The sequence below is a fragment of the Aplidium turbinatum genome, chromosome 9 (assembly GCF_918807975.1).
Source record: "Aplidium turbinatum chromosome 9, kaAplTurb1.1, whole genome shotgun sequence".
NCBI classification, from domain to species: Eukaryota; Metazoa; Chordata; class Ascidiacea; order Aplousobranchia; family Polyclinidae; genus Aplidium; species Aplidium turbinatum.
Window position 1 is genome coordinate 8,198,908 of NC_137480.1, and position 72,089 is coordinate 8,270,996.

At 38.4% G+C, this 72,089-nt stretch overlaps 3 protein-coding genes across 3 annotated transcripts; 1 reads left to right on the forward strand and 2 right to left on the reverse strand.

Moving 5' to 3' along the window:
- The first annotated feature begins 16,361 nt into the window (after positions 1-16,361).
- LOC145777584 (4-galactosyl-N-acetylglucosaminide 3-alpha-L-fucosyltransferase FUT6-like) lies at positions 16,362-29,580 on the forward strand. The gene is made up of 6 exons (XM_082589000.1): positions 16,362-17,391; positions 22,543-22,650; positions 23,410-23,514; positions 26,008-26,081; positions 26,733-26,849; positions 28,745-29,580. The coding sequence occupies exons 1-6, from the start codon at positions 17,155-17,157 to the stop codon at positions 29,529-29,531; spliced, it is 1,428 nt and encodes a 475-aa protein (XP_082445126.1). The 5' UTR covers positions 16,362-17,154; the 3' UTR covers positions 29,532-29,580.
- An 8,293-nt stretch (positions 29,581-37,873) lies between these two features.
- Positions 37,874-43,967, reverse strand: LOC145776620 (26S proteasome regulatory subunit 7-like). Its single transcript, XM_082587850.1, has 4 exons — positions 42,964-43,967; positions 41,773-42,450; positions 40,610-40,926; positions 37,874-38,473 (listed from the first exon to the last, which is right to left on the reverse strand). The coding sequence occupies exons 2-4, from the start codon at positions 42,401-42,403 to the stop codon at positions 38,120-38,122; spliced, it is 1,302 nt and encodes a 433-aa protein (XP_082443976.1). The 5' UTR covers positions 42,404-42,450; positions 42,964-43,967; the 3' UTR covers positions 37,874-38,119.
- Positions 42,451-47,123, reverse strand: LOC145776619 (GPI-anchor transamidase component PIGT-like). Its single transcript, XM_082587849.1, has one exon. It carries the CDS (start codon positions 47,099-47,101, stop codon positions 45,455-45,457), a length of 1,647 nt encoding a protein of 548 aa, XP_082443975.1. The 5' UTR covers positions 47,102-47,123; the 3' UTR covers positions 42,451-45,454.
- Between the last annotated feature and the right edge of the window lie 24,966 nt (positions 47,124-72,089).

The window sequence follows — 72,089 nt, forward strand, 5'->3', positions numbered from 1 at the left end:
AAAATAATAAAATCGATAAAATAAACTAGTACTTCGGAATGTTTTTGGCTTAAGACTTTAGTAGCATCGTATGTGACTTAGCCTACCTGGCTGTAGTCTTAACTGAAACTTGGAACTGCATAAGGTTGTAATTTCGTATAAAGGATAACAATATTCATGGAGTTTCACTGGCTTTGACGACTGGGTACCAAATCGTTTGGAATGGTAAGAATTAGCCAAACGATCAATTTGAAGTTGCAACTTTGCAAAGTCGGCCAATGCTACTGCTTTTGAATATTGATCCAGCACTGGAAATTATCAGCTGATTAAATTCGGGTTATAACATATTAGATGTGAGACATTTCGCTAACGATGTCAAACCTTTATTTAATAAGCTTAATACCGAACGATTTAAATATGTTTTTCATCTTAAGAAGCGACAAGCAAATGATCTGTTGACTTTATGATGTCTGCGAAATCTAAATGGAAACCCCACTTTAGAAATTTTCTAAGTTATTTCTATCAACACGAAATGTATTGGAGTCATCAAAACATTGCCTATTAAGATGTATGTGTCACAATTGTTTCTACTGTATCTCTTGCACGTAAACTTTGGAAAAATTGATGATGTAGTTTATTGTGATATCAAACGTTAACACTCAATTAAATGGTCGAATAGTTCGACTTGTGAGATGATAGATAAAATCCTTGAAGAACTAAACAATGGTTCAGCACTTCACACAGATATAGAAACCATATTTTGAACAGCAAATGTCTTTGTCGATTTTAAAATAGATATACACTAGTACACTACTACTTGCAACAGCTACTTTACAATTGGCAATAACTTCCACTATCACAATCTAGGCTTTTCAATATCGGCTAGAACTCTGTAATTGCTACAACTTCTAATCCCCATAATACACACCTCTAATAATCATATATCACGCGGCTATTTATAATAGATCGCTTTGACCAGAAGCTTCCAGAGACTAGAGTAATATTAGCCTACATCACAAGAATTCATTTTTCTAGTCAACAAGTAAAGACGCTTTGAGTATCACACGTAATGCAGAAACTTCCACTGTAGTAGTAAGTTTCGCAATAGAAGACTGTGTAATTAAAGGTTTCTTTAGGACAAAATTCGACAATGTGCCTCAGTCAAACAAATATTGGCATGCCAAAATATTTAAAAGTAGCTAATTCGATGATTGTCCCTGCTTTCAGCTGTCTGTTGTGTTGCATCTGTAATTTATAGTGCAGTGTTGTCACAATAAGAAAAAACGATTATATTGTTATATTATAATATTTATTTCGTTATTAGACTTGTGCAGTAACGAACCTTCTGTAATACCAGGTCTTAAACTCGGTTCCTTGTTTCGGCATTTTTCCATTACTTCTTTCATTGTATTAAAAAATTTGCGATCGTCAAAATCAAGTATGCTTCTTTCAACTTCATCCAGATATTTTCCATTGGGTTGTAGTCCATGCTCACTTTTAAGAAGATCAACTACAATGCTTGGGTGCACCCCAAAGAAGGCCAAGCGTCGTGTGAGTATTTCGTAGCTTACAATCGACATGCTAAAAATGAAGTAAATAAAAATTGTTTACTAGTGTAGGCTACTCAGTGCCTCCGTGAAAAACCAGAACTGGTCGGAAAATAATACGAAAAAATAGGTCCGCAAAAACAATTTTCAGTAAAAATACAAGTGATGAATTTGTATCATGTGTGTTAAGCTGAATTTGGCCTACTATCCTTAAACTAAAATTGAATTTCTTTAACCCTATCTGTAGCGACACGGGGTTTTATGAGGACGCCCCACTCTAGTAGTGAAATATTTCACAGAAGAAACTTTGCTAGAAATGTGAAATTTCTTGACTATTAGTTTTTATTCTTTGCAAATTTTCTAAACCTAAACTGGTCATTTTTCTACCTTCCTGCCCTTCACAACAAGCATTTCGTCTCAGGTGGCTAGACATTTTCGTGCAATGCCAGATATATATATGTACATGTTTGTGCAATAACTTATTTAATGTTAGTGCAATTACTTTGAAATGTAAAAACGCTTAAAAATGCTTTATATTAATGAGCACAAGTAATTTTTCGTTTCGTTTAGTTATAATTCAAAAATTTCAATTTTGCAGCTATTTTCTGGAAATTGAAATAAAAACCGACTTTCTGAGGTTTTTTCATGTTGAACAATTTATTTCAATAAATTTTTTGGGTAAAAATTTAATTTCTATATGCACAATACACATGGGCATGGGCGCATGGCTATTGTAAAATATTTTGGCTCTGTGATTTTCATAGCTCTCGTTATAAGCGATTAATTAGCACGGGGCTAAGATAGCCAGTGACGTGCTTTTTGCGTACGAAAACAGCTCGTATTAAGATAGGGTAGTTTCCATTTTTACAACGTAAAAAAGGTAAAAGTGGTCCCATACTTGAGAAAATAAGGGGCTCATTGTACTAAGCCTTCGGCACTAAAGTTAGTAGGGTGGCCAGTTCCTTTCTCTCGGCCGCCTTTTTTACAGTAATTATGCCTGCCCAATTTATTACACCTTGGGTAGAGGTGAGCGGTGTTTTCAACAACCAGCTGAAGCCGGGAGTCGAACCAGGTTTGCATAATTGGAAAGCCACCGCCTTATCCGTTGCGCCAACCTACCGCCAACGTATTAACAACGTATTGACATAAAAAAAACTTTTTCCAATGTCAACAAAAATCATTGGACTACATTAGCAGCAAAACTGCCATTGTAGCTCACAATTTAATCTAGAAAAAATAATATTGTAGTAGATTGGTATGGTGCGCACATTTTATGTGCTGTGTCTTTGGCGCTTCAACCTGTGTTTAAAAAAGTGGCCATAAGCGTGTACTGCTGCATATCGGTCACTGACTTCGGTGGTTGGGCATGGCGATCCTTGACTAGATGATTGACCTTCTGAATGCTGGATTTGCAGTGTAGGAAACCAGAATTGCTGAGAGTAGGCCTACCCTACCTAGATTATGAAGTATTTGAGCAGTGCAAGTGTGTTTGTTAGCTGTTACTCATTCTGGTATGTTTGCTGTGTGGAATCCTGGAAGAGCCGTTGTTGGGTCGGCGATAACGTCTTCTCTCCTTGTCGGTGATAACGTCTTCTCTCCTTGTCCGTGATAACGTCTTCTCTTCTTGTTGGGTCGGTGATAACGTCTTCGTCTTCTCTCCTGCTTGCCAGGAGGCTATTGTTTCCATTTATGATGCGAATCGAGTTTCTTGTAGCTAGTAAGTTTAGTATAAAGAACCCAGACAACCACTTTATCTGCTACAATATCCTATGTCCACAAAATCTACTTCAAGCTTCTGTCAAATATATGAGAACATAAAAAAGGAACAAGTCGTCTTTGTGTGTTATTATTAAGGCTATTGCCTCACCTGTACACATCCAAAGCCATTGTTCGCTTCATGAATGGGTTTCGCAAAAATTCTGGAGCGGAGTAAGACGCGGTATGTTGTGTACTGCATCGAGCATCTCCGCTAGAAGATCGAAGAAGATCTGTTGCTTTCGACAAACATGCTGAACCAAAGTCGGCTATTTTGATTGACAGCAAAGCAGTTAAAAGAATGTTTTGTGGCTTTAAGTCTCCGTGGATGATCTTTTTATTGGGAACGTGTTGGTGCAGGTAGGCCAAACCTTTCGCAATTTCTAAATGAAATCTCAACCGAAGACCCCATGGTATGGTTTCAGTCGTTGGAGATAGAAGCAGATCTTCTAAATTTCCTTTTTCGGCATATTCCAGAATAATACCGAAATAAGTCGACCATGCTGTGATACCAAATGCTTTAATTATATTTTCGTGGTTGATTCGATGCAACAAACGGACTTCTTGTACGATTCTGTAACAATGAAATGGAATAAAATAAAATTCTTTACTAACGGTGATGTAACTGTAGTAATTCCGTAACTATTTTAGTTATACACGATCAATAGCATGATTTGTTTTCTGTTGCTTTTGAAAGTCAGGTATTATTGATGAAATTATAGTAAGCTTTGGGGGATGGTTTTGAATAGTTACCTACATGATACGAAACACAATGAAATTTTGTCTTTTATTTCTCAAAGCTAACTTTGTTTCTTACTCTTTTGCATCAATGGAGTTTCTTTTGATTGAACCATTTGTAACGAAGCATTTAACAACAACTACTCCGATGCTTTTGTGGAAACATCTTCGTACTGCAGCGTAACTCCCGCTACCCAGGTAGTCATCACAATTAGAGCTTGTCGCAAATTCGTCTGCTTCATAGCTCGGTGGTGTAGTTTCCAAATTCTTAAACAAACAAACAAATTTAATATACGAAGGTCTAAGTTTAAAAACTGCTGGTCACATGATAGTCAGTGCCTGTCCCCGAGCAAGATTTGTTTTAAAAGACGACTTAATTTCGCTACAGCACACGCTGATGCTTGGGTAGAAATAAAAGATTAAATAATTTTGAAAAAACTTTAACCAACTTTTTCTCAAAACGTCGTAGTTTAGGCTCCACCAGTTCTTTAACCAAAGTCTTTCAAATTGGCTTTCACTAACTCGATGATAGACTAGCAACCTTTGCCATAAAAAACCTTTACAGCCTGTTTCACCATAGTTGACATCATCAGAAGGTTTTTATTCAAATAGAAATAGATAAATAAGTTCTACTTTGATAAATAAATATAATTATGCTTTAAATAATAATAACAACAAATAATAATACTGTTAATAGTAAATAATATGAATGAAAATGCATCTTTGACAAAGTTAAGTTCAAGGCTGTTATCAGGTGGTGGGTAGAAACTGATATGTCAATTGTGTGATCGTTTGGCAGTAGCGTTGACATGAGGAGGTCCTAAAATACCTACATTTGGACAAGCGCGGCATAATATTAAGGACCCGCAGTTAAAAGAAACCACAGCATATTCTTTGAATACAGTAAAATGTTTTTTTTTGGAAAAGTCTTGATTTGGTACCGGAACCAAACTATATCCTCTCAACGGCCCTGTTCTCTGTCGTTGGTTGTTTCTTATGAGAGACGCTGAGATTAATGTGTAACAGAAATGCTGATACACTTAGTTATTGCGTCACACTGATAGCCTACGTGTTGCTCTATCTTCGTATAAATACAGGAAAATGAATGAAGGTAACTCACTTGAAACATAATAGAGCTTCATGTGTTATCAAGAAGTTGTTTTGCCAAAATGATTCCAGCATTCTTTTAAAATTTTACTGTTATACATTTGCTTACTCAAATCAACACTAGGTGAATCAATTTATTTTATCTTGAAAATAAAAAGCCACAGTAATTGCTAAGTTACAATTAGTAGGTTGCCGGTTTCATTTTGGCATATATTTTATAGAAACTTACTAGTGACTTTTAAACTATATTTTAATCCAACCAGTTTTCATGCTAGCATATTGATAGCTTGATTGTCCGATTTTGTGTAAAGGTAAAGGTGAGTCTCATACTTGATCCAAGCATCGGGGAAAGAGAATAAATAAGGTTCTCATTAGGCTTAGTTAGTAGACAGTAAAATTTGCAATTTGCCCCAAGTTTATCCGTTTCGTTGTCAGTAGTTTGATAAAAATATTGCTAAATTTTAATAGCAACTATCCATTCATGCATCAACAGCGAAGATTGTAAAGTAAATATTACTAAATTTTAATAGCAACTATCCATTCATGCATCAACAGCAAAAATTCTAAAGTATTTTTAGTAAGAGATAGGCCTCAAGTGACACGTTTCTAGTTTAGTCATGGCTTATTGGCTAACCCGCAGCGTTAGGCTAAAACAAATCGTTTTATCTACGCTTGTAAATTATATTGTAGTCTACAAAGTGACAAACAAATGTTTCCCAAAAATCTTTTTAAATTCGACTCTTGTTGCTAGCTGATAGGTTTACTGGCAATCTTAAGACTTAAGCCTCCTTGTCATGATAAACCGCTGGCCTACTTGAATATTGTTTAATTCAGACCAAACAGCAGGCAGTCACACTGTTTGCATAAACAGCTTCGTTTGAGCTTCTCCGTAGAAACGGAAGCTTTTGTATTACTTTTTGCCACGCACACGTATATTTATAAGATTGTACTTTGCATACAAATTTGAATAAATATTAGGTTGTTTACCATCACATCCATAAGCTATTATTTCCCTGGCAACCAATGCAAGCACAATAAGGCCATTTTTTGGCAAGCAGCAAAGGCCTTCCAGGTATCTGAAGATCTTGTGACCGTGCCAAATTGTTTAACTTAACATAATTAACTTTTGTTCCAAGAATATCTAACCATGTGCGCGAACGGGTTACTTGTTCACTTTTCTTTCTTAATTCTCAGTTTTTAACGCCATGCAAATGAAGAGAAACAATTGTGCACTTTTGTTTTATTAATTCATTTTCTTCTCTCTAGTGATAAGCAAAAATAAAATGACCGTCCTGTAACTCAACCAACTAAAAACTTATGAATTTTTGCTCAACGTAGTCAAAAAATGAAACGTGTAACCAGGACCGGGTTTAGACCATGAGAGGCCCTAGGCTATTCCATTTGTGAAGCCCCTCCCTATTTTTGAGCTCAGAATTTCTCTCTAAACAACATCACACGTCATTGCTTAATGTTAAAATATGAGTGCATTAAACTCTTCGTTCTTTTCATTTTTCACATTCATGGGCGCAAATTTTTAATTAAAAGAATATAAATTTTGTTAAGGCAGTTTTGTTTTTAATTTTAATTTCTTTGATCAAACAACCGTTACAATAATTGTAAATTTTATTTACGAGGATATAAGAAATAGTTACAGCCATCAAATAGAGTAAGACTAGGCTACTAATTTTTTTTTCTAGCTTTTGTCAAAGCAAAATCATGCAATAGTTTATCAAAATTTATCTGTTTAAGTTTCTCACTCTCAATGCACAGAATGCTCAGTGCGGACAACCTATCTTGAGACATTGTCGATCACAGTTTATTTTTGATGCTTTTGAGCCTTGAGAAAGATCTCTCTCCTGAGCAGTTAGTGACCATTAAGCTTAGAAACAGTTTTAATATTGCGTCTACATTAGGAAAGGCAGTGTTAATTTTTTCCTTGCACACAATTTCATAAAGGTCTCCATGAGACAAGGAAATAGATTGTTGTTCTGTACCGGTGAGCCCTTGGTTTTGTGTTTGTCTCACGTACAAATGAAAATGTAGAAGTTCATCAATAAGTTTCGAGTCAACATCTTCTGGATACGCTTTCTTTAAAAGTTCTACGCCTCGTACAATTTCTACCTTAGTTGCTTTCAGATTGGCAAGAAAGAGGAACATTTCTGCAACGTCGCTGTACACATTAGCTCGTCTTCTTAAATTGGCTTCAAGTGCGTCGAGCATAGGGATAAAGGAATTCATTTTAAATCTTTCCTTTGAAGAGAGTTCACGTAAAGCGTCAGGTGCATTTCTTTGTCTCCTAGTGACAGCTCTGTAGTTAATATTCGGCAAGGTTGCTTTTGCTTGCTGATCAAACTCGTCAAACTCATCTCTAATTTCGCTTAGAAAGTCTACAAGTGAACTGTACAATTCGGCACAAGTACTTAACAATTCAGATTTCTGAAGGGCTTTGCTAACACTGTGAAAACGACCTAGCACTCTGGACCAAAAATGCAACATAAACACAAATTCCAATTTTTCCATTTTTTGGCAAAAGGTTCTTAGCATGAAGTCTGGAATCACCTTTCGCACTTACATTGGCGTGTAAATAACTGATAGCATTGGTGATGGCACTGTAACTTTCCAAAATAGCTTCCGTGGCTTTTGCATGTGCATTCCACCTAGTATCTGACAAATGTTTTGGCACTTTTGATTGAGGTTGCAAAAATGATTTTAGAACTGCCCACCTCTTTGTAGTAGCTGAAAAAAGGTGTAAATTTCATTGATAATGCCAAAACAGTTCACTGCATCAAGACAGCAATCAACAGCTGAACGGCCTACCAAATTTAAGGAGTGACCTGCACATGGAGTAGATTTTGCAATTTTTTTTCTTTCTAGGATTTTTTTGCTGCATACCGTTGTACCCAGTGTTGGGCGCGATAACTCATTTTTCGGTTAAGCGATAACGATAATCGATAAACGAAAAATGCCTAAAGCGATAACGATAAACGATAAATCAAAAAAAAGTTAAGCGATAACGATAAACGATAAATTATCGCCGATAATGTCCGATAACGATAATTTTTTTTTTCTTTATTAGCGCTGCCCCATCCCATGCAGCACGAACTGTTTTCATTAACATGACGAAAAATCGAACATAATATACTGTAAAGGGACAAAAATTTTTGTAAGTTATGCATAAATAGAATCGCAATAGCTGCAGTGGGTATCGAATCTTCAACCTCTTGATCCAGAATCAAACCACTGAGGTAACCGCCGTGCTTATAATTATACCTTCAAATACCAGTTGGATGCTTTTATCAATTGAGTTACACTGCCGCTTACGTGCAGTAGGCAAAATAATTAAATCAAATAAAAATACCATAAAAAATTCCAAACTTTGTATTTTGCTTTCTGCTTAAAGGGCTGTTTACAACAAAGTCAGCAATAATAGAAAAAATTCCCAAAAACGCAAAATGCTTGAAAATTTATCAGTAATCTTAAGCGTTATTGGTAGTAAAAATGTGCATACGGTACTGTGAAATCCATCAAGCTTGTCAAATTAGTCGTGTTTGTTTAAGAACAATAACATAATTATCGTAATTTACTGATAATTTCAGATAATTTTCTTTGTTTTCTTTGTGAACACCAGCATTAAAGGATTGGCAGAACGCTGAGTTGTTGAGATAAGAATTACAATGTAGGCACTGTATTAGTGGGAATAAAAAGATTTGATGGAGGTAGGCTATGTCCCATAGGTACAGTAAATGAGAAAGGTTATAGCCTACTGTATTTAGCATAATTTTACCACGCAACTCGATGCGCCTAATGTCATGCAAAAACTACTACAAGATGCAAAACATGTGATGTCGGTCTGCATGTCAAATGCTTCAAGCAATATCATATTCCGCAATGACTTGTTTCAGTGATGTTGTGTTACTTTGCTAATTTTCATCTTCATATTTTTTGAACTTTCATTTCAATAAAATGCTCGATGACAATAATGACATAACAAGACATGAACAAGACATTTCCCATTTATCACTTTGAGCGATAAGTAAAATGTAATAACGCTTAAGCATTACGCACAAGAAACTTGTGAAATTTGATAACGGATTTGCCTAGCGTCTTATATATAGGACGGCTTTTTTCTCAAAAAGTACAAACACAATTAGGAAAAAAATAATTGTGATATGTTTTTTAGGTCATAATTATGCAATATTTAAATTTTCCGAAAACTTTTTTAAGTACTTTCACTTTCGGCACAAATGGGTTAACTATTTAAGTTAAATGGCACTTATGCATTTGGTTATTATTTTTGGATTAAAGTTATATCGCCAAGCTAGAAAAAAATCGATCTTACAGTCTACAACCGATCTTGTGTTGTTATTGTGTGTGAATTTTGTCTTTTAATCTGAGTTTGTGACGTAACCACACGTCTCAAGGCAAGTTCTTGCAATTTTAGTTGCGCGTTGGGCTCGCAGTCGAGAGCCTGCATGTTCGACTCCAGCCACCCGCACTTGCTGTTGTTTTTCTGGGCAAGAAACTTTACGATAACTGCCTCTACCCAGTGATCGATTTCGAGTAATGGGTAGTACCAAATTTAAGTCATAAGTAGAGTAGACAACCGGAAACAGACATTGCCGTCGGCTGCAGCGTGGGTCAGGTGTACGTCGGAAGGCGTACACCGATGCATAGCGCTCAAGTCCGCTTTCCCGTAATGCAGAATAAAGATAATAAAAAAAAAACAAAAAAAACCCAGTAAGTTTCATGTTTTGACGAGAGAGATTTTATTTTTTTACGACAATTACTAAAAACTAACACCTCCAACGAAAAAGAAAACACAAGAATAAAATAGTTGATCGTGAGGTGGCGTGAAAGACCATGTTTCCGATGTAAAAGCGGCCTCGTATTGCGACACTTTCACAAACCACTTGCCAATTTTTTTCGCTTCGCTTCAAAGGAATCCCCTGTGCGCTTACATTTTAATTGTAAAATTCACTCGCGATTGCCCATTGCAGCAAAACAACAAATGACTTGTTGCATGCATTTCATTGCATTGCAATTTGCAACTCTAAAAATTATTGTGTTGTCAGGGCCGTCGCTGCAGGGGGGCGTTCCCCCTCCCCTGATAACGACCTGTGCACACACACTTCAGGCACTGAGGAAAAACTGGTTTTAATTTTAGTTTTATTAACTAGGTGGCTAGTAAAAATATTACTTTTCATGGTCTTTCCACTTGTGTTGATCCGAAATAAAATTTATCGGCGATTAATTATCGGCGATAATCAAATATTGCCTTTGGCGATAACGATAAACGATAACTGAAAAAATAATTGAGCGATAACGATAAGCGATAAAAATTTATCGCCGATAATCATCGCCGATGAATTATCGCCGATAATGCCCATCACTGGTTGTACCTACCAGCCATGTTTGCAGCATTGTCATAAGACTGCCCTCGGTATTTATTAAAATCAAGCTGAACCTCAGTAGTGAGATATTTATGCACGAAATCTGCCATGCCTACCCCAGAGTAGTCTTTCAGCTCAAGGAAAGTTATAAATCTCTCACTTGGTAAACCGTTTACAGGAGACACGTATCTGATAATCAAAGTTAACTGATCGGTATGGGAAATATCGGGAGTAGAATCCACAGAAAAACTGAAATATCACGATTTTTTCACGGCACCTACCATTGACTCTTTAACTTTTTTGGCCATGAGCTGAATCATCTCTTCGCAAATAGTTTTTGACAAATAAGAGGGATTTCCTGATCCTGAACTTCCATAGCGATTGATATGAGCAAGTAAAAATAGTTCAAATTTTGCCACTAGTTCTAAAAGATCAAGATAATTGCCGTTTTTGAAAGATCCAAATCGTTCATTGTCCCCTCTAAAAGGCAAATCTCGTGCTGCAAGACTACAAATTACAGCGGTGATTCTTTCCATTGCATGCCACCAATACTGCTGTTCTGCTTTTATTTGCTCCTCCAGCTTTGAAGTAAGCGTATATCCTCGCTGCCTTGTTAGGTAGGTTAACATGGCATTTGTGTGTTTTTCTGAGTTTTTATGAACTTGGATAAGATAAGAGTTGTGCCAGTCATCAAAACCATCAGAAGCTAATAAAGCCGAAGAAGATGCATCATTTGGAAAATTTTTACAAACAAAGCAATATAGGCTACGCGTCCTTTTGCAGAGGAATATACAAGCCACTCTCTGCTATATGTTTCACCATTGACTTTCGTTGCAAAAAACAGAGTTTTTGTGCAAAACCTGGATTGCTTTTTGTACACTCTATTGGAACTAGAAAATGTACCACAACTGTGCTGAACTTCAGAAGGGCCTCTCTCTATCCAGTAGGCTAGGCTATTTCTTCATTTGATAATTCTTTCCACAAACCAACATCAACAGTGTATGTGTAGATCTATAGTTTAGGTAGGGTTTAAACTTTTTGTTTCTGTTTTTCATATCTTTATCCTGCACTGCGGGAAAACGGACTTGAGCGCTATGCATCGGTGTACGCCTTCTGATGTACACCTGACCCACGCTGTAGCTAACGGCAATGTCTGTTTTCGGTTGCCTATTCTACTTATGACTTAAATTTGGTACTACCCATTACTCGAAATCGAGACTTATCGAAATTTTAAAAGAGTTACAAACTTCGAAACCGAATTTCGAGGCCCCTGTACGTTGAGGCCCTAGGCTTCAGCCTGTCTAGCCTATTGGTAAATCCGGCCCTGCGTGTAACTTACAAAAAATGTGAGATCATCTGAAGGCAAGCGCGAGACTAATTTAGTTTCTCGCGCGGCTTGCGGTGATCGAAGCCAAACGTCACAACCACTTGCGTTTTTCCGTTTCTACTCATTTTTGGACCTCTGCTATGTAAGCGATTATTATTTTACCTGTTATGGTCAAAACTGAAAACCACTAACCATAAATACAATTAAGAAAACATACAATTGGATAGCCTACGTTAGTTTCAAGACTGCAATGACAGGCTATGATTAAAAATATGAAGTTTCAATGAGAACGCACTGTAGGTCAAATGTAAGTTTCAAAGTAATTGTTTTATGGTTTAAAAATTGCGACACAAAACCAATTTCGCCCTCAACATCTCTCATATCTTTTCATATCTATTATAACTTAGTTTCGTAACCCTATACTACCCAGACAAATTTATACTTGGATAAAAACATTTATTTGAGAACATGTTTACTCTTAGATGCAATCAACAAATTTCCGCCTGTTCATTATTTGTTGTTGGAGATCAAGCACTCCCTCCTCGATTCCAATTTGTGGCAATTTTGTTTTCAATAACATAAGGTTATTGCCTGCTCCATTAGCTCAATGGTTATCAATCTTAGTAACCGGCCTTGCGTCAAAAGCTTCTACCAGTAGGCTATGCAAAACTATCAGGAATAATCCGGCAAGGCTTTGTCAATCCGAGAATAAAGATTCAAAACCAAACCAGGTTGCCCATCCCTGCGCTAAGATGTTAGAAAGATGGTTGTGCAAATGCCAGCATTTGATGAATGCAAAATAGCAGTGCCGCTAGTAATGCATTTTTCTTGTCTTTCTTTTAGCTTTTTTACCGATAATGTATTTGCTGTTTAATGTTTCTACTTTTCTTGTTAGATCTTCTTTTTTAACAAGTTAATTTAACATTTTTTCTATATTTTTATTGAATTTTATCTATTTTTATTACGCTCTTGCAAAGTTCTTTCAAATTTTAAACAATACCATTGACTTATGACGTCATTATATAAATGCATTTTCATCTAAAATTGCTTTTGTCACTACGCTAATAGAGTTGGATATGAATGTGCTCAGAGCAAGACGGACTATATAAGAGGCCATGACAACGTACAATGGGATTGTTAAAACTGGGGGCAGATAGTGACGTCATAGTGCCATTGTCTTCAATGAAATTTCTCTGCAGATGCTTCCATTTTGCAGTGCATTTAGTTCAGGGTAGTCAGGAGTTATTTTACTTTAATGAATACCGGTACAGTAGCCTACTTAAGTTAGAACTCTAAACTTGGTAGGAAAGTAATTTATAGGTGTCCTATACCAGCATATGGATGAGATAGATCGATATTTGAAACAGAAATAGCCTACTTTGATTTGTTTTGGTATTTCAAAATATGTTTTTTTAATCGTTTCCAAATCTAAGCAATTTCATTTGGTTGTGCGTTTGAAACGACAGTGAAAAACTGGAGAATCTGAGAACGTAGGCCTAATAAGCTGCCAGACTAAATTTGACCCAACACGTCTGATACCTATATGAATGAGAGAGTCTCCTACAAGTCAGCAGTTCTTGAGATCACCAGCTGAGTGTATGAAACTGCCATACAGAACTACTAGACTAGGCTACTAGTTTGAGAATCTCAAATAGGCCTATTAGTTTCTGTGAGGTAGAAAACGAATAATTTACTTTTGCCTTTCCGGCGTATTTTTTTTATCATTTCATTTTGATTTGAAGCAAATTATACTTTTCTTGGCTTCCCCCTAGGCCCTAATCCATATTTCGGAAATTTTTGCAATAAACAAATTGATATCATCAGTCAAAAAGTTTTCCAACCCCCAGTGCTATTGCATGGTAAGCTGCTTTTCCGGTTGTAATGCAATGATAGTTTTTACGTTCATGGATGATTTGATTCGAAACAGCATAGCCTAATTGAATTGCTGGTCGTCATTTGAGCTATTAGGGCGGAGGGTCTACTCTTGAGCAGCCTTGATGGATAGGCTATTTAGCGTCTTAATACGTCTATATTTGATTCAATCTTATATTTGATTTGTTTTACGTTGTGAAGCGTTGTTTGTGATATATTAGTACTCTTGTAAATATGGTTAAGAAGTGCTGTGTCTTTAATTGCAATGGAAATTATAGTGAAGAAAATAAAGTTGCAGTGTTTAGACTGCCTAAATGCCAACCGGAACGTGATAGATGGCTTGCCACTATCCCAAGGGATAATATTCCCGACTCAAAGGACACCGTCGTTTGTGAACGCCATTGGCCAGAAAACTATCCTACCACCATCAAGTATGGGAAAGTAAGACCTTTGTATCCACCATCTGTGTTTACCTGTGTCCCTTTGAGTTTAGTTCCTTCAACACCGTTTCTTCCTAGAAGTACTCAAAGGGCGTTAAGTGGAACTCGCAATCAGCCTGTTGATGAATTACCTAGTTTTGACAAAAGTGACATTATTGTGAGCTTTGAAAATCTCCTGGCTAATGCTTTTAGTGTCCAATTTCCTTTTTTAGCAGGTGATGACATTGTTGTATTTCGGGCTCATCAGACGCTTGTTTTTCAATGCAAGGAATTTATGCAAGATTCCGGCATACCCAAGTTTGTGTTAAGAATTGATGACAATCTGAGCTTTGAAGCATTTCATTCTGGAGTAAAATGCTCTATAACGTCTCTATCAGCAAGTAAATGTTCCAGATGGTCACAAACTCAAGAAGCTGTGAGATTCTTGCATTATATGGAATTATCTCATCAACAAAGCATTCTTTTGCAACAGATGAAATCTATGAATTTTATGCCGGCTATAGAAAAGAAATACACCGTGGAAACAATCGTTAGGTCCTTCGAATATTTTTCTTTGTCCAGAAGCTCATACAACCGACTGAGACGGGATTTTAAGTTGCCCAGTACTAGAACACTTACAAGACTCACATCAATTGTCAAAAACACTGATGATTTTTCTTTTCTTCGGAACGTTTTTGCTTCATTAGATCAGAGGCAAAAGACATGTCTGCTTTTAATCGATGAAGTTTATGTAAAGGCAATGCTGCAATACCACGGTGGTGCCCTATTTGGCAAAGCTGTAAATAAGCCAGATTTGCTTGCAAATACAATGCTGAGTTTTATGGTAGTATCTCTTTTTGGAGGCTCCAAGTTTGTTTGCAAAATGTTGCCTGTTAGAAAACTCGATGCAAAGTTTCTTTTTCAACAAACTCAGCAGCTTATTTCAGTAATTAAAAATTTTGTTTTTTTCTTGAGTGTTCTCATTAATACTACTATAAGTCGGGTTAGCATAATAGTCAAATTATATTGACCTACTAAAGATGATGCGTATCAGCCTTGTCTCGATATTGACTTGTTTATAAGGCTTGGTGAATGATGCATTACTTTTTACACGTTAACAATTAATCTTTTAACTAACCGAGTCTAGGCTACGAGTAGCTGGTGCATTGTTTTTTTTACATACTTTTGGCTAGTGATGTTACCACTTTTTTAAATATCTCAGTGTTATCATGGCTCATCCACCGCAATTTTCAAGGTTGGTGTGGTACAATATCAGTATCACGAACGATTTAATTGTATTTTTCCTTTTACAAGTTTGTGATGGGCCCGTTTGATACAAGATTAAAAAATACTTAAATTGTTTACAAGACGAGTAGCGTAGCCTACTTGGCGATTTATTTCAACTTTCAGTAGGCGACCGTTCTGTAACAACATACAGTATTAATTTTTTAAAGCTGCCACAGCTTTCGTTTCAGTGTTATAAATATTAACGTTCAATGTCGGTTCAATTGAAGACAATGGCACTATGACGTCACTATCAGCCCCCAGTTTTAACAATCCCATTGTACGTTGTCATGGCCTCTAATATAGTCCGTCTTGGCTCAGAGCAATGAGCTCATAGCTTGAAGACAGATTTAGACAGATTCTAAATCTTTTTGCTTTTTTTCTATACTAATCGCTCTGTAAAATTATCTATTTACAACCGGCAGTCCTGATGTTACCGGCAGCCGTACGTTTTTATTAATGATTTCTTCAGAAGCAGAATTAGGCCTAATGGTTTTACTATCAAAAGCTGAAGTTGTTTACTTTTCTACATAAATTTACATACTATAATTTCGTTTTTATGAATAACTTAACTGTAATTCTATTTTAAATCTCCAATAAAAATTTATCAATTTAGTAGGCTACTATATATGGTACTCTCTATTTTTGTATTTTTGTTTAAGTTTTAACCGCTTTTTCAGAATATTTAGAGAATTATATGTAGGTTAAACAGGCTGTTATATTTACTTTTGTTTGAGCTATTCATTTACTAAATCTTAAAATGCATTGACTTCAGAGCAGGGGCGGATTTATAGAGGGAGGCAGGCCCCCCCCCCCCCGAAATTTTGTGAGGAATTGATGAAATTGTATTTTTCTGCGTCAAATGGTTTGATATGCTTCTAAACAGCTGATATTAGTTCCACGGCGGACTTAACTTATCCCAGGGGGAGGAAATAATTTTTTGTTATTATGGTTGAAATTATCCATCGATCAAACTCCGTTATTTTCTTTCATGTAACTTCAAATACATTTTAAAATACAACGTTTGTTGAAGCTGACTCAGCTGAAACCAACGCTGAACCAAATGACCTCAGTTGAAACAATCTGATGCCTTGAATGGCTGTGACATCACAGTGGATAACCTGTCAATGATGATTGTGGCTTGCAGTTTGTACTCTGTGCTGTTTTCAAGCTGAATGCAGAACAAATTAACGAAAAACTGTACAGCAGATTCACGCTAATTGCTAAGTTACGCTGCTCTAGTGAACGCAGCGAGAGTTAAGTTTGGTGAGCTAATTAAGCTGGTAATAGAATAAGGCAGCACAGGAAAGGTTCTATTAAGCTAGCCTACCAGTACCACTTGACAAAAGGTAAAACTAATGACAGTTTAAGAATACTTGAATGAGGTCAACGAAGCTCTGTGCCGTCGGCTTAATTTGTTTTTTGAGTAGGCTATGTTTTCACAGCAATGCAATCGAAGATGATGGTAACTATCTGCGAAGTTCCAAAGACGAACAGTTTAATTCAAAACACAACAGAAAAACCTCGGTGTTATGAAATCGAAATGAAAAAAGCTTGTCAGAAGGCTATGCCAACACTCGGATTTGTAAATTTTGTTTCAGCCCTTTCTCAAGTAGCTTGTTACATCATTATTGAAGTAGCTTAGTTTGATAAGAAAGTCTCACTCCCATATCTATCTATCTACAAAAAAAGGCGTTTAATTTCACTCTGAATCTTTGAATGAAATCTTGTTGGTCATGACTGTTTTGAATGCAAAGCCGATAAAAAGTTTTGGGTTCGTATTCTTCCTCAGTTGCGCAATAGCCACGTACTTCTTCATGTTTACCAAGTATTCTTCTCAATGGGATGAAGTTCTTGGGATCTTAGGATACAACCACTCCGTCAATCAAACTCATGCATTGGCGACTCCAAACAAATCTGATCCAAAATTAAAAGACCACCTGACTAAAGTTTTGAACAGAACTAAAAGAAAGGTAATGTTGTTTATTTGTGTTCTTATTTTTTTAACCTCGTGCAGTCAGTGGCGGACTTAGTACGTAATTTATGGGTGGGCCTAGGAAATATCTTGGTAGGCCTTCACCAATAATGCCACGGCGGGCCAGCATACAAAATTAAAAGTAGTATAGTGGTACAAAGGTTAAAGTGGGAGCCCATCATGCTGTGAAATCTTCTTCGTTTGAACCTTCTTCGCCACTTCAAGGGTCGAGGGGGCTCTGCCTTTTACCAACCTTGGGCAGTGGCGGTGACGTGGTCTAGATGTTTGGGCAGGTGTCGAGCAGCCGTTTAATTGATTCGTCATCCAGGTCACGCAGACCACGCACGCCATTTGGCGCATGGTAGATGGCACAGTTACAGATGGTGTGGTTTGTTCCTCCTTGCCGCACTCACAGATCGCGCATGGAGCCATCCCCCATTTATGCATGTTGGAGCGGAATAGTCCGACGCCAGTAACCAGGCGGTTGAGCCGCACCCAGGCCTTCCTTGGCAAATGCATTTCGGTTGGGTGAGGGCTGGTGTCGGAAATGAAACTTTGAAGTCTTAAGGAGTTCTTCCACTCGGAACTCCATTGGTGGTCAGCCCAGGTAGCCGCACTGATGGATTGGTCTTCAGCGGTTTTCATCAGGAGTTGTGCGGCACGTACAAATGGGTGTCTCGATTTCAGTCGCCGAGGTTGCACGCTCGCTGACTCGTAGAGACTTGAGTGGAGCAAGTGGTTGGGGTTCGTAGCGCGGAAAGTAAGAGACAGGATGGCTTCTTCGCGACGAAGCTCAGCTGGTTGGATGCCTGCAAGGACAGGAAAATTGTCCGATGGTGTAGGTCGCAGGCATCCTGTCACGATACGCAAGGCGTCGTTTATGGCAGTGTCGATTTGATGGCAGTGGGCACTGCGGCTCCAGACAGGTGCACAGTATTCTGCTGGAGCATGAGCTAGCGCAATGGTGGCAATGCGCAGTGTGTCAACTCCGGCTCCCCAGCCTGAGCCGGCCAGACGCCTTAGCAAAGCTGTGCGTGTTGAGATCTTTGTGCGTAGTGACTCCAAATGTTGACGGTAAGTGAGCGACCTGTCCAGGACTAGCCTACCCCTAGATATTTAGGGTTTGGGCAAAAGGGCAGGGTTTTTCCATTGGCGTTGATCTTGAGCTCACGCTTCGCTTCCCGGTTGTTTAAGTGGAAGGCTGTCGTCACTGTTTTGGTTTCGCTGAGCTTCAGTCTCATGCTGTGAAATAGCGATGCCACAGACAATTTAGTGCCACTTGGTTGTTCTAGTGTTAAACATTAATATGTTTTTTTTTTCATGAATTTGATTTTGGGTGGGCCCACTGTCAATCTGGGTGGGCCTGTACCAATCAGGCCCACCCGGTAGATCCGCCCCTGCGTGCAGTAAATGAAGGTGCAAAGGTTGATTTTCGTATTACCGAGATAAAAATCAATTTGATCTTAATAAAATGCTATAATGAGACCTGCGTCAAAATACTTTACAAGTATGCGAAACTACCAGGAATAACCTATCAAAGGCTTTGTTAGCTCGAAGATAAAGATTCAAAACCAACCAACCAAAACTAATGTTTTGTGGTTCTCAACCTTTTCATAATTGCGTACCATTTGAAAGTTCCTTACAGTCACGGGTACCACCTCATTCCAGAAACAAAAAATTGAAGGAATAAACTTAATTTGAATATATATTATTATTTTTACAAAACAATGCAGTATATCTCTACAATGAAGCAACATCAATGAATAAACTGGATTGAAATTATTATTATTACTATTTATTTGCGTCAGACAAAGCTGTCCATATCCAAAACAAAACAACGCAATAATACACAAACTGCAAATGTACAAAGGTCACAGAGAGCCACTTTGGATGTCGTCGGTTTAAGAGTTTACTAAATATCTACTGTTACAAAGCGGTGGGATGGCGCAACGGATAAGGCGTTGGCTTTCCAATCATGCAAACCTGGTTCGACTCCCGGCTTCAGCTGGTTGTTGAAAAACACCGCTCACCTCTACCCAGGGTGTAATAAATTGGGTGGGCGTAGTTGCTGAAGTAAAGGCGGCCGAGAGAAAGGAACTGGCCACCCTACTCTCCTTAGTGCCGAAGGCTTAGTCTAATGAGAACCTTATCTTCTCGTTCCCCGAGGCTTGAATCAAGTATGGGACTCACCTTTACCTTTTTACTGTTACAAATTTACATACAATGAGCGTTGGAAGAGTTGAAAGTATTCAGAACGATAAAAACAAGCAGATGACATCAGGTCTGATATAAAGCGATTTGAGAAGTGTGGCTACATTGAGGTGAGGTGGCTACATTTACTTTTAACCCTTTGAAGGTTGGGGGGGGGGGGGCTGTCAATTCAACTTTTTTGTATCAACAGTTGTATCTCTAAAACCACTGAGGCTGCGACTACGAGATTTCTTGACTTTTCCTAACTTTTATTTATCTTTATTGAGCTGAAATTTTGAGCGAATAAAGGTTATAAATTGAAAGATATAAGGCATTTCTCAGCACATCCTCTGAAATATTTCATATTCTATTGTGAAACATTTTCCCACCAGCTGGATGAAAGTAATTAATTTGGTAGGCACTTTAACATTACCCACTCGTCGAAGAGTGCCTGCTTTTCAATGTGAAATTGCTTTGTGTTTTAGTCACAATATTCCTTATAAACTCCATTGATTGCAGTCATTAAGATCCTTCTTGCACTCAGTTCAGTTGCAGAAGAAAAAATAGTATTAGCAGAGGGTGGGAATCGAACCCACGAAATCAAAATTACTACTCCTCTGCCCTAACCATTAGGCAACGCTGGTTGTAGCGAAGCATTCAGTTAAATCTCTTTGTATCAAAAATTTTCGATCAGAATATCACGTGTCGAGTCACATGACTGAAATCAGCTGAATCGCGAGTACGCTTTTCGACGAGTGGGTAATGTTAAAGTGCCTACCAATTAATTTGGCCCATGTCTCGTTAATTCTAACTGTTTCACAGCGTGAAGGGCATTGGCTGTATGTAAAATAATGTAAAAAAAAATTCATCACAACATTACTGTGCACGTTCTTCATTACTCTACAAAAAAATAATGTGTAATCTCACGCTACAAATTACACTCATAAGTGACCTCAACATTTCAACGTATATCTCTAAAATTCACATAGTTTTAATTTTCGGATATGCTCAGCGTGAATAATTTTACAAAGTGAATCCCAAATTTTGAAACCGTGCCAAAATAACAAAGATATCACTCCTAAAGCATAAGAAGAATTGACAGCCCCCCCCTCCAAACTGAGCAAGACTCCAGGAGCCCAACCTTCTAAGGGTTAACGTCGATCGCTGGGTAATGCCTAAAAAAATGATGACATGAGTATGACATCGAAAGTCATGCCAGGGTAGACCAAATTGGCTCAAATTCTTTGACACGATGATCATTAAGACTGAGAATTTCTGCTTGCATTCGTAAAAGTGATATCAGTAGCTGGGAGATGGAATGTTAAATCAGCGGCGAGTAGAAGAAAGCAATTAATTAACTCGAAAGTTGATTGAACAACTCTTTTAAGCGTTTCAACTTTCGCAGCGCTAACTCTTTAAACAGCGATTCAACATCCAAAGATACATTCACCGATTCAAACTCTAATAGCCTACAGCAGAGTTGTCCTTGAAATGACTAAGAGGTTGGGGTTACGAAAAGCCAATCTGGCAACAAAATCTTCTCCCCTCGGATGGTTTTAAAAACTGTAGTTCTTCTCTCTATAAATTTAAGAAGCTTATCTTTCAATGTCCAGACAGAATGAACGTATGAACAGAATGAACGTATCGAGTGATGGAATTTTAAATCCTTACAATAGAGCTTAAAACAACTGAGGCAGGTCTATTTCAACTAACCTGTTGATAAAATTTACAATGTTCTTATCTTACATCTAGCGCTGTTCATAAACCAAAGCTATTGTGATAAAGTCAAGATAATCCTAGCCTACCATCTTGGAAGTAGTAGCCTACGCGTACCACAGGTTGAGAACCACTCTAGCCTATTATATCAGTTAGGGCTGAGAGTTTTTTTTGTCACTCCAAAATACTCTTTGGTCGTTTCAAACCTTTTGATCATCCGAAAATCAAGGTAGATCTCTGAATTTGAAAAGTCCGTTTTCATTTAACATATGCGTTACATGTGGTTCGGAACTGAGTTTTAAAACAGCAATTCATTTCGTTCGTCGTTAAATTGACCTCCCAACTTTGCGATGATGTCTGAAGCTTTTTTTTACTAGCATTAAAAAACCAAATGAGAATGTTGGTATGACCACTGCATCATCAGTAGTTTATTTTTAAACTTTAATTTTTACACGGAGTGAAAATTTCGGTTTTATGAATGGAAATGAAAAAGTGGTCTGTATATGGATAGAGACTGATCATGGACTGGTTTTTGAAATTTAATCAGCTCATTCTAAAGGAACTTATAAAATAAATATAGCATCCTTGTAACAAGTGCTGCATAGTGCATACTTATCTACAACAAATCTGCTTTGTTTTATGCTGTATCTGCGAATAAAACCTTTTTATTGCTAAGCAAATACATAAGATTTCAGACTCTGACTGAACACAACCCAGAAGTAGGCTAGCCTGCTTCTGGGTTGCGTTCTAACTGAATTGGCTGACAATCGCCGATTTATAGACATTTTTAAGGTATATAAAAAAGTGAATAAAAAAAATAACAGTTAACCTCTCAAGTACATGTAGCTCCACACTTAAAAAAAAATTGTAAAAAATTAAAAAAAAAAATTTAAAACAAAATTGTCATATAAGGATACAAAATGTCTTTTTAGACATTACTTTTAAAGAAATAAAAAAAGAGTCAAAAGGCATGTAAATTTCACTCTGTGTGGAGCTACATGTACTTGAGAGGTTAACTGTTATTTTTTTATTCACTTGTTAATTTATTCATATCAGTTTGTATCCTCTGTGGATCCTTCTCTAGTATCATGGGCCAATCCTATAGATGTTTGCTGGTACACCCCTTCATTTTCTTTGAATTTTTAAGGTAGCCTATGTATTGTAAATTATTAAATTGCGAAATAGCGATGTGCTTTGTCATATAAGGATACAAAGAATTCTCAAACTAAATTTTTTTTTAAAGTTTATGAAATACGACACTTCCATCGATCCAAATCAGAAATCGACTCCAGTGTTCGATGCAGAGTTAAAAGACCAATTGAAAGAAGCTTTGGAAAAAGCTCAAGAAAAGGTACCGTAACATTGCAATTTGTCACAACAACAAGCAACATACTACAGTAGCAATGTTTTCCCCATCAATTCAGCAGTGAAATTTTTTTGGAATGAAACTTTACAATTGCCTATTATTAATTTCAGTCCATGCTTTTTCTTCTTTTGGGGCCACTACAGGTCACGTTATTTGATTTTAGCACAACAGCAGCAGGCAGTGGATTGGGTGTTCATCGAACGTTGTATAGTCCACATATATACCCTGAGGTCGGTATATTGAAGATTGATAGATAATGCAGAGTGCAGTGTGAAAGTCTGAGCCACACGAATAAGATGGTGAGTCGTCAAAGCCCAATGGGAACATATTGCTATTGAGACGGTCCACCAAAGTTTATAAGCGATTGAGCTTCAGTTCGGTCCCATGCTTATGACGCGTAGTGGTGAAGTTCAATTAAAAAAATCAAACTAGCGAATGAAGTGAAGATAACGGACAACGTTGAGGAAATCATTACCTGATAGTAAGTTATCATCTGCAGAACAGAAAACGACAGAATGGCATGAAAACACTGATGGAGAACATTTTTCAACGGTGGCATGGCAAATTAATGATGATAAATTCAGCATTATTTAGCTATAACTATCCTCTCCAATGAAACATTTTTTACCTACACTACTACAAACGCCACTCTGAAGAGGTTGCCAAACTACAGCAGTTAAAAAATAATTCTCGTACTCCATATTTAGTCGATTATTGAAACAGTTTAATTTTTTTTATTTTCAGGAGTATACCATCTTGGTATGGGCCGCAATGTTTGGGGTGAAGTACCCTTACTATGTTGATCCAGACAACTGTGGAAAATGTGCGATTACTCACGATAAGTCCTTGGTGAGTTACCAACAGGGATATGGAAGAATGAAGTTATAAAATAAATAAAAAGTCAAATAAGCATAAAGTCATAAAAAGATCTAATAAAACGTTTAGTAACAAAGTTTGTTTTAGAATGTGGAAGCATGTCTGCTAATTCTGTTTCCAACTCAATAGACTGATACAATGCACGTGTATAGATAGATATAACCTATGTGTAGTGGTGTAGCCTATAACTGTAGTCAGGGTTGCCATACCGTCTTTATTTCTAAGATTTGTCCTTATGTTGAAGGGCAATGTCTTAGAAAACATTATGTGCTTATTTCTAAGAAATGTCCTTGTTTTTCACTTGTCCTTATATGGTGGTGGATGGTGACTTGAGTTCTGCTTTGCGGTTACTGCCCAAGCATGGTGGGATGGCGCGGCGATAAGGCGTTTGCTTTCCAATCATGCAATCTTGGTTCGACTCCCGGCTTCAGCTGGTTTGTTGAAAAACATCGTTCACCTCTACCTAGGGTGTAATAAATTAGGTAGGGTAGTTGATGAAGGAAAGGCGACCGAGAGGAAGGAAATGGCCACCCTACTCTCGTTAGTGACGATGGCTAAGTGAGTGCAATGAAAACATTATCTTCTCATTCCGATGTTTTGATCAAGTATGGGACCCACCTTTACCTTTTTACTTTATTTTGTCTTATTTTTAACAATTACAAAACTTAAATATTTTTTTGGAATTTACCAATAAGTGGTAGGCTATCGATTTGAGAAGCATCCAAGGCATATCAACTGGATCTTCCCAAGAGATCAAACAATTGTGCAGGAGAAAGTTAAGCTGTTGGCGAAGCAAACTGATTTACCAATGGCAATGAAGGATGAGTTGTTCGATGAGGTCTCGCTTGTAATGCTCTGCTCAAGAAGATTCCAAATGATGTGTTTCGCAAGGATGAACCTGAGAAAAAGTAGATGAAGATCTTAACTGGTGATGACTCTTTTCCATTGCTCTACAAGCTGGTTAGCATAATCTTCTCTCCTCTAGTCAGTAATACGTTTATGGAGCGAGTGTTTGTGATATGGCATGGCCCCGATAAATGCAAAGATGTGTTTAAAAACGTTTGTTTCGTATGAAAATTTAATTTTTTGATTGTCTTGATTTTGGGGTCCATGTCTATGGCAACCCTGACTATAGCTTGCCCTACAGGCTGTATGATATTTAGTTTAGTTATTATTGATATTTAGATATGTTATTTAGGTATTAACATTCAACATACCTATAGCTTGTGTTCACAATGGTGTTACCGTATGATTTCCTTACACAACTTTTGTTCTGATGCAAAAAAAAAGAAACAATTTGTTTTCCGCATACATTCTACAACGGTCAAATGGCCTCATTTGTTAGTTTGGAGAAGCTTTTTCGGCTGCATAGCTGAGTGGTGAGAGTCCTGGTATGATGCTTGAAAGGGCGCCTGTTCGATACCGCTCAAAAGCATACGGCTGGCTATTTGGCAGGGAAAACTTAAAGGCATGCTTGAAAGTGGACAAAAAGATGATTGGCTTTCTTGTCACACTCTAACTCGCATGGTTTGCAAACCAGTGGAAGATAAATAATCGAAAAAAATCTCCCTAGCCGAGAGAGTCTGTCTAGATCAGTGCTCTTCAACAGAGGTTGAGCGGAACATGTAGTGGAGTTCCGTGAGTTTAAAGAGTTCCGTAACGGTCTCTCAAGAGCTTCTCGATTTTTAGGAGAATTGATTTTCTTCTTCAGTTTATTGATGCGTGATTCTAAATTTTTAGATTACCGTTCTGCATTCACACTCCAAGTAGTCCAGTTAGTTAAAAGTTATTTATGACTTTGCAACTTTTGCAATAACTGTTTATTTGTGAAGTGTACAAATACTTTTTGGAGTGTAATAAAAAAAATATTTTTGTTTTCTTACAAGCAATTCGTGATTTCTAAATTTTTATTAATAGTGATTTCCGTAACAAACGCAAAAGTATGTTTCTCGGCAGCCAATTTGTAGCAAGAATTGACAGCGATAGACACAACCGCTCGCTGTACTAGTGAGTGCTTAGCCTTGTGTTGATAGCCGGGAAGAACGCTGCTTTCTTCACAAAACGCAAAAGTAAATAAGAAGTTCCGCAATGACAAAAAGATTGAAGATGGCTATTCTTGATTAACCTTTTTCCTGCCATTGTTCCACAAAAGGAACAAATTTTTCGGTGCTGTTACACTTTTAAATTTTAGTATAATATAAATATTGTAATTTATTTTGTGCGATGTTAAGGAGTCGTTATGCCTTATGATCAACTTAACCCTAAAACTTCACAAAATAACTTTTTATCATAACAAAAACAAAATATGTAAAATTTTCTGAAATCCGATGCGCGGTAAATTAAAGGTTAAACACATGAAGGAATGAAGGACCTATATTTAATACACCGCACATTAAAAGTGTCAGTGATGTTGTAGGTTATTTCTAGTTAGCATTGATGTTAATGAGTTTTTATTATTATTTATAGGTGTCTGACCCAGATACAAAAGCTGTGATTTTCTATTTCACCGATTTAAACTTGACAACAATGCCACCAAATAGGTGAGAGCCTGTGACTGCATCCAGACATATGACTGATTGCTTTACTAAGAGCATAGTGCTGTAGCGAATCTCCCTCTTCATCATCGTCAGTTCTAGTTACCATCAACACCTTTCGTCGTCGTGTGAACCTCTGGGGCCGAGGTCTATCGTTTTATATACCCCAGATTTACAATGTTCCCGGACTAAGCTGAAAGGCTACTAGAGAGCAGCCAGTTTTTTGTTTTGATGCAGTGATGATGATCCGATGCAATGATACTCTGTAATTTATTTCTAACCTTAATAAAATTTGAAAACGATTGCGTTTTCTGTTGAAGTAATAGGCCCACGATAGGGGTGCCCAACCAATGTTGATGATTGATAACGATCTGTGCAACTTTGCGATGTTGACTCTGATCTGGTAGATTGCAAGAGGCTGGTTGCTAACAAAGTAGATCTTTGGTCAAAAAGGTTGGGCACTCCTGGCCTACGATAATATAGCTCATCACACTGCTGTAAATGCGTAAAGTAAAAGTCAGATGTCTTCAAACAATTTCTTGCATTTGAATTTTTCTGCAAGTTATCCAAACCTTCAGCCTAAATTAGAGGTCGTCTACACTCTTCAGCATTTCTAGCTAATCACTTATTTAAATTGATGAAAACCACATTTTACAGGAGACCTGACCAGTTGTATGTTTGGTGGACATTAGAAGCTTCTCCTGCTCTGTATACTCTTCGCGGGATAACATTGAAAAATCTCAATGGTATTTTCAACCTCACCATGACGTATAGGTTGGGAAAAAGTTTTTGTATCACATTTTTGTGCATACGTCAAAAATCAGTGTTAGTTGGGTAGTAGTAGCCTAACGTACGTTGAATCACCCGTTTTTCAACACGTTGTCATAAATTTAATTCATCACTTTTTCAAATTTATTTACGCTGTATTAAACCAAATAAGCTTTTCCATCTGACAACAAGGCACTGGACATCATCTTATCAGCACATTTCTGTTAAATAGCTTGTAGCTGCTGAAGTTCTTGTATTTTTCACATTGTGCTTCCACTATTATCTCTTACTCTAAGGGTTTATTTATGTTATTAGATCTTATAGTTATTGTTAATAGCAATTACAGAGTTAGTTATGAAAACAGTGTTGTTAACCAAAATTTACAACACCAACTGCATTATGTAGATTAGAATGATGGAAAAACACCTCGGTGCTAACAACATAAAATATATTATTGTTATTTCCAATTTACAGGCTACTAAAAACCTACTTATGAAAACATTAATTAGTCTTATTAAGTCTCCATTTAACAATATCGTTTTGTCGTTTCCAAATATCCATGCTCATACCTGGTGGCTAGCCTAGTGGATTAAATGGGTGAAATACAAGTCAGCAATGCTCCTTACATAGCAGCGACTGTTTGTCTTGCCAAGACAGTGTCACATGCTCTCACGTTCGAGTGTTGATCAAGCACTTTCACCATTCAGTCACTAAACAGATGGGTCGAAGTAATCACGTCCAAATAGGTTTACATGCTTGCTTACCAACAGTAGATTTGACAAGAGTCTTAGGGATATCTTTTGAGCTGGGCACGGCATGGTTTTAGGGATCCGTAATCTTTACATGAGGCTAGGCAGTTTAAAAAAATTAACGCGTATTCTTTTGATAGTGCGTTTTTCTAAGAAGTGTTTTAATGTAGAGGCCAAAAAACCTCATTGGTCCCTGACCCAAATTGTCCTCTCAACGGCACTGCTTATCATGTAGGCAGAGAATGGGATGGGATGGAATGGAAGATAAATTTTGGCATGGAAGATGGAAAATGTCAAGGATGGAAATGGATTGAAGATTTGAATGATTGGATAGAAGGCAATCTTCCATCATTTAATCCCAATTCCATCATATAGTTTCTGACACATTATTAAGACATACCGGGACAAAAGTTGTAAAATAAGATGAGTAAAAGTGTCCGTTTGATTGCGTTTCTTCAACAGAAATAATTGGATTTTCGGTTCATAGTGAACCAGCGCGACTGCTGCCAGGAATGATTGATTCAAACTTCGTGAATAGCATCATAGTTTTCACTTCAGTCATTTAAATGCACTACATAGCTCTTGAATGATTCTATTTATGTGAGCCCTTGAACAATTAATCAAACAGTCAGTAAAAACAAGAACAATATGTGCATGGTAGCATGCAGAAAGATTTAAATACCAAAGAGCTAACAGTGATAATAAGCTTAATCAGTCAATCAAGCTTGTTTCAACATTCTTAGAAAAATACTGCTGTTAAATGTTTAGCATAAAATTAGTGTTCTATAGGCAGAGATGTAGGTAGGCTACGCCGCAAATATCACTGCGCGTACATCACTGCCTATAGGCTAGTTTGTTGGCTTAGATGCCACAAATTTGCTGATGGAAGATGAAAGAAATTTTTGAGATGGAATGGAAGATTTCTGTGATGAAATGAAATTGGGATGGAGGAAAATTTAAAAATAGAAGAAACGTCTTCCATTCCATACCCTGAATGTAGGTTAGCCTATAATTTTAGCCTAACTCGCATGCTAACACATGAAGTCAATCTGTTGTCTCCGACAATAAGAAAAAAAAAAACTTCGGTTTTGGAAAATATAACCGAAACATAGCAGGCTAGGTTGTTGTTATTAATATTTTTTTATTTTACAGGAACCACTCTGATGTATATTATCCGTTTTTCTTTACTGCGAAATCTGCGCTGGAATCTATACAAAAATCTGGCTCTGGTGATCCACAAAAAGACATTGATGACTTGATGTCAAAGAAGATTCATCTTGCGTTTTGGGTGGTTTCAAATTGTGGTTCATCTCCTGCTGTGAGAAGGCGGATGCAATATGCCAAACAAATTATAAAAGCTGGTCTGGCACTAGACACGTTTGGACATTGTTTTTACAATCGACTTAAAAGTATGGATATCGCAAAACGTTATAAATTCTACTTCACATTCGACAACGGTTATCACTGTAATGACCACATTTCTGAAAAGTTTCACAACGCTTTGAAGCATGATGCTGTCCCTGTTATCTTTGGCGCAAAGAAAATCGACTATGAAAAGTTTGGCCCCTCAAATTCTTTCATACATACAGACGATTTTAAAACGCCCGCCAAACTAGTGGAATATTTGAACTATCTTGACCAAAATGACACTGCATACAAAGAATACTTCAAATGGAGAACAATGTCACCTGAAGACATGCCTCATCCATATAGAGCTTGGGGTTTTTGTCACTTATGTCGCATTTTACACGGCATTAATGTGGATAACATTTATAATCCTATGTACAACGAGCTCTACTCCGACATACCTTTGTTTGGATACCCAAAAAAACCTCGCATTGTGGATTCATTGCCTAAGTTTTTTTATGACACAGAAGATCAACAATGCTTACCAGATTATTTTCTAATTGCTCACAACATTTTTTACGATGCTCAGTAACTGAGTGTGGGACCACTTTTACCACTTTACTGCCCATTCAGCATGTTCTTCTTCCTTCAATAATAAATTGCTACCGGTGGCCTAGCCTACTTGTAGCCAGAGATGGGCAAGATCACCAGTTTTGGTGATCATTAAGATATCAAGATCAGATCACCAAAACAACGTGATCTTAACAATCAAGATCGTGATCTTGAAGATCAAGGTCACTTTTTCTAAACTTGAAAAATGAAGTTTTTGATCAATGGATGTTGCAAACAAAAACCGTTTACTATAAGCAACCTGGTTAAAGACAGTGATGTACGCGCATACAAAAAATATTGACGCCGTCAGCGTTAACGCAAACGTTCGAAAAACCATACGCCGTATGCGTCAACGCAACTTGTAAAAAAGGTTGGCGGCGTCAGCGTCAGCGCATCCACTAGCGTAAATTAATTTTGTTTGCTTGGCTGCCAAACATTCACACGGTATAAACCACTCGAAACAAACAAGTTTTATTTTGAATTTCCACGAAGAAACACAAGCATCTGAAAGTGTTTATCTGACACTTTGCTGTGTTTTGGTTCCAATATGCTTTTGCCCATTGAAAACATTCTTTCAACTGCAGCGCTGGAAGGTATTGGCGTGTTGTAGCGAAAAAAAAGACATTAAAAAGTATGCGTTGACGCTATGCGCTAAAAAACCGCGAAAACTTTACGGCGTAGCCTCAAGCGCAAACTATCCAAAAAAATTTGGCCGCAAGCGTTAGCGTAACATTTTTTTTGGATAGTTTGCGTAATTAGCGCAAGCGTTAGCGTGAACAAAAAATCTACGCCGCAAGTATGCGGCGTATACGTACATCTCTGGTTAAAGATAGTTGGTATTGCAAACTGCTGCTTTTAATTACTCGATTGCTGGCCTAAGAATTGTAGGACTGTTGCTATTAAGCCTATCAATCCTTATCGTAGTTTGCATAGACTCGCAACATCAGACCCAAGGCCGAGGGTAAGTAGTAATTACAGTAGTAAAGTAAAGGGGGTCCCATACTTGATTCAAGTGTCGGGTACGAGAAGATAAGGTTCTCATTGTATTTAGCCTTCGGCACTAAGGAGAGTATAGGGTGGCCACTGGCCAGTTCCTTTCTCTCGCCGCCTTTCCTGCAGCAACCACGCCCATCCAATTTATTACAATCTAGGTAGAGGTGAGCGGTGTTTTCAACAACCAGCTAAAGCCGGGAGTCGAACCAGGTTTGCATCATTGGAAAGCCAACGCTTTATCCGTTACGTCATTCCACCGACTGAATTTCGGAATTACAGCACCTGTTGGCTACTGAAAAAGTCACAAAATTTGCAATAAGTGTTATGCTTTATATTAAAAAACACAACAAAACTTTGAACTGCATCATTTTTCACCAAAATTTTGTCTGGTCTTGGAAGCCCTATAATGAATGTTTATTGCAGCAGTCCATTACCCATCTGGCAACCTTGATACTGTTGTCTGCTACCAAAAATGGTCTGCGGTCAGATAAACCGCTACAAACAAAAATGCAAAAGCTATACAAAAAAGATGTTTTCACATCTAATTTATTTATTTTCAAAACTTAAACAATATCAGTCTGGTTGATTTGTTTGTTTGTTTTGTTTTTTCATATCTTTATCCTGCATTGCGGAAAGCGGACTTGAGCGCTATGCATCGGTGTACGCCTTCCGACATAGCCTACACCTGACCCACGCTGCAGCTGACGGCAATGTCTGTTTCCGGTTGTCTACTGTACTTATGACTTAAGTTTGGTACTACTCATTACTCGAAATTGATCACTGGGTAGAGGAAATTATTGTAAAGTTTCTTGCCCAGAGAAACAACTGCAAGTGCGGGTGGCTGGAGTCGAACATGCAGGCTCTCGACTGCGAGCCCAACGCGCTAAACCACTTTACATGACTAAAGTCGGCTAAGGAGTCAAGTTTTTTTTTAGCACAGCTATTATAAACTTTTAATAAATCTAAAATTGGGTCAAAAAAAGCAAACATTTTTGTCAAATTCACAAAACAAAATTGTGAACGAAGTTAAATCATTGCCTATCATACGTGGCTACACTGACTAAATTATTGAAACTTCAAATCGACTTTTCTTAGATACATAACATATTAACAGTGGCTTAATGTTAGTAATTGCCAATAATTACTTTGTACAGTACAAGTTCTAAAAAATGCCTCTATAGCCTATAGCTCTACCTATAGCAAGTAAATTTCAATTTTAAAGTAATGTTGATCTTGTTATTCTTCAAGATCTCACAAAAAGTGATTTTCGATCAAGATCACCAAAATAAAGGTGATCTTCAAGATCAAGCCCATCTGCGTATAGCCTATTCCAGGGCTACTCAACTGGCGCACCGCAGTCCGAATCCGGACCTTCTGGGTGTTGATGGTGGTGGTCACAGCGGTAAACCATAATCTCTTCGTGGGAAAATTGTAACGTAAGATTCCCGAATCCGTTCGTCTGTATGTAATGACCAAAAAAACAAACACTCTTTTGAAACGTCTGTTCAAAAAGTGTATTCCTGTAAAATTAGCCCGGATTCGGACCTTCTGTCACGATTTCTTTCTATCTCTTACCAGGAAAAAGACTTGGAAAGGTTCAATGACGTAGTTTAATGGGTCAAACCGAAAAGCAGTCAATTAAATGTCGAATAATTCTACTAGTGAAATGATAATCTGACTTCTTGAAGAACTTTAACGAACGGCTTCTCAAATAACTCTAAATTCGAACACAATTTATATCAGCACCAATTCTCATCTACTTGTATTCAATTACTTCAAGTCTCAATCACCAATAATTTCTGCATCAACTACCAATCCACAACTCATAGCACAACTCTCATAATCAACTAATAATACTAATTATTACACAAACTACACCACTATTTATAGTTGGTTGTTCAGTCCAGTAACTTCGAGAAAGTTACGTAGTGTTGCATCACACGAACTCATCGTCGGTCACGTAGCATTGAGCGGCATAAACAAGCAAGTTTAAAGAAGACTCGAGATTGTCACGTAGGGCCGAAGGTTGTAGAAAACACGTTACATAATACAGATTTCGTCATCAGAGGTTACTTCAGGTCATAACCGATAATAACACATCGCACCAGAATTCTACAACCAAAACAACACGCTCGTTGAAGATACAAAGCAAGCCATCGCGAGGCATTGCACCTTGATTGTGACATACGCCCCCCCTTAGAATATTGTTGCAAACAATATAACAACACAATCAATACAAAACATATTAGAAAACAATTAATTACTCAATAAATCAATTCTCATAAGTCCATAGTTGCATGATCTACCAACGATAGCTTTTCTCAAAACAATAGTCACGTTTTCTGCGAAAGTTTCCATCGACCTCAATGTCTTCAATGCATCGGCGAGCAAGATGACCCATCTTCTTACATCGGAAACACCTCCTCTCCGGACAGTCCTTGGCAAGATGACTTTCTTTATGACAGTTGTAGCAAGCCTTTTCATCAAAAGAGCAGCTCCTGGCTATGTGTCCAATCTCCCCACATCGGTAGCAGTGGTTGTCACGGCAACGTCTGTTTTCCGAATGTCCGCCGTCAGCAACGCACTCCCTGGCGAAATGTCCGCGTCTACCGCATCTATAGCAAACTCCAAATGGTCGTCGCCTGCCTCTTCTCCTCGGTTCATCGCGCTCGTAATATCCGTCATCGTGAGATCGTTGCTGATTATCTGCAGAACAATCTCGAGCAAAGTGACCATTCTTGCCACAAGAATAACAAGTAACTTCAGAATCTCTCTCAATAACATTTCCGATTATAAGATCAACTAAAGAGTTTTGTAAACATAACGCTTTCACAGTCCCACTACAATATGGAGTTTAGATACATATCCTCGCTAACGGTCCTTGGATTGAAGTGTTATTTATTGACATCACAATTCCAGTTTTTCCCGTTAATTGACTGTCTTTAACCAAATCTCTCCTCACCATTATACCCGTAGAACCAGAATCACGTAAAACTTTTACCTTTTTGTTTCCAACTTTTCCATCTACTACTGGCAGGTAATCTTTAGGTATTATTTTTCCGCAAACATCTTCATCCGGTTTCTCCTCCCCAAGCGTGGGTTCAGGAATCATTAACGCACAACCGCATCGATAAACGTCCGTGTCTTTATCTTTTCCAGACTGATTGGATCGGGAAAACGACTTGTCCTTGCATTCCTTCGCTTCGTGTCCTTGCCTATTGCAACGATTGCACCACTTCCTCGATTCCTGATGATTTCTGTTAATCTTCCTCCGGCAGTTAACAGATTTATGACCTAAGGCATTACAATTAAAACAACGTACTTCTCTTGGAACCGCACCTCCTTTAAAATTATTTGTTTGCTCTTCGTCATTATCGCATGACAACGTTTCTTCAGTCGACAACTTCTCATCATGAGCAACTAAGTACTGTTCTGCCACACTGGCTATTTCTTCTAGAGTCTTTGGACTTCTCTCCATTAGATAAACAGACAGATCTTTTGAACATGAATCTGTGAATTGTTCCTTAACTATAAGGTTTGCCAATCCGTCCAATGATTGTTCGGCCCCCGAAAGTCCAAACCATTTTAACAAAAGGTTTCTTAAACGTTCAATAAATTGACCTGGGCTTTCGTGTCGTTCAGGCTTTGCCTCACGGAATCTTTGACGGTATCCATGCTCGGTGAAATTGTATCGCTTTAACAGAGCTAACTTCAATCTGTTGTAGTTCATGGCCTCTTCTTGCGAAAGTCTTGAATATACATCAAGAGCTTGTCCCGATAATAACATGCTTAGCTGGGTAGCCCACGTCGACTTCTCCAATTTGGCTATTGTAGCATATCTTTCAAATCTTAACAAGTAACTATCCAACTCATCTTTTTCTTCAACAAATGATGGCAAATCTGGACGTCTAACTTGCGCCACAATAACATCTCGAACATTATCATTAGTAGAATTAGATCGCTCACCAATGTCCAGTTTTTGTTTTTCTAAATCAAGCCTTAACTTTTCCAATTCATATTGCGCTCTTCTTTCTTCAGCTTCGCGTTGCGCCCGATTCTCTTCGGCTTCTGCTTCGCGCTGTGCCCGCTTCTCCTTAGCTTCGGCTTCACGCTGCGCCCGCTTCTCCTCTGCTTCAGCTTCAAGTTGTGCTCGCTTTTCTTCAGCTTCAAGTTGTGCTCGCTTTTCCTCAGCTTCAAGTTCTGCTTTCCTTATTTCACGAGCAGCTCTTCTATCTTCTCTTTCGTCAGCTTCTCGCTGAGCTGTTTGGTCCATTATCTTGTGATACTCTTCCATCACAAACTGAGACTTCTCATTACCAGTCAGCCCCATTCGTTCAGCCATGCTCCCTAAGTCTTCAATCATCTCATGTTTGACAGTATCCGCCATCTTGACATTAATTTATTATTCTTTCAATAAATCTTCGGTATTCTTCGGTTTTTCGGTTAATTTTTTTTCGGTTGTAATCCCGGACGAGCCCCCAGAATGTCACGATTTCTTTCTATCTCTTACCAGGAAAAAGACTTGGAAAGGTTCAATGACGTAGTTTAATGGGTCAAACCGAAAAGCAGTCAATTAAATGTCGAATAATTCTACTAGTGAAATGATAATCTGACTTCTTGAAGAACTTTAACGAACGGCTTCTCAAATAACTCTAAATTCGAACACAATTTATATCAGCACCAATTCTCATCTACTTGTATTCAATTACTTCAAGTCTCAATCACCAATAATTTCTGCATCAACTACCAATCCACAACTCATAGCACAACTCTCATAATCAACTAATAATACTAATTATTACACAAACTACACCACTATTTATAGTTGGTTGTTCAGTCCAGTAACTTCGAGAAAGTTACGTAGTGTTGCATCACACGAACTCATCGTCGGTCACGTAGCATTGAGCGGCATAAACAAGCAAGTTTAAAGAAGACTCGAGATTGTCACGTAGGGCCGAAGGTTGTAGAAAACACGTTACATAATACAGATTTCGTCATCAGAGGTTACTTCAGGTCATAACCGATAATAACACATCGCACCAGAATTCTACAACCAAAACAACACGCTCGTTGAAGATACAAAGCAAGCCATCGCGAGGCATTGCACCTTGATTGTGACAGTAATGTTGATCTTGTTATTCTTCAAGATCTCACAAAAAGTGATTTTCGATCAAGATCACCAAAATAAAGGTGATCTTCAAGATCAAGCCCATCTGCGTATAGCCTATTCCAGGGCTACTCAACTGGCGCACCGCGGTCCGAATCCGGACCTTCTGGGTGTTGATGGTGGTGGTCACAGCGGTAAACCATAATCTCTTCGTGGGAAAATTGTAACGTAAGATTCCCGAATCCGTTCGTTTGTATGTAATGACCAAAAAAACAAACACTCTTTTGAAACGTCTTTTCAAAAAGTGTATTCCTGTAAAATTAGCCCGCGGCTATCAAAATTGGGATGCAACACCGTACACCACTGAAAAATTGTCACTACGATACAAACTACTTAGATAAAAGACGGAAATTTTGTCCAGCTAGCAGCACTAAGCGAAACAGTTAAATTTGCGACTAACTTCAAGCAACAATTTCACGAATGATCAGAATACATGGCAATATCTCAAACTCACGTACGCAGTTATGTGACGCAATAATCCATATGCATTGTGAAGTAATTCTCAACAGGTGTGATACAAGTCTTACGAACGATGGTGCAATCTCTGCTCATGTTTTAGGAATTTCCATGACGTAAGATTCAGTAGACCTGAACGGTTTTATATGACGTTTGATTTGTACAGAGATTGGCCGTAACAGGTGGACCTTGAGCATTTGGAAGAATAACCTTATTGCCACATTTCAGGGCTTCTTTAAACAGATTCCTACTGGGAGGAAGTAGCTTTTACTGTGATTATCCCAGTTGCTGGGGGCTTCGCCCCTTCATGTTAGGGGTTCGCCCGCAGAGTCCCCAACACTTTCTCAGAAATCCAAGTCTAGTTACATATTAGGCTACCTAAAAAAGTGGTTTGGTACAGATCATTTAACTTTTGTGGTTGCGTGTGAAATAATTTCTTCACCGGACCGCTCAAAATAATCAACTTGTCAAACTGGACCTTTGCATTAGTTGAGTAACCCTGGCCTATTCTATAGTCATTCCACATGAGAGAACGATGTTGACATTATTTGCTGATAGGCCCACACTCTCGGTTCTATCATTTGTATCACTGTGTTTTTTAGGTTTTTATTTGTCATTAACGTGTTTGCAATAAACAATGTTGTGCAGTGTCGAAAAATGAGATGAGTCTACGAAGAAAGTGGCGAAATCTTGAGGAATACGCTAGAGTGTATAGAAATGTAATCTGTTACTACATGAAGATGTCTGCTGTGGGAACCCTGTATCAAAGCTGTATGTTTATTGGTTATGCACCATCTTCGTTACAAGAGCTTCAGTGAAGCTTCTTCTGGTACGAAGAAGCTTCAAGATCAAGCGGCGCTGGTTTGACTCTCGGGGTGTGCGCTTGAGCAACGCACGTTAAGGACTGCTCTCCATTCAGCGGTATCTAATGGATGGATTAGTTCCCCGGCAACAAGACTTCAACAATCGGAAACTTCACTCTGTCAATCTCGGTGACCGGGCCTGCGTCAGTGCTTCAAAGCTTCTACAAGTATGCGAAACTGCCAGGATTAAGCTTTGCAAGAAGCTTTCCCAGTCCGAGGATAAAGATTCAATCAATCAGTGATTGCGTTTTCTTTAAGCCTCACAAGCCACCTGAGGACCCAAAGAGTTATCATCCGACATATCTCTCTGTTTTTCTTTCAAAATCCTCGAAAGACCGATCTATAAGCACGCGTCAACCCAATCATCGACCCGCTCCTCTCAAAGGAGCAAGCTGGGTGCCGGCGTGGAAAATTCACTTATCAGATTCAAACTGAAATGAGTTGTAAGATTACTCGCAATATGCCAGCTGTTGAATACAATGTTTTTATTATACAATTGGAAAACTTGCCAATTTTTTTGCAAAGTGGAACAACCTTTTTGGCAGATGATCTGGCTAATTCTTCAGAAGAAAAAAAAAACAGCTTAAAGCCTCAAACTATCAATTTCACAATGCTCGAGATTCTCATGCTGTTTAAGCTTGCAGTAATTTGCTTTTATCACTGAACAACTTAGTTTGAAATGAAGCAAAGACAAAATAATCTCGTGTTGAAATAATAAACTGATATTCCGAAAAATGTAACTAATGCTCTACAATTGGCTGTAAAGGTGACAGAGAGTTTGGAGTTTCTGTTTATCTGCCATAGAACAAACTTATTTTGCAGTGTTAGAAAATACGTCATTCATACCTTCACATACTTTATTTGTTGAACATCAAAAGACAACGACGAATCTCCATTAATTTCGGTTGATTTTATTTACAGAAGACGTACTTAAATTTATCTAATTTTCTTAACAAAACTACGTGAGCAATATAATCCACATTTCAAATGTCTTTTGACAAATGAATTGAGTCATTTGGTGTGGGGTAAATGACTTTTCCTGTGTGGATAACAAATAAGCTGCATGCAACCATTAAGAAACATTCTCTCTTAATTGTAGGTCATGTACCTGGGCGTTGAACTAAATTTAGCATAGGACTTAATAACTTTGTTAACAGCGTCCAGAAAATCCTTTTCGGTGGCCACTTTTCTACGAGCACGAATGGCGTACATCCCTGCTTCAGTGCACACACTACGGATCTCAGCGCCGGTGCTGTTGGGGCACAAACGGCCCAGTAGCTCGTATCTGATGTCCCTTTCAACGCTCATCGACCTGGCATGGATCTTGAATATCTTTGTACGGCCTTCGAGATCAGGGAGGCCAAACTCTACCTTGCGGTCCATTCTACCAGGCCGCATCAGGGCAGGATCAAGGGTATCTGGTCGATTCGTGGCCATCAGAACCTGAATACAAGAGATTTAATTAAGAAATATTCTTCGCAATAAAAAAAAAACAAACAATAAACCAAAACGTCCGCGGGGAAACATGTCCAATGATCGCAAGTTTCAACATATTTAAATTTTTTTACGACCAACTCGAACATATTGACGTTTGGTGTACCGCAGCTATTTACAGTAGCGTTATGCTGGCTCTATGTTGCTCATGATGTTATGCATCGTGTGCAATGGAAATTATGTCAATGTGGTCATAAAGATGTAAAGGCAAAGACACAAGTTTTATTTTTGTCGTATCCAGGCTTACCACCGGTGGTTCAAAGTTAAATGAAATGGACGGGAAGGCAAGAAAGCCAAACTTCGTGTTCACCTACAGGCATGCTTTTAAGTAGTGTTGGGCGATATATCGAATTTTCGATACGATACGATATCTTTTCAATATCGATATTTATTTCAATATCGTTCGATATTTTAACTATTACAGCCCTAACTCGTAACTGCAAACCCCTACAAAAATGTTGCCGAGGCCAAACGGCAAAAGTTGAAATTGCCTCGGCAATTGCTGTGAACGTTTCGGCAATTGCTGTGAAAGTAGCAATAAAGCGAACAACACGATTACGCACGCTGTTGCGGTAATTCACGTTGAATAACTCATGGGGAGGAAAAGTACGTTAATTTTGGGTTGATTTAATGTTAGAGTCAGCACAAATCGATTTAATTTTCCCGGCGGGTGTATTGCGTAACAACAATGCCCAATAAGAATTTTACGTTTGTTTTACATTAATTGGACATCTAGCGACGTTGAATTATCATAAAATAACGTGAATTGCTCAACTAAGTACCGGTAACAAATTAATAGCTCCCTGCGAGAAGATTGCCTCGATTTACGTATGCACTAACATAATTTCGGCACAATTGGGATACTGCGAGCAACACAAAGTCTGTTTGATGAAGAACTAGATGTCAAAATCGGAATCATCAGATGTTGTACCCGAGGATGAGGTTGTCGCGTCATCATTGGAATCGGACACATCAAGAGGCTCATCGCTTGGCTGTAAATCTACACCGTCTTTGCCGTTCGCAATGAAGTGTCCACGTTTTGCGGCTTTCGTGCTTTGATACCCACCCACACGCCTCTTTCGCAGAGCTCCATCGGGTGTTGACTATAAAGAGCAAATCTGTGGCATAACGACTAGGAGCAGGGCCGTAGCCAGACCGCAGAGCAAGGGGGGGCGAACTTTTTTTAGGGAGGGCCAAAAAATTAATTCATTATGATTGTAGCTGTTGCTCGAGAATGTTGGGATTTTGCCAGGGGGGGGGCAAAATTTTTTTCGGGGGGGCAAGACCCCCTGGCCTCCGGCTGGCTACGGGCCTGCCTGGGAGGAATTTATAACCCTAACCTTACAAGCGCTCGTGTGGCCTCGGTATTTTTATTGCCGACGCTAATGCGCCATTCATGCATCTGCGTCGGCAATCATCTCGGCAATTGCCGATATTAATTTCGAAGACTGGGAAACTCTTTTCTTAATTAGAACAAAAATATCGAAAAGTATCGAAATATCGAGTATTTTTTCAAATATCGTATCGTTTTGTTTTTTTCAATATCGCCCAACACTACTTTTAAGTGAATTCAGGCATGCCTGCCAAAGACACAGCTGCTTGCTCTTGAGCGGTGTCGAAACAGCGACCTTTGGAACTATCAGCACTCCCAGTTCTTGAGCCAATTTCGGATTGTTAAGAACCAAATGTTGTGTAAGATGTGTAAGCACAGCCGGATGGTGTGTCATGCACAGTTGCACACGCCCACCCGCAAGCGAACACTGTGGCCTTTAATCATTATGTATATTAATTATACATTTATTGAGTTCCATTAAGGATAGAGGATCTCCTGACTACGAAGTAGCAGGCCAGCGATTCTCCATCAAGTATCAGTTCAGAGTTCAGTATTTTTTATTAAAAATGGATGGAGAATCAGCAGAGCCTTATTTATAGCATATGCATTTCGCTCTACCACTGTAGAGCATCATTACTTAGTGCTTTATTTAAATAGAATCTTATATTAATTCTATATAATTCTTATATTAATTATATTTGAACCATCAACCAATCACAAGTGAGCGACCATTAAATCGAAAATTCTCCCACCTTGATATTTCCTCGTGCGTCAAAACCATCCAGTTGGTTGATGAGTTCCAACATGGTACGCTGCACTTCATTGTCTCCGCCTGCTCCGTCATCAAATCGTGCTCCTCCAATTGCATCAATTTCATCAAAGAAAATTAAGCAAGCCTTCTTCGTGCGGGCCATTTCAAACAGTTCTCGCACCATTCTAGCCCCTTCCCCAACGTACTTCTGAACAAGTTCCGAGCCAATGACTCGAATGAAGCAAGCATCCGTTCTATTAGCAACCGCTCTGGCACATAATGTTTTTCCAGTACCGGGTGGTCCGAACAATAGGACGCCTGTAAAACAACATAATATATGAGTAAAAGCATAAGTTTTCACTTGCATTGTAACAATCGTTTTATTGTTGTCGTACAGGGCAAACATAAGCTTGGTGCTTGTAAATGTGAATACTGTGGATATGACGAGTAGTCTGGGCAAAGTGGATCACCAAACAACACGGTTGCTCTTTGATATCCTGCCATGGCATCGAGTCCAATGTGGTAAAAAGCAAATCCCTTCGACTCTCAGAAAAAATAACAAAGCAAATATTTTTATTGACCAAGGCTGCTGTATCAGCGGTGGGATGGCGCAGCGGATAAGGCGCTGGCTTTCCAACAATGCGGACCTGGTTCGACACCCGACTTAAGCTACTTGTTGATAAACATCGCTTATCTCTACCCAGAGGGTAATAAATTGGGTGGGCATGATTGCTGCAGAAAAGGCGGCCTAGAGAAAGGAACTGGTCATTCTACGCTCGTTAGTGTCGAAGGCTTAGTATGATGAGAATCTTATCTTCTCATTCCCCAAAGCTCAGAAAATGAGTATGGGACCTTTACTGTATCACCAATTCACCATGTCAGTGTCAACCTATGGCACAGCCACATTAGGAAAAACTGAGAAACGTGGAGATGAATAGATAACTATATCCAAAAAATTTTCACTGCTTACATTGAAACAAAGTCAAACTGAAACAAAATATATATACACTGTTGCTTTGAAGACATTGCTTTTATAGTAAACTTCTCGTGTTTTTTTTTTACAATAAAAAGCAAAACAACGACAAAGAATAACGCAAGAAAGTCTATTTGTTTCACCAGTTGTAATATGATGAGACAAAAAAAAAATCTCCTAAAATGTGTTACCTTTTGGTGGATCAATCCCAAGAGTAACAAATCGTTCTGGATGCAAGAGAGGAGTTTCCACCACTTCTCTTAGTTTTTGTATTTGCTCCTTACAACCGCCAACATCAGAGTATGTGACATCTGGTTTTTCCTCCACTTGCATCATTGTGACTGTTGGATCAATCTTAGGAGGAAGAGGAATGTGAATCTGGTACTTATTTCGATCAACTCCGACTCTCATTCCTTCTTCAATGTCAGTCGGAGCAACTTGATCCCCAAGATCAACTACAAACTTTGCAAATTGTTTCACGTTTATAATGTACTTTGGATTGTCAGAGTCAGCATCAATAATTTTAGTGCATCGCGCAACTTGAAGAGGTTGCTCGCTCTGCAATGTCTGTTTATCAGCAGCAAGATCCCACAAAGCAGGAGGAGCAAGTCCAGTATCTGACTCTTTTATCCCACTCAGTTCATTTACACGCTTCGTGATTGAAGTGATATCCTCTTCAACAGCTTTAATCTGTTTGGCATAAGCACCTTGGCCATATGTCTTTAGTAAAGCAATGTCTCCCTCATCTAAAGCTTGAATTGGTTTATCTTCTTTTTCATCATCTTTCACACGACGTTGATCCGAGCCCAAGTGATCAGGCATCTTACAGTTGTGGTTAGATAGCTTTCTATTTCATAAATGACCTACAACTGAAAAAAAGTTTCACATTAAAAATTCCAACTAAGACAATAATTGATCCAGTTATGACTGACATTTCTTAAATAACTTAGACCTTTTTAAACAGTCACTATGCGCTTCTCGTTGTTGACGCTATTATTGTGTATCTCAATTTGTTAAATTGTAATCATTTTTTATTTCAGTTCTGTTCGCATTAATATGTATAGGCTTTTTTGCGGAAATACATTTTTAGTACATTTGATGAAATTTACTTGCAAGAAAATAAATTTATACTTGGGGCACTGAGGGATATTTTTAAATAATGAACAAGTCATATCACATGCATATCTCAAACGCTTTACACGAATCACAGTTGCAAATGATTTTAAAGTCAAACCACAGCTCAAATTAATTTCAGATATGTATTATATCACATGAAATTCTAGGACTCAATGGTTCTTATAGTGCTATTTCAAACTAGGTGTTTTGAAGTTATTTGCTACAAAACAGAAAGCAAAGTGATTGTTACATCAAACCCGACTTACAGTAATAGCTGTCGTTAAGACTTTGAAGTGGAACAAATATGATGCAAAGGTAGAAGATTTACAATTTAGATGGCAAAAAAAGACAATATATTGTGTTTTGTTTGATAAACCTTTATTGAAATAATTTCCACTGGTGATTTATTATAATCAAGCAAGTAGCTAAAAAGTACAAACAAGTAAAAACATAATTTAACTTTAATTAATTAACTCAATATTCGTAAACAGTGAAGCTGAGTAGAGGTTGCAACAACAGTATCACACTATTGTACATGACAATACAATGTAAGCAATGTATATAATATAAGCTGGCATGAAGACGATATTGAAAATCATGTTGTGTTTGCAGTTGTACTAACACTAACACAAAAACCCAATGATTCAGAAAAAAGCTGGTGTTTGTTTCACTATTCTTTTGTTGTCTGTTTAGAGGGTGTCATTACTAATACTTGAAGTGCAAGCCAATATCACGTTCCACATGTGCATGATATCTACTGCACAAGAAACATTTGAATATAAACCAATGTTAGCACATTTACACAAGACATGTGAGTGACTAGTGGTTAGATACACTTAGCATCTTATGTCATTAACCAGCAAATAAAAATGAAATGCACGAAGGGAGCAAGTCTTTTAGGCGCAGACAGTCAGGCGCCAGTCAAATAGGCGCGCACACTGTGGCGTCTGGATATTTAGGTGCGGAGGCGGAGCACTGTGGCGCCCGTTCATTTAGGTGCTATTCCTAGTAAAGTCTGCAGATTGTATCAGCTTGGCAGGTAGGGCAATGTTTTCACACAAAATGTTATATTGAACAAAAAAAATATGTCATGGCTTCCGTGAGTGAAGCTGCTTAAACCGGCAATGCTTTTTCCACAAAATGTTATATTGAACAGAAAAATATATTGTATTTTAATGCGCGTGTTCGGTATTTATTTGTTGTTAGTCCAGGTTTGCGTTGGCAAATGTTTTATCAATAAATTAGCCTATTCAAGTTTCCGAACATAACTGAGTTCACTTTTGTTAAGTCAAATAATAACTACGCTAAACATCAGTAAAACATATACCGTAGCTTATATTCAAGCAGGTGGTAGGCTTGAGTGAAGAGTAGGCTAACTTAGTTTTCCATCAAAACCCTGACTAGGTTTAATAACAAGAATAGTCGCACCATTATGCTTGCAACTTGTAGCCAGGGTTCACATGCCCTATAGAAATGTATTCATGTAGTAGAGCGTTGTCTCATACATACTCGCCACACGACCAAGCCATCCCGAGTAGAAGTAATTGCGAAATGTAACAGATTAAGTAAGGTTCCATCTGGCTGCAACCTGTGTTCAGGATGAATAGCAAATGTTGTGTGGAGACGTGCTAAAATCAAGAGTAGTAGAGCGTTGTCTCACACCTCATCTCCACACGCGCATTAACCAAACAACATATTTTTCTGTTCAATATAACGTTGTGTGTGAAAAGCATTAATTGCCCTACCTGCCAAGCTGATACAATCTGCAGACTTTACTAGGAATAGCACCTAAATGAAAGGGCGCCACAGTGCTCCGCACCTAAATATCCAGACGCCACAGTGTGCGCGGTCCGCCTATTTGACTGGCGCCTAACTGTCTGCACCTAAAAGACGTGCACCCGCTATTAATACCAATAAACAATATTTGTCACAACAATGAATCCTTCCAAGTGTGATGAAGAAACTTCTTACTCTGTTAGATCACTCAAAATTCCATAAAACGAATGTTTTTGTGACCAGCCTCATAATAACCACCTCCTTCCCTTCAACTGGCGGCAAACGAGCAGCCTCGCCGTCTGAAATCAAGACATCTATTTGCACCAGCTACATCATCAATGAAACATAAAGCAGAACAAAATCCACATGACTGCAACCTTTGCTCATCCTCTAACTGGGATGCATTTGCGAAGAAAGTCTGAGTGTAAATGATCATCTATGCACCCATGTTGATTGTTCCTTTCAAATATCCGCAATAGGGGATGACAATTGACAATTCCATGATCTTTGATTGATTCCTTGAGCATGGCTTATGGTCTGCTTAATTTTTATGACAAAATGACATAATGGTTGCTTGACACTTGTCATAACATGTAGTCTGGGTTACTGCAACTGTCTCAGGGTTAGTAAAAGACAGAGCCCCTTGGCCCTTAACTCTTAGGCTAGCAAAAAAAAGATTCATACAAAAAATACAAGTTCAGGGAGAGGAATAGAGGATATTCATTGAGACAAATGTTCATTGTTCAGGTCAATTTGCACAATTTGAAATAGCATTTCAATGTCCATGTAGTAGCAGATATCAAAGTAATGATTTGTTAACACAAATACAGATTAGCTGAGTAAATAAAATACAAGGAAAGCCTATGCCAGTGATTCAAACATCAACTTCAAATGGTACCCAAAATATTTGGACACTGTGCAATAGACAAAGTTATCAATTACACAATTACAGTATTAGCAAGTTGCATCTAAGTAAAACAGCTAAGATGTCACTTCATTTTCAACTTTCTTATTAAGTATTTTAGTTTTGATAAAACTGAGCACACTATTTAATCGCATCTTAACCGGATGAACACTATTGGGAGAAACCAAATGAAATCTCTTTGTAGATAGATTTAAAGTGGAACCGAATGCTATTGCCAGAACTGTACAAACTAAACATATCACATTGTATGGCATAGAAAAGTCTGGTTCAGGAATATTTATTATGAGTGCTTCACTGTAGATTCGTTGAACAGTTTCCACAAAGTCTTCGTTCAATTTCAAATCTGTTGTTTTACTAGTGATCACTGATGGACTGATATAAAATCCATGACTGGCATCCGGGGGATGTTCTGTCCATTTCAAAAAGCCACGAGTAAACTCGATACTTAAATCAGCAGTAGATTGACTTGGTAAAGTCATTACAAGTTCTAGTCTATGGGGAGATTCTCTTATTGTTGCTGGACTGAAAGATATCCAATCAGGCTCAATTGGAATGTTATCAGTGGTCCTAACTTTGAGCGTATGAAGTTGTGTGTACAGAAACCATGGCATAACTTGAAGGAACATGATAGTTACATTTTGATTCAATTGGTTTCCTATCAAGCATTTCAGCCCACCATCCAAGCCATTCCCAGTTAAGTAGCAATGACTTGAAATTCCAAGTAAATGAGAGAGGTGTTTGTTAGGTTTTTCGGCCCATTTCAGTTTTAAGTTAGTTTCTTCTGGCAAGTCATGTAAATTTAAAATCATGTCATCACTACTTTTTAATGATTCAGGAAATGCTGTTGCTTCAGGGGGTGCATTTATCTTAACTTTACTAGTAGTAGCAAGAGGACATGCAGGCTTTATTTTACTGTGGAACATTGAAAATATGTCCATAGATGGTTTATTACTGCTCAAAGAATCAACGTCATACACAACAGAAACATGTTGTTGTAACTGTACAAAAGGAGTAGTACAAGTAACTTCATCACAGCTATGCTTAAAATGCAAACCAATAGATAAAAATCTGCTTGTGTGCAATTGACTAGCAACTTGTAACAATGCACCTGGTCCAGAATTTGCCCCACAAGGAAGCAGCTTTATCCATGGGGTCAAATTTTCAGTGCAGACATTTTCTCGTGCAAGTGTAGCATATTTTACAAACTGATTATCTACTTTTCCATCTTCCACTAAACCAGAAGGTCGAAATGATACCAATGGAGAAACGGTTTTAGCTTTTGTCATAAAGTTAATGGAGGCACAAAACAAGCCAGAAAGTGCATTTGTGAAACCAATCCAGTTCTTATCAACATCTTTTGTATCTTTATGAAACCAAACCCATAGTTGTGCACCAGTAGGTGACGATGCATAAGGAAATCCCCATTGTTTATATCTCCAAAGACCACGAGTCATTGTGAAATGTAGTTCAGCAACATTGTACTTTGAAACTAGCTTTCCAATAGCACGTGGAAAGAGATTATAATGTTGTGGTTCAAACTGACCTTCATACTCCCAGCTGGTTGTAAAATTGAAAAAAGAGTAAACTTGATGTTTGTTTACGACATTTATCTTCAATGATTCGTGAAAAGAGTCATGGCTCAGAGCCAATGCTGATGAAGCACAAAGGAGTAACAAAACATGAAGAAAATAGCATTTCATCATGACTAAACCACACACACTAGGAAAATTTGATGATTCTAAATTATAACTTAACCATCTGAAGAAGTTTACATAAAGTTTGGTATGGTAAAGTATTACTTAGCCTATCCTTGATAGCACACAGGGCTGCAATTTTTGCCTTTTTCAGGGGCAATGCCGCTCGACACCCGCCGTCACTAATTGGTAAACGCTGTGCCACAAAAAAACAGAAATTATGTCAAGTCAGGTTGAGTAACAATCGGGGGTGAGCATTACGTGATGCAATCATAAGACTGCCAATTTATGTAAATTTTCTTGCACCAAGTACTTCAAGGCAAAGCCTAAAAGCGACGCTTCACGTGAAAAATTCCCAAGGCGTCCATTCTGCCGTTTTGAACACTGTGGAAAAATGCTTTGATTGAAGTTATAACGACTGGCATCAAACCTTTCACCACGATTAATTAGTACGGTACGGTAGCCAACCGCATAGTGTATTTTAGTTTTATTTAAAGAAAGAAAAAACTGCTCCCACGATGTTTGATTAAGCCATAATGTGTATATACACGATATATACCCTAAGTGTGCACCACTGAAAACAGTTACCGTACATGCGGGTGCAACCTAGTTCGTACCCTGAACAGTTCGGACCCTCAGTTCGTACCCTGAAAAGATCGAGAGAAAAAATTAAAAAAAGCCGAAGTCGCTGATCGCAGTTTAATAGCACAAAGCCGAAGTCGCTGATCGGAGTTTCTGCAAACAAACTCGAGGGTTAGGGTTAGCGGAAACCGTGGAACTGCGGAAAAATATTTGCGGAAACTGCGATCAGCGAGGGTTAGAGCAGAGCATAGATTACTCGATGATTAGAGTTAGGGTTAGCCGAAACTGCGGTTAGCAAAACTGCTGAAAAATGTTTGCGGAAACTGCGATCAGCGAGGGTTAGAGCATAGATTGCTCTATAGTTAGGGTAAAGGTTAGCGGAAACTGCGGAAAAATGTTTTCGGAAACTGCGATCAGCGAGGGTTAGGGTTAGAGCATAGATTAATCTATGGTTAGAGTTAGGGTAAAGGTTAGCGGAAACTGCGGTTAGCGGAATCTACGGAAAATGTTTGCGGAAACTGCGATCAGCGAGGGTTAGGGTTAGAGCATAGATTAGCCTATGGTTAAGGTTAGCGGAAACTGCGATCAGCGACTTTGTGCTATCTTTCTCTCGATCTTTTCAGGGGGAAAATTTTAAAATGTTTGCGGAAACTGCGATCAGCGACTTCGGCTTTTTTTAATTTTTTCTTTCGATCTTTTTAGGGTACGAACTGAGGGTCCGAACTGTTCAGGGTACGAACTAGGTTGCATCCCGTACATGCTACTGATGTTGACAAAATATTTCTGCACACTTGAGCTATTTCATGTTATATAGGTACACATTGGCCATAGGCCTTGTGTCGTGACAGCCTACATTAATTCATAATTTGATTTTGGAGTCATAACGTAAATGATAATTTTTTTTAAAAGTTGGATTGAAGTTTGGCTTTATGGAGACTCAAAAATTATACTCCGCTTAACACTGATTGAAACTTTCTATTATCGTGATTGATTGATTGAATCTTTATCCTCAGACTGGGAAAGCTTCTTGCAGAGCTTAATCCTGGCAGTTTCGCATAGGCCTACTTGTAGAGGCTTTGAATCACTGACGCAGGCCCGGTCACCGAGATTGACAGAGTGAAGTTTCCAATTGTTGAAGTCTTGTTGCCGGGGAACTATTGCATCCATTAGATGCCGCTGAATGAAGAGCAATCCTTAATGTGCGTTGCTCAAGCGCACACCCCGAGAGTCGAACCAGCGTCGCTTGATCTTGAAAGCTTCTTTGTTCCAGAAGTGACGCGCTAGCCAATTGAGCTATTATTTGTTGAACACTGAGCTTGCTAAGACCATCTCTGGTTAAGACATACCATACTTCTTTAACCCTTTCTTAAAATACCTCGTTTTAGACAGTTCTTCACAAGTTTTCTCTCTCAGAAGAATATTATGCTGATTGCTGAAGCCTGAATGCTGACTGATCACTGCAGGGTTGTCAAACAGCTTTTGAGAAAAAGAGCCAAACAATGTCTAAAAAAGGGCCAAGCTGGGTAAAAAACAGCCAAATTGTTCAATAACGCTAATAACGTTGTTAATAATACATAATTACGTTAACAACGTCAATAACGTTACAACATTACAACAACACAATCTACATTCTACAATCACTAGGTACAATCTACATCGCGTTGGGCTCGCAGCCGAGAGCCTGCATGTTCGACTCCAGCCACCCGCACTTGCTGTTGTTCCTCTGGGCAAGAAACTTTACGATAATTGCCTCTACCTAGTGATCGATTTCGAGTAATGGGTAGTACCAAATTTAAGTCATAAGTAAAGTAGACAACCGGAAACAGACATTGCCGTCGGCTGCAGCGTGGGTCAGGTGTATGTCGGAAGGCGTAGCCTACACCGATGCATAGCGCTCAAGTCCGCTTTCCCGCAATGCAGGATAAAGATAAACAAACAAACAAACAAATAGGCGATTAAGAATTGACATAAAAATAGCCGGACCCGGACATTTTTGCTAACAACCATTTTTTTTCATAAAAAGATCTAAAATCTAAAATTTGGCAAAATTCGGACATAAGGAAAGGCCTTTTTGAGGGAAGCAATTATTGAACGGCGCGCCGTCTAGCGCAAGAAAAACATAAGTATTTTCCGTCGTGCTAATTCGCAAATTTCAAGTGAAATAAAGATGATTAACATAGTGTCTAGAATTACCCTTCAGCAGAATTAGCTATTTTACGTTGATTCAACGTCTGGCGACGTTGAATCGACGTAAAATAACCTATTTTGTTTACTGAGTGCCTCATGTAACAGAAACTAGGCTGCAATGATAGTGCAGTGGTTGTAAAATTATGCAAAATAGGCTACTAATTAACTAAGATTGATTTCGGAAAACGTAATTTCGTTTGTTAAAACGTATTTGAAGAACATGAAAACTACGAGCACATAAAATTTGGTAATGATTTATACCTTGAACTTTTACAAAGAAAAGATTTCAGAAAATGCTCCGAACAAATGTTCTTGCATAATTAAGGAGTTGGATAACATCTATAACATCAGACCAGCCAAGTCATTAAATCAATAACATCATTGCCAAAGCAACACAAAAGTGGTTATCTGAAGAAATAGGTCGTTACATAGGTAGCCATTCTTACTTCGATGCAACGTCGCCAAACGTTAAGTTAAGGTAAAATGGAGCAATTTTCTCAGCAGGTTGTCAACTTGATTTCATATTGACACGTGGCCGGAGTTATGGGACAGTAAGTTACATGACTAATTCTTCAGTTCTAACTTCTAATACGCGTGCAAGCAAGTACGGTAGTTTAAAACGTTGAGTTTTTGAGCCAATATGGAAAGCAATGTAAGTAAAATCTGCGAAATTTGTCAGAAAGTGGTTGTTTGTGGAAAAAATGGCAGAACGCTGGGTTCAAAAGCAGTATCAACACTAACCCAGTGGTCTGTTAAGTATCGTGATCAAATAAATGAGAATATTGGCGACCAACGTGAAATTGCAGTCCATAATATTTGCTACAGAAATTATACGAATCGAAAGCTTTCGCTCGAAACCAAGCAGATGCACACAAACCGCAATCTACAGCTTCGCGATTAAGGAGAACTACATTCGACTATAAAACCCATTGTTTGATTTGCGGTGACGAAATAGATTTTGAAAAACTCAAACAGAATCCAAAGCAATTTTCCTCGATAGGAAATGTGGAAATTGTTGAAAAAAAAAAAGAGAAGTTTGCTACAGGATACATTAATAGCGGAATGTGAAAAGAGAACAAATGACATTTCAATTCAAATTAAATCTAGGATACTTTGTGCAGGAGATAGACGAGCTGTAGAAGCTACATATCACAGAGATTGTCTTCAGCGATTTCTCAGTAGCTGTACTATAAAATCTGATCAGGTTGGTGGAAGCATGCTCAACTTCCGCAACTCAGATTCGTTGAAGGAAGAAGCATTCAAAAAACTTTGTTTGTGGATGAATGATATTAATCGAGTAGGTAGGCAATATACATTGCAAGAGCTACGCGATCACATGTCGACATTTTCATCTAGCGATGTTCAAACTTACAGTAGCAAACATCTAAAATGGCGTTTGCTGGAGCACTTTGATGAGCAACTGAGCATCACTGAGCAGCAAGCTGGAAGTGTTATAAAGAAAGAAATTAAAAAAAATTGATAAAGCTCAAACATCTTATCCTGTTCCTGAAAACATTAATCTGGAGTATCTTGCTTCCGAAATACCGAAGTCGCTTAAAGTCTTGAATGTCTGAAATAATGCCTCGATCGCGGAGTGAATCAGAAGAAGCTTCTACAATATAATAATAATTTATTTGCATCAGACAAAGCTGTCTGATGGTGTCCTATGTATATCGGTGTCCTATGTATTTCTGCAGTCAGCAAGCAGGCTATTTTACATTTCCCCTCTTTTATTGTCAATTGGCATTTTATACATCAGGTCACAAGATCGCGTATTCTCTTGGATGTAGGCTACTATCATCCCTTGGTTTTTGTGTAAGTTATGGTCAAGTAGGCTAATAGCGTTTCAACGATCAGCTAGGCTACTGTAAGCGAATAGTGATAATACGGATGAGACAATAGACTCTACAAGTCATCCCGGTTCTTTCTGTCAGTGGGTAGCAGATAACTTCGATTTTAACAAAGATACTCTGACAGGTCATGAATCATGATACAACGCATGTGATGGGCATTATAAACTGTCAAACACCAAAAATGGCAACTCGGCCACTAGTTATTGAAAAACGACACGTCAGTGCAACTGAACTACTGGAATTAGGTAATTTTGGCAATTTAGTCAAACCGTATACTGCTGCAAAGATGGGTAGCTTACTTGGAAAGCGTACAATTCAAGCAGCTGAATGCCTCTGCTGTGTTATTTACGCACTATGAATTGCTTGACACTCTGTGGCTGTGTTCAAATATATTCAATTCTAAGCCAGTAAAATGGCAAGGGTTCATGGCCAATGTAGTTAAAGGTGAGTTTCAAGTTTCGTCAGTATCATTTAATCCTATGATACCGCTTAATCCCGCAACAGATGAAGCTGTTCAGAGTACAATGATATTCCTTTAAGACCAAGCGAGGAAAATGAGCATATGTTGTGCACCACTAACGTTTGACCAACCCCTCTACTTCAGAGCATTCAAAATTAAACAGGACAATTTTCGCATTTTCAAAAATGTTTGCTTACGACTTGGTGGTTTTCATCAACTGATATTTTTTCTCGGAGCAGCTTGCTTGCAGCAGCTTGCTCTCCGAGAAAATATGTGCCGAACGTTGCTATTTTGCCACGCGTTCTCTGGCTGCGATACAACATCCTGCTTTTACAGAATAGAAAAAGGAAAAGTTTTTAAAATCTGAAAAGGTCTGAACAAAGTGCAACGTAAATGTGCCGCCTTCGGAAACAAGGAAGCTGTAAAAGAAGACATTTCCAGAATTGAAAAAGAATTTGCCAAAAATTCTGTACAAGCAAGGGTTTTCCATGGATACTTTGAGTTTATTGCGCTACAATTACGCTTTTTCCCCAAATATATATCAGTTGAAAGAATGCCTCCAACAAGTAGAGCATGCTACTTTCACAGCCTTCGTGTGCATCATCAAGTGTCAACATGGCGTCATTTAAAAACTGTGCTGAATCCTACTTTCTATGGCTACAAGAAAACAACTTCTGGTCTGGTCCCAATAATGACAGATAAATGAATGTGCACCCAAAACCTTTCTGAAAGAAATTAGGTGCAATCGCAGGAGCGCTAAACGTTTATGCACATCTTGTGGTTGCTCCAAGAAAGGCTTTAAGTGCAGTATTCACTGTGCTTGTGCAGTATTCACAGTATTCACTGTGCGTGAAACTCAGTGTGAAAAGTCATCACTTTTAGAGTGTTAGATACCCAAGAGCTGTAAGTGTAGAAGTATATTTACTTTAATAAAAATAGTTGTATCTCTAGAACGGGAACTCAAATTGTTACTGTGGTAGTTTTTGCAAGTAAAATATTTTTTGCAATGAATGATTTGTTAATGAAAGTGAACGCATATATTAAATATTGCCTTTTCTCTTGAAGCATTAATCGCTCAAATTGCTGATGTTCATCGTTTTATTAGCCTATTATACGTTGATTCTACATCTGCCAACGTTGTATCATCATTTGTTTCAGTTGCTAATGTTGTTGAATTATCATATAGCCTACATTGAATTACAATTTAACGTAGGCGATTATAATTGCGTGAAAAACATTAAACTGTAATAAATGACCAAATACGTCACAAACATGGGCGTTGGCAGAAAAAATGCAGGGGTGGGGGAGAGGCGGGGGTTGCAAAGACACAATTTTTAAAGCCAAATTCGTCTTGTAAGCTGCAACATAGGTAAGAAAAGTTCTCAATTTAAAGTAACATTTGAGTGTTGAGGTGCGAGAATTGTGAAAAAAAAACTACTGTTAACGTCTGGTGTAAGTGGTTGTTGAGCCTACGGCGGAAATTTTTTTAGAAAAATCGAAAAAATAAAATAGGGTTGGTTGAAAACCTGATGGGAAAGTATTTGCCTGGAAGGCGAATCCGATTTTGGAAAATTGCACTCTTGCAAGCAAATTACTTGTAAAATCATAATCCGGGTGAGGGTTTAATGCTCCTTTACTGCGACACCTATGATCACAACCTTTTTAAATAGTTTTAATACACTTATCTTTTTGTGATTGTTAATTACGTGAATATATGCGTCATATGTTGCATTTTATTTAGAGCAGATATTTACAACCGCTAGATAGCGCGCTATGCAAATTTAAAATGCGGTTTGGGGCAGTTCCTTAGGTCCGATTTTTGCCGAATTTTAGAATCGTCGGTTTGACTACCAGACAAGCCTCCTGTAACTAAAAAATGGTTGTTATCAAAAATGTCCGGTCCAATGTCACTTCTTACTCGCCTACAAGAACAATTCCAAATTTTCATTTCTACAGTGTTTCCACTCGAATCTTTGGCATTGGCATAAACATTGTCAACTAAACGCTGTCTAAAAAATCGTAATAACACTTTTCAGTCTCAATTTCCGAAAGACATTTATTTAAATAGCTAGTTTGATAGTATGTGCCAACTGCTTCCAAAAAGAGCCAAATATTGAAAACAAAGGGCCAAGGGGCCAAACAATTTTTTTTTGCGCCAACTACCTCTACAAAAGGACCAATCTGGCAAGCCTGGATCACTGACTGTGAGTGACTGGTTTCTTTTCTTTCTGAATCCTTATGACGCAGTGTTGCCAGACGTATCAAGTAAATTTCCCACGGCCATCCCTTTTTTAAATACTGAAAAGTTTTCTGAATCGTTTCTAGCACTAGTTGCAACGTTCATCTGATAAAAGTAAAAGCAGCAATAAACATGATGGTTTATTGCTTCACTGACGTTTCGCGCACCATTACAATGTGCATCTTCAGAGCGAATAACACACAAACCCAAATTTACAAAATTATAATAAAATAAATAAATAATAATAATGTAGGCTACTGCAGATTGAAGGAAAAATAAAACACACAATATTTTAAAGATTGGCCAATGATGTGTGAGCGGTTACTTTCCACGTTAAATTACGTAAAAACTTCCAACAATAAACATAAATTCGAAGCAGTGAAGACCAACAGAAATTCGAGACGAAATTAAATTACTGTTGGAGAAGAAGTTCTTTTATTTTGCATCATCAGTAGGCCTACATGTAAAAAAAACAAAAAAAATACAAGATTACAATGTGAGTTAAGTTGTTTGCTGATGATGATGGGAGTGGCAGAAGGACCAAGCTGGTCATCAAGTATGCCACTCCCGATGGTTTTCACATAGCTGCGCAAAGAACAGTGACCCTATACTGCTGTAGGCTATAAAAGTTTCAGTTTCACAGAGTTTCCAATCCCGTAGATATAGATATTTTTGCATGGGGGTCGCAAGTCGTTTTTCGAGAGGCCGAGAGACGTTTCAAAATCCAATGTATTTTTTTTTAATAATAAGAACTATGCTTTATCACAATCGACCTAGGATCACTCTATCGTTAATGCTTATTACAGACGTTGAAATAGGAATTAAGCATTTGATATTTTTCACTTAGTTTTTGTACCGTGAAAGTTAACCAATAACCATGCAATGGCAAAAAGCCAGTAAAGGCTATAAATTCAACTGGTGAAAATGCAAAGATGTAGGACTAAGCTTAGCATTTATACAGCAGCCTAGGTTATTGTTTCTCTTATAATCTAGCCAAGCTTGATCGGAAATGAAACTAATAAGTAAAAATGTACGGTAGGCTAACAGTAGCTACCTAATAGGTCTAACACTGCAAAAAAAGTTTTTGATTTCAAAAGTTTTCTTTAAAACAGCAAAATGGAATGTAGACTTGATGACGTCATCAATTAAATTTGGCTAATTTTTTTCATTTAATATGCTTTTTTTAGTAGATGTTGTTATGGATAGGGTAATCGTGAAGCTACATTGATTGCTCTGAAAGGGATTGCAGTGCAAAAAGGTTGAAATCCACTGAATGAGTTTTCAAATATTTTACTCTCTTCCGACTTTCTAAAGACACGTTTAAAGTGCCCCTGACAGGTTGGATCCAATTATAGTAACTTTTTAAAGCATTTCCTAGCGCAGAATTACACTTAGCGAACTTTTTAATCTTAACCTCGTAGCTCGACTGGTGAGGGCGTAATTTATATCAAACGACTGTTCCGCAGCGCCACCACAGGCGAAACTCCATATTTCACTGCTCTGGGACGACTTTGGTGGTATTACGTCATCCTAAGTGGACGTCGTTAGCAACGGATGAAACAAACGCTTCCTAGATGTAATTGGTGGATCACAGTTTGGTCGGAGTTGGTACAAGCGGTTGCTTTTTTCGAAGATTTATTGTTTTTTGCAGTTTAATAAAACTGTACTGGATACGTTCCTACAAAACCTAAAATATACTTGAAGTGAAAAATGAAGAAGTCGTACGAATCATCATTCATATTTAATTCAACATCACTACTCAAAAATAAATAAAAGTTCTCTCTCTCTCTCATAATGTGCCTTCAGTTGGCCATTGAAATCCTGTGTAACGGCCATCTGGATCTGGAAAATTGTTTCGGATTCGCCAAACAATGCATGACGGCATCACAATCCGATTGTTGCTTCCGAGAGCATCACCTTGTAGTATACACTCCAACACATGCCTGTAGGCATTTTTACTTTAGTGGTATTAACAAAATCATCTTCAGTGAAGTGTACATATACGACTGGTTTTGTATGGCCCATCCCACCTTCGAACACTTGAAGAAAACTTTGACTATTTTCATCTCAGCACCTTGTTTTGTGGGAAAGTGGGAAAAGAAAGCACACGGTCTTTGTCACTGACAATGTCACATAAACAGCAATTTGTAGGCATTGCCTCAACCATAAATTAAAGGTGCTGTTTGTGAGATACTGTTGTTACACTACAAATGGCTATAGCCAGATTAGGACAAATAAAAAAGTATGAAAATTGTAGCCCTATGAAACTGCAATTTCAATTGAATTGAGATGCTGTTTGATAAAAGTAAAGTCAACCTACTTGATCGAAACCTGATAGTAATAATAAGTTCACTTTTTTATTCGGTAATTCTTAATTTGCACATGCTTTAGACCAACAGAGCCCCACACATTCACGTTTTGCAGTAGCCGTACCATACTTTACCAAGTCATCACAGAGAAAGAATGCATCCTTCCCGCTTACGGTGACGTCACAGCGGTGTTGCCGTTTTTATTTTCGCAATTAAATGAGTGCCAAATTCGCCGATGTCAACGAAAGTTTGCAAGCGTGTAACTTAGTTGCCTGTTGATATTTTTTACGATTTGCTGGTCAGGGAAGTTTGTTAGTGTCATCTTTTTGGTATCTTAGGTAAATTTAGCGAATTTATTTTCCTGTCAGAGGCACTTTAAGCTACCCCAATTAACTTTTTTTCAACTCAAATTTTGGCCATGTTTTACGTACGGTAATCTTTTTTTTTATCAGTGCAGTAAGCTACGGTAAAATTTTTCCTCCTGCTGTTTTTGCCTTGCTAAATTTATCTCCTTCATAGATTAAACTTGCCACATATGGGTAAATGTCGGCAGCAGTGGCCGAGTGGTTAGCGCGTTGGGCTCGCAGTCGAGAGCCTGCATGTTCGACTCCAGCCACCCGCACTTGCTGTTGTTTCTCTGGGCAAGAAACTTTACGATAATTGCCTCTACCCAGTGATCGATTTCGAGTAATGGGTAGTACCAAATTTAAGTCATAAGTAGAGTAGACAACCGGAAACAAACATTGCCGTTGGCTGCTGCGTGGGTCAGGTGTACGTCGGAAGGCGTAAACCGATGCATAGCGCTCAAGTCCGCTTTCCCGCAATGCAGGATAAAGATAAACCAAACAAACAAACAAATTTACAACTGATTGATTGATTTGATCTTTAGTTTCAGACTGAAAAAGATACTTTAAGAGCTTAATCCCATGGTAGTTTTGCTGACGCAGGCCCGGTCACCGAGATTGGGAGAGTAAAGTTTCCGATAGTTGTTGTCGGGAATTATTCTATTCACTAGGTGCCGTTGAATGGAGAGTAGTCCGTCTTGAAATGTGTTGCTTAAGCACACAACCCGAAAGCCGAACCAGCTCTGCTTGATCTTGAATCAGGCGAGCAACCATTGAGCTAACGGAGCTGTTGAAAAGTTTTGGTTAAATACATGTCCAATATCGGTTTGAGTGTTACAGTTAAGGTCTTTACAACAGCTTTTCAAAAATAAAAAATAGCCTATCCATTCAAATCACCTTGCACAGCTTTTCCTGTTAAATTAAACATAAATTTTCTTTATTTGACTTTTCTTAAAATATCACTATTTGTACAGTTGCGTTTCGGCTTCCGACAGTGGTCTGCAATCATGGCTCCACCCAATTGCCCTGGGTACCGTGTTTTCTGAGTTTTAATGTTCTGGTGAAAGCTTTTACAATACTGTGTTCTTTGCTGTCCAACTGTGCGTGCAAAATTAATTCACAAACTCATGCGTCATCCAAGTTTTTGAAAATCAGTGTTGTACGTTGACGCTGAAGCTAGCGCCGTCAATTTATTTTTCAGTTGACGGAAGTGATAGCGCCGTCAACTATTTTGCCGATTTTAAGCGTCAAGCGCTAAGCGTCATTTTTTGTTTTCATGGAAAATCTCGTTTCACAATAAGAGTTTCACAATGTATTCTGGCCAGCGCGACTCATCCGAATTACCAGTTTTTGCGTTGGTTGGAATGGCTCCCTGGAATACAAGCGGAAGAATTTTGCCAAATGGTGATCACCCATGTATTGAGAACGAGGGATCAGAGACTGAAAGCGAAAAATCCATGAATGGCATCGCGGACGTTGAATATACTTTATTTCAAGAGCTCTATGCCCCTGAAAAAAGTGACGTTGGTGCAGTAGACCTCGTTAAAAGATTTATACATGCTAAACTATCACAGCACGCTTGGAACAGGGATACCTTTCCGACTAAACGTTTTCAACTTGTTTTTGAAATACAACACACCAATACCAACCAGCGCTGCTGTGGAACGCATGTTTTCACTTGGAAAGGACAATATGCGCAGGGGCGCCGGAAGCGGGGGGGAGCAGGGGGAGCGGATGCCCTCCTGTCCTCAAATTTTTGTGGATGGGGAGGGAAGAGTGGGCAATGGTGCCCTTTTAAGGTCATGTAAGCTACCGCACACTTTGCAATATAACAATTTATGCTATTCGCTTCTAGCCTAATTATAATGTTCTATTTTTGCCTCAAAATAATATTCACGACACAAAATTCTCCATCACAGTAGCCTAAGTTATATTATATCATTATAAAATAGCATGATGCCCTTCCGTGCCATTGTTCTTGGTATAGCGGACGCTTGTATCATTACTCGATAATGAGCTGATAGATCAGCATTATCGCTATATCTTATCTTAAAACTTAAAAAAATTGGCCTTTCAGCAACAAAAGTGCCCTTTTTTCATACTCCTGCCCCTCCAGTCAAAAATCGCTCCGGCGCCGCTGAATATGCGTCCCAAACGCAGCAGATTGTCAGACAAACGTTTTGAAATGCTTGTTTTTCTGCAAGGAAATAACTAATTATATAGGCTGAGCAGCTAATTACAATACAGACTCAAAACATAATACCTGCTCTTTATTTATAGCTATTGTTAGCCTGAACTTGGTTGAAATATTTCCGTTTTATGAGACGCTGGCAAAAAAAAGCGCTAGAAATTAGCGCTGACGCCGTCAATTTCTTTAAGAGCTTACGCAGTCCTTTACGCCGTAAAGTTTTTAGGCAATTAGCGCTGACGCCGTCAAATTATTTCAATGACGCCTATACAACACTGTTGAAAATGAATAAACATGTTTTCCACAATATTTATAGTCAAAGTCCTTACTCCTTAGTATTGCGTATTGCAAAGAAACTTTGATACGACTTCTGCAAAGCAAAGCCACACACTTTTTTACACATCCAACTTGGTAGATAGAAATTCAGTGTTTTTGATAAGTTTTCTGATTTGAAGTCCAACCAATGCACCCTTTTAAAACTTTTTTGTCGTCAAAGTAGGCAATCTCTCTCGAATGTAGGCTATTAGCAAGCACTTTCTTTGTTGAGAGTTTTCACAAACTGTTTCATAAGACCCTCTTTAATATGAAGGCTAGTGGTGGAAGATTGGACTGGATCTGTCAACAAGAACAAGTTACAAAATGTCTTTATGTCTTAGTTAGAAGTAAGAAAGCATAATATCCGCCATTCACGCTTAATCCAATGATTGTTTCTGTTTCTGTTGTCCCATTCGCACATAAAACAAGGATGGGCTACTTCGTAAATCAAGATTGTTGATCCAGTAACATAAGACTTAAAAATAAACACAAACTTCCATGCATCAGTGTTAGCCTATATTATAACTTTTAAAGCAAAAGTCTCAAATTTTCATACTGCACATTCATGTAAGCCGAATAAGGTAAAGAGAGAGAGAAATAACTTTATTTTCCAATCAGATTCTAGAATAGTAACTTACGATACACAATAAACTTACATCACAATAACAAACAGTTCATGAACACAGAAAAACGCATAAGTAGGCTACGCTCAGTGTTAACTAATTTAATCTGATTAACCAGGAGCAGCGAAAGACCATTTGATCGTCTAGTCAGCTGCACCCAACTGGTCAGTGGTCATTAATGAAGACACAAATGGATTGAAGAAAGCACTCGAATTGGCTAATGGCATTAAACAATAAACGGCAATTGTTTGTAGAGGTAGGCTCAGTGATGTACGCGCATACAAAAAATATTGACGCCATCAGCGCAAACGCAAACGTTCGAAAAACTATACGCCGCATGCGTCAACGCAACTTGTAAAAAAAGTTGGCGGCGTCAGCGCAAACTCATTTTGTTTGCTAGGTGCCAAACATTCACACGGTATAAACCACTCGAAACAAACAAGTTTTATTTTGAATTTCCACGAAGAAACACAAGCATGTGAAAGTGTTCATCCGACATTTTGCTGCGTTTTGGTTTCAATATGTTTTTGTTTGTTTGTTTATCTTTATCCTGCGTTGCGGAAAAGCGGACTTGAGCGCTATGCATCGGTGTACGCCTTCCGACGTACACCTGACCCACGCTGCAGCCGACTGCAATGTCTGTTTCCGGTTGTCTACTCTACTTATGACTTAAATTTGGTACCACCTATTACTCGAAATCGATCACTGGGTAGAGGCAATTATCGTAAAGTTTCTTGCCCAGAGAAACAACAGCAAGTGCGGGTGACTGGAGTCGAACATGCAGAGTATTGACTGCGAGCCCAACGCGCTAACCACTCGGCCACTGCGGCCACATGTCTTTGCCCATTGAAAACATTCTTTCAACCGCAGCACTGGAAGGTATTGGCGTGTTGTAGCGAAAAAAAGTATTTTGGAAATCTTTCGTTGGAAAAGCGCCCACGGTTGATGGTCCTTTGTGTGGCCTCTCTTCCAAGTACGCTTTTACAACCTCGTCTATGCTGTCTTCGCCAGTGTCCTCATAAAGAGCATGGAGTAGCCCACGGGATTCGTTGTCGCTGGCTTCCTTCGTCTGGTTGCAGTGGCTCTCAGCCTCAGAGTTTTTTAACAACTTTGATATGTGGCGAGTGGCCATTTTTCGAATTTCCACTGGATTGACATCAGGCAACCAATCGAGCCACCGCGAAAGCCTGTAATTCGGATGTGTGGCGCTGGCGAGTATGGAATCCGCATCAGTAAACAACCGTCCAAACCTGTAAAGTCAATGGTAACTTTTTCACAAACGAAACTTGCTTACATTACTTTTACAGTAGGCTACAGTGTAATTCTGTTTATGCAATTGAATTGTGGATTAAAACTATTGCTCAGTAGCCTACTCACCTGTTTTTTATACCCTGCACAAGGCTTTTATGAAGCTGAGAACAGTGTTCGAGGCCACTTATTCCAGCAAACGCATTTAGCAGACTTGCTATTGTACAACATCATGCAAGCAATCACGGTCGGAGACCAAATATTTGAGTTTGTTTAGATACATAGGCTGCACTGCTCATTGCCTGAGAAGTTTCTGATTTTCCCGAAAATGCAATACTTAACTAATATAAATTAAAGTGCTTACAATTGCTTACAAACGCCTTCAACACTGCTTGACTAAAAATACTTCACACTACGAAGCCAAGTCATTATTTACATTTTACATGGAGCGACATTACCAACCTACCTACTTGCTTGCTTCATGCTTGCTTACATTACATTCCTGTTCTGACCCGTAATTTACTAATTTCTCAGTAGGCCTAAGTTGTTTTAACTAATTCTTTCTTTTCTTCTGCAAGACTTCAGTCTCCACGTGGGACTCTAGCGTCAAAGGCAGTTGTGCGATATACAAACAAACTCCAGCTGACTGAACAATAGATGACACTGTGACACAACACTAGAACAATGGGCAATTGCAAGACGTCAACATTTCGCAGTTTGACAAAAAAAAATTGCAAACAACAACTAAGACATTAAAAAGTATGCGTTGACGCTATGCGCTAAAAAACAGCAAAAACTTTACGGCGCAGCCTCAAGCGCAAACTATCCAAAAAAATGTGGCCGCAAGCGTAACCGCAAACAAAAAGTCTACGCCGCAAGTATGCGGCGTAGAATTTGCGGCGCATACGTACATCTCTGGGTAGGCTAAGTTGCTTTTCATGTAGAGAACTGGTTTGTCGTCGTTTTTAAGGGTCGAATGCAGAAAGGTAGCTCAAAACTAGTTTTAAGCAAGCCGAGCTTAGATAGTGGCTTGAGCCGAGTTTTGCGCTCAGGGATATCTATAACTACGGGATTGGAAACTCTGTGGAACTGAAAACACTTTTATACACCAGTAGGGTCATTGTTCTTTGCGTCGCTGTGATAAAAGTTTACATAAGTTGACCTTAAGAAATAGCAAGCAGTGAACAGACAAGGAAAAGTGCAACAATCAATGCATCTGCCGTAAACTGTAATAGGCTACACTTGCCTTGTTTGTTTAATGTGTTTGCATTCCATTTGTGCAATCCTGTCGTATTTCGTTTGCTGCTAAATGAAATCCTGTCGAGTATTAGTTTTAGTTCTTATGACATCTAAAACGTATTGATTTCGTACTGAGTTGGTCTCAGGGGTGCATTCCTAAAAATTTTTTTTGGGGGGCTCTAACACTTAGCTGTGTTGTTATAGACAAAGTATGTATAAGTAATCGGTGTAAGTTAGCCAAAAATGTTTACTTTTTTTAAAAGGAAGCACTGTTCAGTTTGTTTTTACTTCTGAACATCATGTCGAAAAACAACCCACGCTAAAACATAGCTTGAAGTACAGAAAAAGGTCGAAGCAGCAAAACGTGAAAACGTGGTTGAATCCGACATTAAACTATAAGTTTGAAATTTGGCTTGGTTGCTACACTGCAATCTCCTTTGCATTTTATTTACTGCGTAGGCCTACACTTGAAACTCGCTTTGCATGAGCTAATTCCAATCTCTTAACTCAATTGTAAACTTATTTTTATGAGCCAATCCCAAGCACACTTGCAAAAACATTGACTGCAATAGGAAAGTAAGGAAATGCAATTCTTGAAATGAGCGCTTGTGGTTGCAGATTTGCTATATAAGAACCAATAAGCTGCCAATGTGACAGTTACACTAAAATCTCATTTAGTTATTAACCAACAGTTTAAAAAATTCCAATTACAGCAAAAGCATATTCCAAGTTGGTGAAAACGAGATTACACAAAACAAATAGCCTAGCCTGTCTGCCAGGTCTTTGGTTTTATGGGCTTAGTTATAGCCTAAGCACCACGACAGTCCTTGATTTTAGCCAGCAAACAGTTTTTGCACAGATCTGAGTTCATTCAATGTGGGCAGCTTAGAATGCTTAACTTGAGTATCCACAGCCGACCGATAAGTCTGCAACCACTTCTGAGTTGCCGCAGTGCCATTCCATATATGAGGAGGTGGGCCATAGGCCTATATTGATGCTGGTGAACAACAATGCTGAAACAAGTGATTTGGTCAGCCGTGATCGTTGCGGTGTGATGACCAAGTTCATTTGTGAAAATCCACGTTCGGCTTCAGCAGAACTTATAGCAATCATGTTTAGTACCGGTACTACGTTCTTGAGCAACTTTATCGTATCTGGTATAGGCCTATGACAAGGATTGTCAACATACAATCGAAAATCGGAAATAGGAGTGATGACATGAAATCTCTCCTCTATTTTTCGTAATCTCTGCTCCCCTTCTTGCCATGGAACTTCGACTGCAGCAGGCCATAACTCTGGTACAATAATTTCCAAGCTCTTCACAGAATTTTCATTGTTGGTGTCCACCATCCTGCTTCCAATGTTGTCAACCAAAGCTTGAGTAAACCGATTACGATCAAAAAAAGGATAGTCTCTTCGTCGAGCTTTGAACTGGTCCAATGTTGTGCCTTTAAAGCAGTAGTTTTTTGTGCTTCCGAGACTCAAGTTAACAACTTCATCAAACGAATACTTTCCTTCTTGAATAGCTTTTTTTATTTGAAGTAGAGAATTAACAGTCCATTTGACATGACGATTAGCTACTACGAAGTTGATATTCCCAGTCTGGAGAGTTTCTGACAAAAGTGATAATTGCCGAAGAAAATCTTTTAAAAGCGCCAGATCTACGAATTCCTTGGTGGTCATTTTGATGCAGAGACCTCTGAACATGGCCCGATCTGTTTCTCTAATATTCTTCCTTTCTGCGAGGGTTGTGAAGTGTTTACACAATGCTGGGAAACTATTCTACAGAGCATTGATAGCACGATGTGAGGACGCAACCCAACGCACACTGAAAATTTTACCTACTTTCCACAACTCGACATCGAACTATGTGGCAATGCTGCTCAGTTCCCGATGCAACTTACGTATACTTTCTTCACCATCGGTTATCTCATCAACTTAGATCAATCATGTTAATTGATTGTTTGATGAATTCGGAGGGATAAAGTTAATTCTTTTGAGGTCTGCTATTTTTTACGGTGAGTATCATCATCATCATCACGTGCCGTCTCCGATCCGGAGGTTGGCTGTCACTTTCTTCCACAAGTCACGTTCTTCCGCTACTCTTTTTGTTTCTCCAATGCTTGACAAATCAGCCCACTGTATAACGTCATCTCCCCATGTTCGTCTCCTTCTTCCCCTGCACCTCTTTCCTTCCACCATACCTTCAATAACCAATTGATGTAGCTGTCCTGCTGATCCTCTCAAAATATGTCCCGCGAATTTCATCTTTTGTTTTGCCAAGTCGTTTGCCCATGTAGGTGAGTAGGTTACGCAAAAACATTCCTGGTAAAAATGCTATAGCCTAAATTTTAGGGCACATGGGTGGGAAAGCTATTCAATGCAAAAGTCACATCACACGCGGACATCTAGAATGTCAAAAGAGCCACAAAATTTGTTTTTGCAAAAAGCTTGATTTACTGTAGGCTACATGTAGATTGCATGATAGAATAAGCTAACTATACGGGACCTAATCAGGAAAAACGGCGATTGCTATCAACTTATGTTCGTATTTTTTGCAGTTTTGTTGTGAGAAAGCTGTTAAAGTGTTACTTGTTCAGTCGAGAAGTTGTTGTTCAGCCAGAAAAGCTGAAAAATGGAAGCTTGAACGAGCCCCCCCTGAGCCCCCCCTACATCAAGCCTTTTTGTATTTCGGGGGGCTGAGCCCCCCGAGCCCCCCCAGGAATGCAACCCTGTTTGGTCTGTGAATAAGTTTATCATAAAAAGCCTGCAACACATTTCACTGATTGTTGAACACTCCTCGTTTACTTCTGATCCGGTTTGCAATACGCAAAATGCTAAAGAACAACAAGGAATTTTTGAATTCTTTGCATTCATTTTTTTTTTTGATTTTTTTGGATTCGTGGTTTAAAACTTTTATACATCAAATAAGTTTTGATGTGAGTGTACATTTTATGTTGTTATTGCAAAATTGAATTTTATACATTCTTCAATTGATACAAACAGTGCTTTATTTTAATAATTCTTCTGTAGTCATACTCATAGTAGCCTAATATGTTGACCCTACTGATGTATAGCACTGAAAAGAGTTTCCAATCCCGTAGTTATAGATATCCCTGTTTGCGCTGCAGAAACTATTCTTACTTTAAGCCTAGCTTAAAACTCGTTTCATTGCAGGTTTTGAGCCACCAATTTAAGTCGCCAAAAATGGCGACTTAACAGCGGTGAATTTTGACTTAAGCATTTTGCAAACTGGATTTCAAAGGATTCCGGTGAAGTTGTGTGTTCGTTACCTCTAAAATATGTTCGGTATTCATTTCGTGAATGCAACTTTCGAGAATACAACTTTGCAATCTAACGAGTTACTAACAGGGAATGGGATGGGATGGAAGACAGATTGTGGATGGAAGATGGAAAATGTCAAGGATGGAAAGGAATGGAAGATCTTGATGATGGGATGGAAGACAATCTGCCGTCATTCCATCCCAATTCCATCATTAACTTTCTTACACTTTATCAAGACAAGCAAAATATTGCGTTGCTTGCTGAAACAACTCGATTTTCGGTTCGTATTAAACCAACGGAACTGTTGCCTGACGCGTATTATTTTGTCAAACCTACTGTCGTGAGGCAAAATTGACCAATCAGAAAGCTATGGTTTTTAGGTTTATTTGTGGCATATTCAACGTGGAGATCACAAAATGTGAAGATGGAATGGAAGATGGAAAAGATTTCTGAGATGGAATGGAAGATATCTAAGATGGAACGAAAGAAAATCTCAGGATGAAAGATGGAAAAACGTCTTCCATTCCATCCCATACCCTGGTTCAGGGCCGGATTTAGCTGATGGGGGCCCCGGGGCACCTGCACCCTCTGCCCCCCTTAAGTCCGGGCCTGCCCTGGTTACTAAACAAGATCAATGCTTGGGCAAACAATGGATCAACCACGCAGTATAATCAGTCCATCGTGCAGGGCAGTTTTTGAAGCTTGCTAAAATGTGCATTCTCCGTCTGTAGAACTGTAGGCCTTTCTGGAAATGCTGAAGCTTACTAGCAGCATCTCATACGACCAGGTAAAAGAGAAAATTCTGACCAGATTTATTTGAGTTACAGGTGGAATACAAAAAAGCAGATCCATATACAGAGGCAGAAAAGAAGTTATTGCTTGAAACTATGAATGATGCAACGTACAACTTCATTCAATCTATTTGTAGACTTCAATAATACTTATAATTTTTGTTTTTATTAATACCCTTCCCTATTTAGCCCCTTGACAAACCTCCAGATATTTATGGTTCACTGCCATTTTTCAGTTACAAAGTTGTTAAAAAACAACTGCTACTTGTAGCCTACAAATTGTTGCTACTACATCAATATATGCATGCTTGTCTTGTTGTAACAGGCTGCTAACTTGTTACCACCAACTGGAAACTGCATTTCAAATTCAATTGTGATGTAACAAAAGGTATTATATGATGTCATTAATAAAGCATCCCTAAGTAATTACACCAACAACTTTCTAAAATCTAAACTGACAATTACTTTATTTGTCGGGTAGGTTTCAAAAATCACCATGGCAAGTCGAGTGACGTCACACTTTGTGTCAAAAACGTGGCTTAAAACCAGTTTTATTATGAAGCGCAGCTCAAAGGGTGGCTTGGCCAAGCGACCTTGCAAATTAGTTTCTGCAGCGCGCTCAAGTTTTAAACCGAGCTTGACTAAAACTCCGCTTGCCTGAGAAGAGCTTGGCGTTAAGCTAGGTTTATTTTGAGCTACCTTTCTGCATTCGACCCTAAATAATGTAATTTTAGTTTATCACTGAAGGCTTTGACGTTGGAAAGTGTGCGTATTTCGTGTGGGATTTCATTCCATACTTTTGGACCTTGCACTTTGAGGCTAGAGCTTGACTTCTTCGTTTCAACTTTTGGCAAAAAATAGTTATTCGGTTGAGAAGATCTTGTGTTGTGGTAGTGTATTTCTCTTTGAGTTTGGAAGTATCCAGTGAAGATTGTTGGCAAATGTTCACTGTTGTACTTAAACATAATTTTTGCAATTTCATGTTTATAGATGAGGTTTACAGGTAGTAGCCTACACAACACTTCTGATAGAGCGTAGTTGCTGTAGTTGTTCGTTCGCTAAATGCAGGGATACCTAGACACTAACGGGGTGCGAAACTCAAAATCCGTCCGTCCAACTGAAGGGCTAACCATGTTGTCTACAATGAACTGCACAATGCAGTGTTACTACACGAGAAAATGTTTGTTTTGCACTGGCTGCTTTATTCGTCGTATCACAAAAGTTGTATCTGTACATTAATGTCAATCTTATGTTGATGACAAAATTATTAATATTGTAAGTTATAACCAATTCATTAGGCTACATAAAAACGTTAGGCTACATGTAGAATTGACAAAAGAAAAAAACGACTAATGGCTTATTGTTCATAAACTTGGCTACTAGGCTATGTACACAAACAAAAATAATACCCATAAATATCACTGGACAATCAGATATCATAACTTCACACTGTAACCACAATCAGGCAATGACACAAATTCAAGTATTTGCAGTCTTGCGTGAACCACCACTCGTAAGCTTACTGTTCGAGCCATCTTCGCGGGTTCCTCGCGCCTGGGAGCGTTCAAACGTTTTAATTGATTTTTGGCAAAACAATTAAACGAAGTTTTTCCAATCAACTCGAAATTGCAGTGGCTTTTTGAACAAGCCACATCAGCCTGCAAACCGAATGACGTCTCTGCTGCATTTTTAACGGCTCGAATAAAATCAGAGCATGAGTTTGGTAGGAGGAGCATTTTCTTTTTAGCAGAAGGATTGCTGAGTACGACATCGTAATACTGAACAGCCATTGTCGTTACAGCGAAGCACAACTCTGTTGGCACTGACAGACCACCGCGATCTGCAATTTCAAACAGTTTAACATGCTCAGAGGACTCGCATTCAGGCATAGGAGGAGCGTCATCGCACTTAATCAAAAGTGTTTTGCAAGGCAAACAATGTCGACGGCGAGAAATACTGCATCCAATGCATCCACTAACATAAAAGGCTACATTAGCATCATTTTCTTCCATGACGTCAAGAGTAACTTCGGAAAAAAGTTGGATCAGCCATGCAATTTCCGAGATGGCTGATGAATTACTAGTGTTCACACTGTCAACTGAAACAGCGTCGAGATTGCTTAATTGGGATGCAGCATGTAAGCCATATTGTTGCAGTAAGCTGAGCTTTCGAATTTTCTTCTCAGCTTCCAATAGCTGTTTGATGGACATGAAGAAGTTTCCTCTATTCACTTGGTGATAACAGCCAAAGCGACCTTCAATGGGATCGGAGGTGAATTTTCCTGGAAAAATGTACATCATTAAGAGCATACAAGCGTTTTATATGCTGAAAATGAGCAGTGCATTTTTTACAAAAAATGTGTCTATGATCTTCACCAACAGGAGGAAAGTGCATTTTCTTTCTATTCAGAAAATTATTAAAAATATTTTTAAAATTGTGTGTGAAGTCAAATAATAGGTACAAATGCTTTTCTTTCCTTGTAGGATGAACAATGCAACTTGACAATTTGTTGTTCCCGCACATATCCATGAAAATTTTTCTAAATAAAAGAGTACATTGTTAGTTAATTTGAACTATGTGAAGCAAAGCATTATCACCAATAAAATTACACCTTTTGTCCAATAAATTTGTACATTCAAACTGCATAAAAGTACACCTAACTTACAAGGGTCGACGTCTTTTAGGTGCAGACAGTTCGGCGCCGGTCAAATAGGCGCGCACATGCGCAAACTATTACCCTTTAACGGTAGGCTACTGGGAACTACCCTGGGTCTAGTGACAAACTAAGGCATGTCAAAAATAGGCAGTGGCTATTTGACCGGCGCCGGTCTTTGAATCTGAAACACTATTTAACCGGTCATGACGTCACTATATAAGGCACTTTTTCTCTTTCAAAGCAAAAGATGAGAAGCGCATATAATAAGTTCTAAATTCGACTACTTTATTCAACTCGATCCGTGACGTATGATATTTCTCCGGTTGCTATTCCAGAGGGAATGAGTTCGATACTACCCGGAAGCGTTCCTTTTTTTTATTTTTATTTTTGTTTAACTAAATTTTGACCCAAAGTGCATTTTTTTTAGTCAATTTTTAATTTGAGTTGCCACAGCCCTATTTTTTATGTCATTTCAAATGTGAGTAGGCCTAATAAAGATAGAGTTTTTTTAATTTGCTGGAATTTGAGATTTTCTCTGGGTACGGCAATTTTCCGTTCGTCATAAGAGGATGTGACCGTGTTTGCCGAACGACGCATTACATTTTTTCTCTCAACAAGTTAGTTATATACAATGCTTCTTTTAAAAAAATGGTAATGGTATGTAATGTGTCGGTTGGTAAACACGGTCACATCCTTTTATGACGAACCGAAAATTACCGTACCCAGAGAAAATCTCAAATTCCAGCAAATTAAAATAACTCTAACTTTATTACTCACATTTGAAAAGACATAAAAATAGGGCTGTAGGCAACTCAAATTAAAAATTGACTAAAAAAATGCACTTCGGGTCAAAATTCAGTTTAAAAAAATAAAAAAAATAAACACTTCCAAGTAGTATCGAACTCATTCCCTCTGGAATAGTAATCGGAGAAATGTCATACGCGCCACGGATCGCGTTGAATAAAGTAGTCGAATTTAGAACTTATATAAGCGCTTCTCGTCTTTTGCTTTGAAAGAGAAAAAGTGCCTTATATAGTGACGTCATGACCAGTTAAATAGTGTTTCAGATTCAAAGACCGGCGCCGGTCAAATAGCCACTGCCTCAAAATTATCATTACCCAGCTCTCATCACAACCAATTCATGCAGACATAAATACCTGTTGCAAACATGCATGTCAACGGAGACAGCAACAATAAAGAAGATTTCATCTAGTACATTCATCACTTTTTCAAACCAAGATTGAAGGAGTTGAGTATTCAAATCAATAAATTGTTCAGTTTGTAAATTGTTAAGTTAGTTGTTAAATCCTTTTCCTTTTTCAGTTTAGCAGACGCTGAAGAAGTAAAAGAAAGGAAATGATCTTTTAGGTGGCTGTTGCTTTGTCAGATAACCAGGTAAACCAGGAAATATTCTTGGTACAGCTGACGGCTTTAGGCGAAGTTTTTTCAGTTGCAATAATTCTCTTTTTGCAACTTTTCTTTCCTGGACATTGGTAGTACTTGTTACCGGTAGGCTATAAAGTCTGAATCATAAAAATGTTTTGCACAAACTCTACTGGAGAAAGTGACTGCATATTGTTCTTTAGGAATAGCTTTAATCCAAGCTTGAATTGCATCTTGATTGCAAGGAAATCGAAAAAGTGACACTTTTGGTCTATTACGGTAGGCCTACTTTGAGATAAACGATAACCAGTATTACAATTAGGAATGCAACAGGTAAACCCCATATTGCTAAACAATTTGAATGACCTATAACATTCAAGCACAAGTACTTAGTTTCAGGTATATGCACAATGAGATATGAAAAAGACTTGGTAGCATTATACATTGGCACGAGTAGAAATGATGTGTAATTGTGTATTGTTAGCCTACCTACCAGTGTTAGCCTACTAATCTCATTGGTCATTCGCTGCTTCCAGCTGATTAGTACTAAACTTAAGTATGTTTTTATTAAGAATAAACTTGAACCGTCAATTTATAATGAAATTAACTATTTCTCTCCAACATACAAACATACCGTACTGGTACCCTAAGGCCTAGAAAATGACCACTCCAGGCAATAGCAGATTGACACTTCACCCAATCAACAGAATTTTGAAAATTGAAAATCTGCTCGGTCTAGCACCAGTGTTGTGCGGATATTGAAATTTGATAATCCAATCCAATCCGAAATTTTTTAGAAATATCCGAATCCAATCCGGATCCAAAAATAATAGGAAAAGCAATATCCAATCCAGATCCGAATATCCGAAAACTAGGATTATAGCAGACATATGTTACACTAATATTTTTTTCTTACCCTACCATCCTTGTCTCAATTGCAGCATAATGATTGATTGATTGAATCTTTATCTTCGGACTGGGAAAGCTTTTTGCAGAGCTTAATCCTGGCAGTTTCGCATACTTGTAGAGGCTTTGAATCACTGACGCAGGCCCGGTCACCGAGATTGACAGAGTGAAGTTTCCGATTGTTGAAGGCTTGTTGCCGGGGAACTATTCCATCCATTAGATGCCGCTGAATGGAGAGCAGTCCTTAACGTGCGTTGCTCAAGCGCACACCCCGAGAGTCGAACCAGCGCCGCTTGATCTTGAAGCTTCTTCGTTCCAGAAGTGACGCGCTAACCAATTGAGCTATCGGGGCGGACGAATTGAGCTATCGGGGCGAGATGAATTCATAC

Bases quoted from the DNA above. Each gene is read 5' to 3' on its own strand.
- LOC145776620 (XM_082587850.1), bottom strand. From the start codon at position 42,403: ATGCCTGATCACTTGGGCTCGGATCAACGTCGTGTGAAAGATGATGAA. The intron at 40,927-41,772 runs GTAACACATTTT...GTTGTTTTACAG, and splicing joins TGGGATTGATCCACCAAAAG to GCGTCCTATTGTTCGGACCA. The intron at 38,474-40,609 runs GTGGGAGAATTT...TCTTGTATTCAG, and splicing joins ACGCACGAGGAAATATCAAG to GTTCTGATGGCCACGAATCG.
- LOC145776619 (XM_082587849.1), bottom strand. From the start codon at position 47,101: ATGATGAAATGCTATTTTCTTCATGTTTTGTTACTCCTTTGTGCTTCA.
- LOC145777584 (XM_082589000.1), top strand. From the start codon at position 17,155: ATGACTGTTTTGAATGCAAAGCCGATAAAAAGTTTTGGGTTCGTATTC. The intron at 23,515-26,007 runs GTGAGTTACCAA...TATTATTTATAG, and splicing joins TTACTCACGATAAGTCCTTG to GTGTCTGACCCAGATACAAA. The intron at 26,850-28,744 runs GTTGGGAAAAAG...TTTATTTTACAG, and splicing joins AACCTCACCATGACGTATAG to GAACCACTCTGATGTATATT.